Source organism: Triticum aestivum, chromosome 3D (assembly GCF_018294505.1).
Source record: "Triticum aestivum cultivar Chinese Spring chromosome 3D, IWGSC CS RefSeq v2.1, whole genome shotgun sequence".
NCBI lineage: Eukaryota > Viridiplantae > Streptophyta > Magnoliopsida > Poales > Poaceae > Triticum > Triticum aestivum.
Window position 1 is genome coordinate 450,579,766 of NC_057802.1, and position 71,224 is coordinate 450,650,989.

The window sequence follows — 71,224 nt, forward strand, 5'->3', positions numbered from 1 at the left end:
CTTCCTAAGAAGGGAGCAGCTGAGATGGTTACATTATTGCCCACAAGAACAAACTAACTTCAGCTTAGAAGGACTCACGGATCTCCATCTTTGTTGTTGTGATGGCCAATACAATGTTGTGTTAGGATTCCTTCCGTGAGTTCCATTTTTTTAAATGTGTGCTCTGCATGGATCATGTAGGTTGCTTGTTTAAACTGTCAATTCATAGTACAGTTTGCTTTATACTAATCACTTTTTTTGTATTTGTGCAAACAGTGGTGCTCAGCTTGATTTCAATGGGAACTGCACAAAATGTTCATGAATACATCGAATCATTCATTTCCACCACAAGAAAGGAGGTGCGGATATGTTCAAGGCATTGCAACATATAAAGGCGAAATCATACAAGCTACGCGCGAATTTGGTTGATTTTGATGGAACTGCACAAAAAGAACAGCTGGTTTATTTAGCATGAGGTGCCATGTCAATGTCCGAACTTATGGCAAACCCTGCCCATTCCACAATCGTAGGCATTTGATATTTTGGAATGGGAAAACCTTGTCAAAATTTGCTCATTGATGTACGTAAAACAACACGCATTTGACATTTTGGAATGGGACAACCTTGTCAAATTTTGCTCATTGATGTTAGCAAGAAGACATGCGTTTGATATTTTTGAATGGGACGCCCTTTGCTGTCAGCAGCATCGTTTGATTTTTCTTTATTCTTTAATTGTGAAGTAAATATTGGCTCTGACATGTGAATCGCTGAGATACATAATCATCGATTGTTTTGAATGTTCCCTATGAATTGCAAGGCCTGTGTGTTTGATTGCAATGTACAGGAACGCTAAAAAACTGCTCAAACTCTTTGTACTCCCTCTGTTCCTTTTTACTTCGCATATTAGATTTCTTTCAAGTCAGTTGATTTTAGACTGTGAATGTTCATACTTTTTTCTATAAGGTTGGTCAAAGTAGAGATACTTTGACTTCAGACAAAACTTATATGCAGACTAAAAAGGACAGGAGGGAGTAGCAAACGAGGTGATCACCCTGGGAATAATGCTAGTACGTATTGTTTTGCATGTTCATCCAATGCCAGTGATACAAGAATTCGAACTAATCGAACTAAATTCATTCATACACGGTCGGATTTCATATAAACATGCCGGATTTCATTACATTTCATACATTCTTCAACTAAAAAGGGGTGCGATGGAGGTATAGTTAATTAACCGAAGCTACCCACCCGTGTCCGGCTGAGCCGAACAGAAGCTTCTTCTCCAGCGCAGCTCTCCGACTCCACGTCACCACTAAGAAGCTAATCGGCAGTCAATGGTCAACCCGCCTAGCTTGGCTTCAACTGGGGGGTATCAGCGGTGGCCTTACTTGGACCCGAGCGGCGGCGACCTACCGTATTCTACTCTTCCTTGTTTTCTGTGTGGCGCGGCCTCATTGGCAGCGGGGCGGGGCCTCGACGGAGATGGCGATGTCCTCTGTCTCGTTGCCGGCGGGGCGGCGCCTCGGCGGAGCGGGGGAAATCGTCCCCCTCGTTGCCGGCAGGGCGGGGCCTCGGCTGAGCCGGCAATGTCCTCTGCCTCATTGTTGGCGGGGCGGGGGCTCGGCGAAGTAGGGCCTCGCCGAAGCCGGCGAGGTCCTCTGCCTAGGTGCCGGGGGGGCGGGGCCTTGGCAGAACCGGCGATGTCCTCTGCCTCGTTGTTGGCGCGGCGGGGCCTCGATGGAGCAGGGCCTCACGGAAGCTGGCGTAATCCTTCGCCTCGGTGCCGGCGGGGCGGGGCATCGGCGGCGCCGGCGGTGTCCTCTGCCTCGTTGTTGGCGTTGCGGGGCCTCGGCGGAGCAGGGCCTCGTTGGCGCCAGCGGAGCGGGGACTCGTCGAAGCCGGCATTGTCCTCTGCCTCATCCTCGGTATCGCCAAACAGCACCTCGCCCGCTTCATCGCCCTCTTTGTAGGTGGCCGCAGCCTCCGCCCCCCGCATGTGGTACCGCCAGCGCTCGAGGCGGCTCTCGCGGGCGGAGCTGTACGAGTCGAGCGGTGCCTCCTGCTCCGCCCGCTCCATCGCGATCTGCTCCTCTGCCTGTAGATGCTCCTGGAGGAGATGGAAGCGGCCTCGGCCTGCGCCCCCCGGAACTGCTCCTGACGCTTCTGCCCCACCGTGTCCATGTATTGGGCACGGGCCTCGCCGATGGTCATGGTGCAATGCACCGGCGAGGATGACGCGGAGGAGGGGATTGGCACCGGATCATCGACTAGCATGTTCTCCATTGGGACGTCGTTGTCCTCCGGCTGCCTGCCGGCCAGCCAGTCGGCAGCAATGGCTGCCATCGGGAGGCAACTGACTGGGTCGGAATGCGCCATTGTCCAAGCAGGTTCATGTCGTGTTCACCATAGAGCAGGTGCAACCGCACTTCGACGCCCTAATGGCGGAAGAGCTACCAGCGCAGGAGGACCTGTGCTGCAACCTCCGTCTCCTCAACGAGCACCGGCGAACAAGCGAACGACAATGCCGTCGCGGACATGTGGCCCTATGATCCTAGCTTCCCGAATGAGCAGCGGGCGCTATATCAGACCATCCGTAGGGCCCGCGAGGCCCTCTCCGTCGTCCTTCGAGTTGTTGCGCTCACCGTGGCACCGCCGTCTCGCGTTGTCAACATGGTCAACGGACATGAGGAATGAGGAGATGACTTTACTTGGAGAGGTTGATAGTGGGGACCCACCAGGGCCATAGCCACAAGTACGCAAGTGCCTCTTTATTATATACAACTATAATTTTTTTGCTTCCTCCTGGTTTCCTGACATCACGGTCCCACACCATTGTCAACCTATGTAGTCAATAAACGAGAGAATTGCACAAGGAGCGGCCGACAGCTGGGACCAAGCAGCTCGAGCAGTATTTGTGTTTTTGAGTTTTTCTTGAGCGATGTTCTTGTTGTTGTTCAGAGGAGAGCAGGGTATTAACTCGGCGGGCTGTGGCCCGTCTAGCCCAGGACAGATATCCAGCCCAGATATTAATTTCTTTTAAGCTAAAAATGGCTAGCCCAGCTTTTTTTTTGAGGAATACCCAGGCAAGGTCAACTTGTTATTCTCCGTCCCGCTGGGCTGCAAATCTTTCCTAGGAGGGATGCATTAGGCTTCACAAGAAAATGGACTTTAAGAAATAATAAATGGGATGTAATTATAAAAACTGGGCAGTAACTATAAAAAAATGCACCAAACACGTAATTAGTTTAAAAAAATATTTTTGGATTTTGAAAATTTTAATATCATTAATTGTAGCGCGCGCAATATTTCGTTGGATTTTTACGTAATACAAATTTATTTTAAAATTATTTTTAGTCGGACTAGAAATTTTGGGATACGAATATTTCGGATCCCATCAAAATGGGGAATTTTATTGAATTTTGTTTTGAGCGGTTGGTTGAAATTATTAATCATTGTCCTAGCTAGAAAATAGGTTGTACTTTTAACAAACTTTAATGGGCTGTAGTAAATTCCATTAGAATTCAAAAATGGGTTGTACATTCTTACAAATCTCAAATGGGTTATATGTTCTCTGCCACACACTTGTGGGCCTACAAAGTTGACGCGTCCCCTCAAAAAAACTAAGTTGACGCGTATGCAAGGCTTTGTCAACTTATAGTCAACACACGGTTCTAGCAGCAGTGGCCGTTGGATGTCCATCCAACGGATGCCGTGCTTCTTCTTCAATCTTGGATATTCTTGCTTCAGCCGCCCAAAAAATAATTCCTCCCCCTGACATCTGGGGCGCACCATTTCGGAGGCTGACCTGTGGCCCTACTAAGTTGACACGTACCATGGGCTTTGTTAGCTTAGTCAATATAAACGATTCTAGCTGCAGGGACCGTACGATGTCCATCCAACGGCCGTCGTGCTTCTTCAACCTCTGGTCTTCTTGCTCCAGCCGGCCAAACCAGCACCGGCCGTGCCGCCTGCTCCTACCTCCCGTGTCCGGCTGTGCTGCCACCGCTGGCCATGCCATCCCTCTATACTCACCCACACCTCATGTTATTCTCCGGCGACGGCAGCCTCACACCACAGCCGAAGCAGTCAACCCACGTACTCCCCTCCGTGTGGGCATCCACTGCCACATCTTCGCCGCCTCCACGTCGTTCCCTTCCTAGGCCTCGCCGTCGTCCACCGCCTTGGTGCTCTCGGCGCGGTGTGGTCAACGTGGTCAACGGAGGACAGCCATCGGAAGAGGACTTTAGGCGGTGAGGCTGACTGCTGGACCCACCAGCTACATCTTTGAACACAAGGAAGTGCCTCCTTATTACTCGCAAAAATAAAAACGATTCCTCCCCCTGGCAGTTGGGACCGAGCAGCTATATCTTCGCACGCAAGGAAGTGCGTCCTTATCCTCCCTGACCGCTGGGGCCCACCGGTCAAAGCGTACGTAGCGTTGTTTGTCTGGTCGCGAATGTGTACGTACATACTGGTCGATTGGTCTCTCTACAAGTATGAACCGTGGCCGAGTAAGTAGAGGCACGTGTCGTTGTAGAGCACCCTAGTAGTTCACGCAGTCCTGTCTAAGTCCTGTACACGTACGTACAGCCACAGGGCAAAAAATACGGCCACGTACGTACATACGAGCGAGGTCTCGAGCATGTACTCGCGCATATATATATATATATATATATATATATATATATATATATATATATATATACGGACGGCCAGGGCTTGTGTACATGGAGAGGCAACGGACGGCAGCAACGGCGTCCTGTTCATCGGGTAGCGAACCAGCTGGGTTGGAACGGAGAAACAGCGTCCTGTTCATCGGGAGGCAACTGACTGGGTCGGAATGCGTCGTGTTCATCGAGAGCCAACCGGCTTGGACGGAATAGCCGATCGAAACGAGGCCTGGCGTACCGCAGAATGGAGGAAACGGCCTTGTGTTCGACCGGCCACGGTCGAAACGGGATCATGTTCATCGGGAGGGGTCTGGCGTACCGCAAAACGCAGGAAACGGACTTCTCTTGGACCTCCTACGGTCGAAACAGGGTCCTGTTCATCGGGAGGGGTGTGGCATACCGCAAAACGAAGGAAACGGACTTGTGTTGGAGCACTACGGTCGAAACGGGGGTCCTGTTCATCGGGAGGGGTGTGGCGTACCGCAAAATGGGACTCCACGGGATACTGTTCATCTCCACAGTCGACTGCCTCCACGGGCTACTGTTCATCCACCGTCGACCTCCTCCAGCCTCCACCTACGACTGTTCATCCACAGGCTCCTGTTCATCCAGCCTCCACCGCTCCTCCACCGGCTACTGTTCAACCACCCCTCTCCACGGGGTCCTGTTCAACCACCCCTTCATGGGCTACTGTTCATCCAGCCCTCCACCGGCTACTGTTCAACCAGCCCTCCACGGGGTCGTCCTGTTCATCCATCCCTCCACGGGGGCCTATTCATCCAGCGGCAACGGCCTCTACTACCACGGGGTCCTGTTCATCCAACCCCCCACTGGGAATTGTTCATCCAACCCCCAACAACGCTCACTGTTCATCAAGGGAAGGAGGCAGCAGGTTCGATCGGCTTCAGTTAGCAGCAGTAGCGAAGGATCACTCGGGTTCAGTTAACAGCAAGGGATCGATCAGGGTTCAGTAACATAGCTAGTGCAATCGCTCGGGTTTAGTTAGAGCCCAACGCCTCGCTCGGGTTCAGTTAGAGCACAACGCCTCGCACACACGCTCATACATGTACGAGAGAAACGCGCAAACCTCCGTGCATCGCTCGGCCCCGACCACCCACCGTAAGCGGGAACTCCCCGATATTTTCCTCGTCCTTGCTTCTACCACGGTTTTTTCCGTCATGGACAGCCCAAAGAATGTCATGCAGCTGCGTCTCCGGCCCGCCCACGACGAAAAGCCCATTTTCTGTCATGATTTTTTGTCATAGAAGTAGGAGCCCACCACATCTATGATGATACCGGGTTTTGTCACAATTATCGTCATAGAAGTGTCATAAGCATGACAGAAAAAAAATTCATTCGGCCCAAAATGTCATCGATGTGTCTTTTTTTTAGTGGAGCATCGAGGGTTTTAGGAGGTTCCCCATCTCCATGAGTAGCAAGTACATCTAATTTTTTTTGGAGTTTCGTGTTCCATATCCATAACTAAAGATAGAGAACAACTTAAAACAGGAAATAAAAACTACTTAGTGATAAAGCAAACAAGCACACACGAGAATATTGACCCCATGCTATTGCTCCCCGGCAACGGCGCCAGAAAAAGGTCTTGATAACCCACAAGTATAGGGGGTCGTTTGTAGCCTTCTTTGATAAATAAGAATGTCGAACCCAACGAGGAGCTAAAGATAGAACAAATATTCCCTCAAGTTCTATCGACCACCGATACAACTCTACGCACACTTGACATTTGCTTTACCTAAAACAAGTATGAAACTATTTTGCAAGAATAAAACTAGGAGTACTTTGCGAGAATAAAACTACGAATAAATTGCAAGGTAATAAAAGTGGATATCTTTTGTCAACAAGAAAGTCATTTGTCCCTAGGCAATCGATAACTAGACCGGTAATCATTCTTGCAATTTTACATGAGGGAGAGGCATGAGCTAACATACTTTCTCTACTTGGATCATATGCACTTATGATTGGACCCCTAGCAAGCATCCGCAACTACTAAAGATCATTAAGGTCGTGAAACCCAACCATAGCATTAAGTATCAAGTCATCTTTACTCCCATACGCCATAACCCACTTATCTACGTTTACGCTGCTGTCACCCCCGCAACACCAAATATAAGCAAACCATGAACATATTGCAACACCCTACAACAGGGGCCCCTCCGTTTCCGTGACACGGAGGGCACCGTAGGATAGCACCATAAATAAAATATACAATCATACCAACCAAGATCACGGTTAACCCATAGGACAAAATGGATCTACTCAAACATCATAGGATAGCCAAATATCATTGGGAAATAATATATGGAGTTGAGCACCATATTTAAGTAGAGATTACAGTGGGGAGAAGGGAGGTTACACCGCTTAATAGAGGAGGAGAGAGTTGGCGTTGACGGTAGCAAGATTGTTGATGTAGAACGCTGTCACGATCCTTGCCCCGGCGGTGTTCTGGCGCCACCGGGAGAGAGGGGGAGAGAGCCCCCCTCCTTCTTCTTCCTTGGCCTCCCCCTAGATGGGAGGAGAGTTCCCCCTTTGGTCCATGGCCTCCATGGCGGCGGAGGGCGGGAGCCCCTCCAAAAAACAGGAATTGGCACTGGGCACTGGATCAATGGGTTAGTCCAATAAATCATATAAAATGTTGCCAAAAATATGTGGAACTTGTATAATATTGGCATGAAATAATCAAAATTATAGATACGATAGAGACGTATCAGTAGCTAGGGGGCACGCGGTGCTCTGAGTTATCCGCCATAAGGATCTCGGCGGTCGACTCGATGCTCTCGGACTCCTCTGAGGAATCGCCGAGTGATCTTTTCGGGAGTTCGAGGGCGGGCTCGTCGAACTCGATAGCCTCCACTTGTTCCACTGTTGCCTGAGTGGCGACAGCGTGTTTGATCCAACACTGCAGTCGTGAACGCCCGGAGCGCTTGCGACGGCGTACAACGGTGGGATGGGCAACCACTCGGTATGGAGCCGAGGGCTGTCGGAGAAGGACTTCGTAGGAAGAAGCTCGGAAGTGCATCGCACCACGGGTGGGCAACACCTCCACGTCCAATGGGGCCTCGCGTAGCCATGCTGAGTCGTCGGCGATGAAGGAGATTTCCTCGAAGCGGATTTCACTGCCGACTGACATGATGACGATGATCAGGAAGGAATCCACCTACACCATGAAATTTTGCTAGACGCCTAGCCCCACGGTGGGCGCCAACTGTTGGGCTATGATCCTGACAATGAGTACTAGGGGTACGAATAAGGGGAAGAGACTAGCTACGGCGTAGGTGTAACACACAATGTTTAACGAGTTCAGGCCCCTCACTCGGTGGAGGTAACAACCATACTTCTCGTGCCCTGAGGCTTGCTTTGATTTGATAGATAGAATTACAGGGTTGAACATGCCCGGCTATGGAGAAGGGTGTGGCTTATATAGGGTGCACCGCAGCCCCATGTCTCCCACGCCACCAGGACAATTAATGCCATTGAATGAGGCAGTTACTAGTGTAATGAGCCTATACTACAGCAGTTACAGGTAATGGTAGCTATAACTCTATTTAGTGGATGACTTAGGATTCCTCGACCGTTGCAGCTCCCACAACGCCTCTTGCCCTGTACGTCCGAGTGGTTGCTCGTCCGCCGAGTGACGTGTGGTTGTCCGAGTGTTGCAAAGCCGTCCGAGTGATCCTCCTGATGGATGCATCTGAATGCTGGCACGGTCCAGGGACCTACCTATGATGATGATGGGCCCCATGTGGATCTCAAATGATGGGTCCTTGACCCTACTTGAATAGGTGACCTCATCACCAAGCGCCGCCACCCCACCGATCCGCACCACCCGTGCCTCGGACGAGGTCACCACAACCGCAGAGCCGCCGGACCACCCCATCAAGAAACACGCCACCACGCCGGTCCCAACCAGCGACAGCGGCCCACGCCGCCTCAGCCCATGTCGCCTGCTGGCAGCCGGCCAGAGCAACTGCCCGAAATAGATCTGGCCGGGACACCCACCACCGCCGCGCTCCCGGCGAACAGCCACCCGCGCCGCCACTCAAGGACGCCACCACTGGGCCGCCCCGGCCGTAGTCACGCCACGCCGCCCTGCAGAACCTCGCGCCCCCACTCGATGCTGCTGACCCGCGCCAGCCCACCGCGAGGAAGGGAAAAGGCCCCGCCGCCACCGACAACGGCGGCGAGGGAAGGGAAGGGGGTAGGGGAGGCTAGAGGCGGCGCTAGGGTTCGCCTCCCCGGAAGCGGGCGAGACGAGACGAGGGTCCTCCCAATGTGGTCATTAATTCCGAAGCGTAGCAATCAAGTAACTAGTATACAAAAGTACAGTCACTCAGCTAACCGTGTTGCACGTGCGGCTTGCTACAATACATGCATGCACCATTCTGCCCAAGCGCCGATCTACCTCATACATACACAGTTGACACCTATGTACATGTGCTCCTGCAATGCGCTTAATACTTGTCCTACATTACATAATTTTACTGTTGAGTACCGTGATTATTAGGAAAGTTAGGTTAGCGTAGGATATTATTCTACCTTGCCTTGTACTCCAAGATGACCATGTACTCCTATATATATGCCCACGAGGCTCAAGCAATACAACGAACGATTTCAACAAATCTCTCTATCCCTTCTAACATGGTATCAGTTTCCGGGTTCTAAACCCTAGCCGTCGCCGCTTCCGCACCCGTGCGCCACCCCCGGGCGGTCGGCCTCCATGCCCGCTGTCGGGGGCCACGCCGCCAGTAACTAGGGTTCGTCCCCCAGTCGTGTTGACCGGCTACCCTAGAGAGTCTTTTTCCCGAGCCCTTGCTCCCGGTTTTTTCGCTCTCTCGCCGGTCGTTTTGATCGGCTTTTTTGGGGGTTTTCCGATCTACGCTTGATCGGTTTGCGTCGCCCGCCGCCGTCGTCGACCACCGTGCGCCTCTACTCTGACACTCGGGCGACCGGCCGGCCTCTTCACCGACCCGCGGCCTCGCGCGACAGACGGCCGTCGTTCGCGGGTCGGCCCGCTCGTCGACCTACGCCGGCCGTCACCGCCCTGTCCCCGAGTTCAGCGTGCCCCTCCATTGATCGAGCAATGGGCTGCCGCTGCGTTGCCCAATCGGGCCGCAGCGCCGCCGCCCCGTGGTTCTCCCCGTGGCCGCACCGATCCGCGCCGCCGCTGCGTCGCCCCTCGGGCCGTAGCGTCGCGGCATGTGGTCCCCGCCGCCGCCCTGAGGTTGTTCCCGTGGTTTCACCACATCGCGCACTGCTGCTGCGTCGCCCCTTCGGGCCGTAGTGACGCGGCCCGTGGTCAACCGCCGCACCGAGGCCGTTCGCTCCAGGTCGTCCCCAAGGCTGCACCGACCCTCGCGCTGCCGCTGCGTCGCCCCGTCGGACCATAGCGAGCGTGGCACGTGATCCCTGCAACCGCCCTGAGGTCTTCCCCGCTTCGCCCTGACCAGCCCGCCGCCGTTGCGTCGCCCCTTCGGGTCGCAACGCTGCGGCACGCGGTCTACCGCCGTCCACGCGCGTTGACTTCCACGTGATATGCGTCGCGCCGCCTCCCTTGGCGCGGGAACGTCACCGTCCGTGCCGGTCTTCCTCACGCTGTCGGGTTCATTTTCACCTACTTCGAGCACCGCCGCCACGCTCCTTCTCTAGCCGCCGCCGCCTCCTCCTTAGGCCGCCGCCGCTGCTCTTCTTCCGTGGCTCCACGGCGACTACCTCGACACCGGCGACCCCCGACTCGACACCGACCACGGCGTTCTTCGCACGGCTACCTCGACTACGGCTACACCACCTACGCTCTCGGCTACCTCAACAAACGGCACAAAGGGCTACCGCCTTGCTTGAGCAACCTCGTCGGTTTCTACTCCAGCCACGCCTTCCGTGATGCGTCGACCGTTACGACTGTGGGGAGGGTGTCGTTCGGCTTGTCTTCGGATTCTTCTTCAGTCTCACCGTCTGCGTCGCTACCGTTGTGACTGCGAGGGGATGTTGACTATCATTGTTATTTAGGAAACATAGGATAGCGTATGATTTATTCTACCTTGCCTTACTCCAAGATGACTTTGTACTCCTATATATATGCCCACGAGGCTCAAGCAATACAACAAGTATTCCATCATATTCCGCAACAATTTCTCTCTCTCCCTTCTAACATTGACCATGAGACCGTCAGTTACTGGCTTACTGCAAAGAGAAGGTCGTGTACGGAGAATGGAAGTTGTCCAAGTCTCTGATGGAGATATCTGGTGAGTAAGCAAGCCACATGCCAGCGTGAACTCTGTCGATGAAGCCACACACCAAACGGTCCCCGAGTTTTCTTCTGGAAATCTCGTGCATGTTGCCAAATTCATTAACTGCGCATACGCATTCATGTGATGTGCCAGCTGCCGGCTTCCATGAGATGAGAACATAGACACATAGTACTACGACACTAGATCGGCATCGCGCCTTGGCGCGAGGGTACCGGTCCCAACGATGTGGCGAAGCAAGTAATGGTCAAAGTTAGTAGAAAGCCAGGGTTTATCAGGATATAACAGAATAAAGGAAAGAAGAAGTATTCACATGTAATAGGAGCAAGACATCATAGATGGATACCAAAACTGTAGTACAACACATCTCCATAGCCAACAGAACGACAACACAACACATTTGAGGATGCAATGTTCATATACATGGTAAATTAAAGGATACAATTGTTCATACACGGTAGATATCAAGTACAAAAGGATGGATAGATGTGACAAAAGGGACGCATTCACAAAAGAAGAGGGAGATCACATGGTAGTTTACACGGTGCATCACAGGACCTAGTGGCATCGAATGAAAGTCTAGTCCCATGGTTCATGAATCCAAACAAACATAGGGACTTGTATAATCTAAGAGTTCCTGGAATCACAGTAATTGGTTGTCAACAAACAAAAATAACCACCAGTTTCCGAAACCCCACTATGTATTAGTAAACATATGGTTGTCACATAAAAGTGTCTTCATCCAAGGAAATCAAAAACAATATTTATGGTTGCTTGTTATGACCACGTCACTAATACAACACATACATCAAGTACTCCAACCCTAATGGGGAAATGACACACTATCTTCCCATGAAAGGTTATGTGTAGGTAAAAAAGAAAACAAAAGAATTCATGGTTTCTTCACTGACAAATTCATTTGAAGCAAGTGGAAAACTGGTAAAGCTTTGGAGCCTTGCACAAGGTTGAAACTTTAAAGCCTCACATTCCCAAACAATCTTAAGGAGGGCCAACATAATTGAAACCAAGAAGAACTAAACAATATATCAGCTAGAGAGCAATACCTGCACTGGCTAATGATGACACAGTGGCATGTTTGGGAATAATTATGAAAGGTTCCTATTCATCTTCACACGGTGCGTGTTTCAACAATAATTCTGCCCCTGATATAAACAATTTTAGCGAGTGAGAACTTCCTGTCAATGTATCTCCCTGAAATGAAATAAGTTAATAATCAGATTTCATCCTCCCTAGAATGGAGCAAATTAATAATTTGATTACATTCTTATAAGCAACATATTGCCTAAATACTCCATAGAGGTTACTGACAAGTAAACAACATAAGCCACATGCATCAACAGATAAATATCACATGTCTTTCAAGAAAAAATATCACATGCCAGCAAAATAAAGGTTTTGGTAAGTATTTTCCTTCATGTACTCACTCTACAGGACAAACAAATTGGTACCAGGAATCAAAAGGACCAGCTTTTTTTACTGAATAGTAAGGATTAGCTAAATTGATGAACCAATTATCACAGTAACTTCAACTCCATCATGGACACTATCTATTTTCAAAAAACAACAAGGATCGACTAAATAGATAAAGCAATTATCTTATACACAAACAGAAAGACTACATCTACATATCTAAATAGAAAGACTTCATAATTGGCTTCTATCTTACCAATGTAATCGACACCTATAATTGACTCACAAATATTAAAGCCTAACCCGAACCAAAATGGAGGTCACAATCTATTACCTTGACATAAGAAGTACCAATATAAAAAAATATAGGCAAAACCATTTGGAACCTCGATAACCAGAGTGGTGGTTACATAAGAAGTGGTTTCACCATTTGAGAGAGTGTGGCCATGAGTTTACTGCTTAGGTTTCACCAAAGCATTCAAAACTAACATGTTGATTAGACAACGTGAAGAGCTACAAATATTTACTGGTGCAAGTTTGAAGAAAATGATTCAATAAATAGGCGCTTGTAGTGAAACAACTGGGAAAATGTTTCAATAAATAGGCGCTTGTAGTGAAACAACTGGGAAAATGTTTCAATAAATAGGCGCTTGTAGTGACTCATGATATAACCACTAAATCTTCTCTAGCCTTCAATTGAATGTACTATTTTAGAATTAAAAAATTGCACACAAGAGCATGTAAGAGGCTCAAGTACCTCTATCAAGACCAAAAGCAACACATAAAAGGCGTATCAAAGAGTTCACAGGTTTCCCAGTTCATGGATACATTCCTGCAACATATAGCAACATAATGATCCAGCAATAGGTACCTCTGTCAAGAAAATGCTTCACATTATACCTAATCGTATTTAAGTGCCAGGAGGTTAGCAGGGAATTTCTAAATAACTGGATATGAAAGAGAAGTAAAACAAAGCAACACATATGGCCTTTTGAAGGGGGCAAGTAGATCAATGCTACCTCTGCATATAAAATTAGGCATGTTTATGGGAGACGCAGCGTGCCGGCTGGATCCCCTCTGCTATGGCAAAAGCGGCAACCTGCACGACAGGAGATGGAAGGAGCATCTGTGTGTGTGTGTGTGTGTGTGTGTGTGTGATAGAGAGAGAGAGGCTAAGACGAATCGGCACCACGAAGGGGAGCCGCACTGGCAGAAGGAGGCTCACCTCATCACGATGCCCTCATCAGCCCCTATATGGCAGCGGCCTCCGGTGCGGTCTGCCGGCAGATAAGCAAAATCCAGCAACCAGAGCACTGACGACCTGCTTGAATATATGCAATCCTCAATTGACATGAGCTATATATAAGTGAGCAATTCAAAAATCCATTATAGCAAGTTTTAGCCTCCTGGCTTGTTTAAGTAGTGAACCACTAATTAATTTTATTATCCTGGTTTGTGTAATTAGCTCCATTGTAGAAAGATTCATCCTGGGTTGTTTAATTAGGGAGCCACAAATTCATTCTAGCATCCAGGTTTGTTCAATTAGTGAGCCACTAATTATTCAATCAATCGAGCAGTAGATACACACAATCAGTGATATATATGCAACACTAATGCAACCATTACTTGCGTTGCTCTCATCATGACACACATCATCTGCTTGTCATGGCAACACACTTACACTGATGTACATGGCATCAGGTTTCAGCATCCATGATGCAAAAATAGCAAGTAAAGCTACATGTATGCTACCTTACTTGATTTAAACAAAATATATGACTTCACTAATCTTATTTTCTCAGAAAACCAATGTTCTTTTTAGTTCCATGTAAAAAATAGTATTGTCATAAGAAAATAATCAATTGATCATTTGCTAAGAAGTATCCATTTATCCCATACAACAAATTAAAGCAAAAAGAGAGAAACTAAAAATGAGCATAAAGGAACACTAAAAATAGACAGATCAGAGGAGGAGGGGAAGTTAGTACGTGAAGAGAGCTGGGGGAGGAAAAAGAGAGGATAAGGGCTCACCGGAGGACAAGTAGGGCGGCGGTGAGGGGTGCCTGGCGGCACGGGAACAGGAGAAGCCTTCTCTCGCTGGACGCCGCGTGCCCCCGTGCGGCATGAACCTCGCCCGTGCCCCTCCTCGACCCTGTATCGACCTCCTCCGCTCTTCTCTGGTGGCAGCGGGACTAGCCCCGTGTGGCTGTGCTCCTCGGGTGACTGTGACCGCGACCGCTGCCCCTATGCTAACCGATGCTGTCAATGACAAGGAGAAACCTACAGAAATATATATGTTGCTTTAGAAAAATCGACAACACATGCATGAAAGACCAAAATCTGAAAACTGTGCAAGAACATGGATGTACAAATTAAGGGCACAATCTCACATTCCTCAAGCAATCAATTTACATGGTCTATAAAATTGCAGCGTCTTACTAAAATACAATCAGATAGAGCAGCTCAGATCGAGCTGCCGCTATATTCTTTTAGGCTCCACTAATTGTGAAGATACATGTGTAGAGTCACACGATTGAAACAATGAAAATAATAGATCATTGCGTACTAAACGAAATTACATTTTCCAATTTGAAGGTATGTTAGTGCTCTCAGCTACCTAAACCGGCTCCCCGCTCAAACCAACGCATCCACTTGTACAATCCATAATATATCAAATCACACACTAACTCACAATTAACCCAACAGAGAAAGCCAAGGAATGATGGAGAGGGGATTTTGGTAGTGCAGGAGAGGGTAATTTTATACCTACTATGTTGACCCGAGTGCCGAAGAACACTGCCACGGTGGCGTCGACCTGAGAGGAAGTAGGCAGGGAGCACATGTCAGGAAGTAGGCAGGGAGACAAGCAGCAGGAAGAGGAGATATCTCACTATCTCCTGTTATCACTGATTTCCATAGTCCAATCAGATCATTTCTCTCTCAGCAAAATAGACAACGATATTCAGTTGTCTGAAGATATTCTCAAAAGGAAATGGCATTTTCATCTTTAAAAGGGTCAAAGATGAACCTATAATGTGAATGTGTATACGTATGTTCCAGAAGCGATCACCAATTTTAACTGATTTGTGAAGTTCACCTTTGTAAGAAACCAAACCATACTAAATGAAGCTACTGCCATTAGCACTGCCAAAAAAATGCTAATACTTCTATCAGCGATAGGAGGATACCTTGGAGAACAACAAAGCATTACATATAACTAAAGCGCATATATGTGAAATATTTGTACTAAAGCCAAACTGTAGTTACTTTTTCAAATGATTGTTTGACTGCAGATATATGTTGATTTTATATACAAGAAGTATGGTATGCAGAAGTAGATATAAACAGCAATGTCCCAGATGTAGACTATTTGAATTCTAATAATCAGGTATTATACCCCAGAATTAAATTTCCAAAAACTATACCAAATTTGGTTTGGATTTGTGCATAAATCTTGGTGCCCTTGCTCCATGGAGCACCAATTCAGTGTCCAATATATACTGTATCAGTAGTGTTCTCCCTTACTGTTTCAAAACAACAAATTTATGTTATACAGGAGGCGTAGTTGTGAAATGAGCAGCAGCGAGAGTATCCAAGAATCAAATGGGGCATCTGAATTACCTGGGTGCTCACTGAAATAAATTGTGCAGAGACCACAAAGAAATGTTTCAAGGCATTGCTCTTCATCGTAGCTGATCAAGCGCTGAAAAACATCCTCTACAGACAGAATCTCTCCAACAACCAGAGCATCCACAGGAGCCATCGTACAATCAGACTTGAGTATGATTATCCTGCCATCAAAACCAAGATGAGAGAGCGTAGAGCCCTGCACCCACTTAAAACTAACTTCCTGTCCAGACTGCTATGCCCAAATCGATTCAAGCATGTGACAAAGGGCAGTCACCTGTCTTGGCTAGTGGGTTTCAGAGAAGTTGTGTAGTTTCCAGACCAACAGACAACCGACCATGTCTCCGGTTGTGCTAGGTGAATCCAGACCTTGGGCAGGTTATCAAATTTTAGAAAGAATTAAACTGGAGAACCCCACAAAATTATGTAGCTGGTAAGGTTGGAGGATGTATATTACCTGGTCGACTGAGAAGTGCCAAAGACCAGTCCATCACTACATTCGCCAAGGGACACAACACCTTAAAGGGCAAGCGAAGGCAACTAAATTTAGCAGTAAGGGGTCTACTTATCCACGGAGATTAGGAGGGGAAACAACAATCAATTTGGTCAAGAAGAAGGCAAATTGAAACAGGGTCAAACAGCCTGTGAGTGTATCTTGGGGATGGATAAGCACAAGTAAGGAAGAAAGCAACTAACTTTGACTCCCGGATACAACACCCTTGCGCAGCCCAAGAGAATCAACATACATGAGCCAAGCACATACCAAGCAGAATAAGGGATTTTATCAATTAATAATAATAGTTTTGTATTTTTCTACTAAGTAGAGCTCCAGGCTAAACTTTCCGCTATTGATTGACCTAACAAACCATAACCACGCTAATTTGTAGGGTCTAGAACTCCAGGATAAAATACCATGCTTTTTCAGTAAAATACCATGTTTATTTCACCAATGAAACCATAGCCATGGAGTAAAACTAATCTATGGCTATTTTTTTACGGAGGGAGTACATGATAACATACACAACCATCATTTCTACGAAAAATAAGCATGGGTATACAAATGGAGAAGCTTACCATTTTTCCTTATCTTGCAAGAAATTATCTTCTTGGTACTTGAAGCATGAGACAATTTGTCTTTCTTGATCAATCTACATAGATTATAAGATTTGCATTCCGTTAGAAATCAAAATCCCAACCTTCGCTAACTTAACCAGACACATAAAGTACAGTGCAAAGAAAATAAAAAATAAACCCAAATGATACAAGCTAGGACGGCGCATTAAGGATGCGATATATGATTAATAAGAGGAAGGGTTGGTTATATATATATTAAAGTGGAGAGAGGGGGGAGATCCTTTATTGCAATTGTTCTTCTAATTCTTGGACTGTTTGAGTAAATATAGCTGATAAAATATTAGAATAAAATTAGCATTTATACTCAGATTCTATCATGTTATTCCTCAGACATCTTGTGGGCTGTTAAAAGGATCACATATATGAAGTAACAGAGGCCTTTGTTATTTGGTAATCTCTCATGTGGCCATTAATCAATCATATACATATTAGCCGCGACAAAAGAGCTATGCACATTATCTACCCTACTTCTCTACCTAGACCAGTTAGTGTTATGTGTGGCTGTAGATAATAAAGTACATCATCACACCTTTGATCCATAGGTTAAGGTAGCCTTCCACCTCAATCATCACATCAAATCTCTTTCTATGAGCTGAGAGGAGAAAACCATCAAACATGGGATAATAAAAATGGATTCACCATGAAAGAGTAAGGAGAGACTTGGTACCTCTCATTCATTGCAGATCAAGATGAGGCAAGGATGCGTTGGGGATGGAGATGGAACTGCTGCTGTTCAGCAACCATCCACAAGAAGAGGTGATTCCGCAGTAAGGATCGGGTACCCGTATCGCGTCCGCTGGTTCCTCATGATGGATCCCCTCACAGAAGACAGGACGATGGCGCGTCAGCCTCGTCGCCCGCAGCACCCATCTTCTTCTATCTAGATGGGCGGCATGAGGTCGAGGATGACCCACTGCTTCTAACCCTGGCTGCAATTCACCGCAGTTAATCTACACAATAAGATCTTGTTCATCAAATCTGAAAACGAATGACAAAAAGGTTCAGTATCAAGACCTGAGCATACACCCATAGAAAAAGAAGGCATGGAAATTGTTTGTCAACATCCAACCAGTATATATATAGAACCAGAAACACAAAATAGCTGCAAGACCAAATAAAAAGGCATCAACAACACACTTATGTAAAATAGTGCAAAGTAAAAAATCAATCATATATTGTACACTGTAGTAGGAGAGATGTTTATTATCGAGTCCATGACTGTATTTGCAAGCTACTGTGAGAACAAAGGAATCTGACCAAGATTTTTTTTTTCATCTTCTCCAATAACAACAGGAAAAAAAGATACAACCAGCTCTCCTAGATGTATATATCTAGCAATTAAAATCACTGTAAGAAGGAACCTGGTAAAAGCAGCCATACAAATCTATGGTGTTCAAGTGTTCGGTAAAATTGAACAGACGATGCTTGAAACTATTTAAAATGGAGATTTGGAAAGAGGCAAGTAATTGCAGAGTAGGCTTGTACTGGATACCAATCATGGTACTCTCAAAAAGTAAACAAAAAATCAAATCATGTAAATAGACATGACAATTGCCGTATCCATTGACCTTGAGCTCAACCAAGCCGTACAACACGAACCTAAGTAAGAGATCATATTGGGATAAAATGACATACAATTAGAAAAACCTACCAAATAGCACAGAAAATTATGTGCAGGTTTATGGGGTAAATGATATTCATTGATGCTTAAACCAACTAATATATATTCACTCACATGATTAGCACTTCAGTACAGCATCATAATAGTTAGCATGATGCTCACTACAGTAGCATAAAAAGATATTGGTCACAGGTTCATAATAAAAATGCCGGAACACATGCAAGTGAATAAAAATTCATCAAAGAATGAGTTTCTTGATCATCGATGGAGAGTTAGAGATGCAGATTCTGAACTTCTTTTGACCAAGCATGATTCAATCAAACTGCCCTTTTACCCACATCATGGGAGCTGTTCACATGAACACCTTGACATATTTGCGTGACAACAAAAAAGCAAAGGAAAAAAACAGGAAGTAAAATCATAGTAGGTCATCTATTTCATATCCACGCATGCATAATCAATATCTGTCAATAGTGTAGGTGGAGAAACCTCACCGGCTATCATCGCCAATAGGAAACTCCCATGGCTATGGCCATTTCTTCATCATGAAAGAAGCAAATAATCCAGCCATACTCACACCAAAAGGGCCAGTACTCCAGTAGCGATGCATTGGTTGTACCGATCACTGCTCGCAACACATACACACTGCAAAAAAAAGTTTTCATAAAAATCAAGCACTGCAAATAATTGGGATGGTCAGGTAGATCTGAGAATCATACAATTTGTCCTAACCTCCTGCAGTATTGGGATGGTCAGGTGGAGCAGCATTCTTATACGCCCTGCCAACCGTCAGGAAGAACGCGTAAAGCCACAAGAAAGTAACGGACATTATGACGGCGAACCCCTCAAAGGCAGTGCCCAGCAAAGGCACCGGATGAGGTATGTACTGCAGAAAAAAATGATCATAAGCTTCAGAAATTGTAAGTAAAGGTCAGACAGCAGCTACGTAGGACTGATGATGCATGTACCTGGGAAAGAGCTACCAGCAGTATGATCTCTGGAAGACCGATTTTGATACATTTCATGACCTACATAGCATATTCATACTGTTATGCTATTGTTATGCCCACTGCTGTCAACTACAGCCAGATTGAATTCAGAAGTGTAGATTTGTGTATGCACAACATAAAAAGTCTTACACTTGGGAATCGAAGCTTGTAGAGCCCGAATCCAACGAGCGCGATGAGCATCCCGGTGACTGCAACACAGCTAATGCAATCCGTCACACGGTCACACACGCGTTGAACTCGAGGGAGAGGGAAACATGACCTCGAGGCGGACGGCGGTGAGCTCACGCACCTAGGTCAGGGCCGAAGAGGGTGCCGCTGTAGACGACGTTGGGCGCCTTTTCGCCATGGTCGGAGACAATGCGGTCCGTGGCGAAGCTGTCGGTGGTGGTGCGGAGTCCGCATCAGCCCGACCGCCGCTGCTACTGATGGTGTCGGCATGGAGCAGGCAGTGGACGGAGGAAGCATCCCTCCGTTGAGGGAACCACGCCGGGGGGGGCCCTGGTCGCCGGGATGCGTGGCGGCTGCCGCGGCCCCCTCCTGTCGGCGGCAGAGGCGGCGCGCGACCCAGAGCAGCGGGAGAAGACCTTGGCCGGGTGACGCACAGTGATGCCGGCCGCCTCCTCGTCGTGCTCGTGGCCGGCGCTCCTCCTCCTCTGCCTGGCCCCGATGGGGAGGAGGAAGGACGGCGGCATCAGGGGTGAGGGATGGACGGAGGCTCCGCTAGATGGACGCCGCGTTCTCCATCCCCGCCCTCGTCCCGGCTGCTGCTGCTCTTCCTTCCTGCGTGCGGCGGCCCGGTTGGCCGTCGACGGCATGCTGGTAGTGGGGAGAGCAGCTAAGGCAGCGAACTCGGTGCTGGGAGATGTACGGGGAGGAGAGGAGGACGGGACCATGGCGGCGACGGCTGCGGTGGAGAAGGGGAGAATGGGCTAGGGTTCTCACCCAATCGGGGACCCTCCTCGCTCCTATGCCAAGCGCAACCACCCACACGACGCCACGCACAGCCACGCACGCGAATTCCCGCAAATGCCCTCGGCGGGGTATGGGAATTACGGCGGTGGCATGAGATCTTTTCGGTGGAGAGCAAACTATTCATTGTAGCAGTAGCTTCATGTCGATCCAACGGCCCAGCTCCTCCCAACGCCCGGAAACGCATCAAGCGACTCGATCCGACGTCCGACAGTGGCTGAGCTCTGAGAAGCCTCAGGTTCTCCCAACTAACATAGTAGTCTGATTACTCCTATATGAGATGTTCAGAGCAAATTTACCCAATCAGTTAGTTGTCCTTCAGAAACTACAGCTGGCATTTCGGTTCATAGTTAGCCTTGCATCCATTTGGACCCCTTCAAAGACGGTACGATCCAGTCATATTCCCTCGAGTAATGTCATTTTCCCGCTCGGCGGTCACCAACTAGAAGCGTGTGTGCGTGACCATACTAACCCTAATTTTAACCCGCTAAAGCCAATCAACTGGGAGTCGCAGTTACGCACTGCGTGTATGTTTTCTCGGTAGCATAGCAGGCATGATAGCTCCAGGAGGTGGTTACTGTCAAACCCTAGCTAGAATTCGGGTCAAATACCCGCAGGCAGGGGAGAAATTCTTCGATCGGTTGGTGTATGTTTTCTCGTATAATTAACAAGGACGCAGGCCTACGCTCCGTACTAGGCGTCGCATTCCTCAAACCTGGATCGGTCAAACACGTAGATTCAAGAACAATTTTCTTGCGGAGACCCATGAAATGCGTCCGAATCGCGCGCGACTTTGAGGTACGTACATATACTCCCTCCATTCGAAAATACTCGTCGAAGAAATGGATGTATCTAGACGTATTTTAATTCTAGATACATTCATTTCTTCGACAAGTATTTTCGAACGGAGGGAGTAGCAAAAATTTGTAGCCATGCGTGGAAGTCTAAGCCGTTTTGTTTCGCATATATGATGGTTTTGGAAGTCTCTAAAATACATACAGTTCTGATGGTCGTTTGCTCTGACCACTAGGAACATACATAAACCTCGCCATTTTCTGTACCATGCGTGGAAGTCTAAGCCGTTTGTTTTTCGCGTATATGATGAATTTGGAACCTTCTGAAATAGATGATCTGGATGGTCTTCCCTCTGTGCGGAGGTTGACCACAAGGAAATTGCTCGCACATTCGTGGCGACTCTCAGGTCAATACGATATAGCTTTTCTATAATCGGACAAGTCAGGTCAATTCGAAGAAAATGGTACCGTGCACACAGGTCCTCGATTATTCTCGCCCTTTCGGTACAAAGAAGCTAATCTCATGCACTTACTACTTGTCGAGGCTTCTTTAGCTAGTTAGTTAATGGATTAACAGTCGTGTCATGTCAACTTTCGAGACCGAACATTTCGACATGTCGAACCAGGACGTACTGACGGAAGATGGCCGGACATTGCCCATTGGTGAATGGTGACTAGCTACTGTGAGAGGCCAGTTTCACGTTCTACCAAGAGAAGGAGATCATCTCTCATATCAAGATTCTGAAATCGAAATCAGGCATTATTGCAGCACATGCGGGCCAGTTCTGGTGAGAAACCACCCCATTGTTTTTGGCAGGGAAGGGAACAACCTAATCTCGCTAGCTACTCGACTCGAGCATCGGGATCACTGGCCATCACTCATTCGACTTGAACACTAAAACTAAACTATTAGACTTAGGGGAAGACTGTACTACCAGTGTTCTCATCATGTCCGGCCTGATCAACCAACATATTATAAGCTCGCTTTGAACCAGCTCGGGGTGCAACTAAACTGAAGATAGGCACACATGAACATGAACAATATTATACTGGTGATCGTCGCTTCAATTTGCAGAAGGATCTTTCCAGAAAAGAAAATCGCAAGAGGATCAATCAATCAACCAACCAACCAACCAACCAAACGTACGCGGCCGGTCCAGGGATTACACGGCCGCTTTGAATCCTTTTGTTTAGGGCCCAACGGCGGGCTGGCACTGCCGGTACATGCACTGAACCTGAACCCGAATCCAGAGCCGCTGAGCGAGCAGGCAGGCACCACGCACGTGCCGTGCCAAGTGTCAACCACCATCGAATCTAGGGACACTTGCAGTTTTCTTGCGTCTCTCTGCGCGTGTGTGCGTGTATAGGGTTCCGTTTTCCCAGGAGTTGATTAGGACCACGATCGACTAGACTGGTCACGTTACCCAATCACTCGTGAGAGTGAGCTCGAGTCGCCCATGTGACGGCGTACGTACGTACCACATGCGTAGGGCAACGCGTTCCCGTAACCACTACACGTCGCCTTCGATCTCACTCGGACTCTGAGCGTATGCGTATCTCTACTAGCTTCGATCTCTCACACAGATTACAATTATCTCACCTGACACGTATAGATTATCCTTATCGCTTATCAGTTGTCTCTTGGCTCTTGACTCTCTCTTGGATCGGCTGCAAAGGGAAAAAGAGGAAGGGCTGGGCTCCGGGAGTGGACTTCAAAAGTTGTCGCGTCGCTGAGCTCAGCTTCACTTCGGCCGCTTCCATGCCAGCTTCCCCGCTGCTTCCCTTGTCCTAGGTTTCCTATAAATTGCCCACGATATGGCAAAGACCCGCCGAATTCATTCGCACTCACAAGCTCGACAACGAGAAGCCAAAAAAAGTTGGCGCACCACGTACTGTCCAGTTCTAGTGCAAAGTTCGAGCTAGCAGAGAAGACAGAGACTCGCCATGGCGCTGGCCACCCCGACGGCCGTGGTGCTGGAGCTGATGACCATGGGGCAGCAGTCCGCGGCGCACCTCCGGGACCTGCTCCGGGCGGCGTCCCCGCCTGTGCAAGCGGAGCACCAGGCTCTCGCCGCCGAGATCCTCCGCTGCTGCGACCGGGTGATCGCCGCGGTGAGCGCGGGCGCCGCCGATAAAAAGAGGAAGGCAGCGGACCCTGGCGCCACATCCTGCCATCCGCCCATGGCCGCCATGCCGTCCAAAAGAAGGTGCGAAAGTTTGATCGCTACTCGCACCGGGACGGAAGGAAGAATTCTGAATTCCTCCGCCCTTGCACGAGCGCTTGACTGACAGGTTTGCCGTCGAATTCGCAGGGTGCGTGGCGCGGAGGCGCACAGAGAGGTCCATGCCGACACGACGGCGGACGGGTTCGTGTGGAGGAAGTACGGGCAGAAGGACATCAACGGAAGCAACCACCCTAGGTACGGACAAGAAATGCCCCTGATGGTCCGGACAAACGGCAAGCCTGTCGATCAGACAGAGCAGAGCCTGACGCTATTTTGTTGCATGCAGGCTCTACTACCGCTGCGCGCTCAGCGGCGAGGGCTGCCGCGCGACCCGGCGGGTGCAGCGGTCGCAGGAGGAGCCCGCGGCGTTCGTGATCGCCTACTACGGCGAGCACACCTGCGGAGCCGCCTTGTGTCAGCAAAGGGCGGAGCCACTGCCTCCTACTGTCGTCGACTCCGGCTCAAACGCTTGGGGAGTCTTCGGTGCCGTCGACCGGAACAGGGGCTCGCCTCTGCTGCCGTCGCTCGGAGCCGAGCAAGGCGCCGTGCGCCGTCACGTCGAGGCGCCCGGTGACACGTCGCGGCGATGGTCGTCGCCGTCGTCCTCCTCATCCTACTCCTCCGAGGTGGAACTTGGTGCTTCTCCTGTCGAGGGGTTCCTCGATGGCAACTTCGACTGGGAGTGGGAGACCGTCGTCAACTCGCTCAGCTTCCGCGATCTGCTTCACTAGAGCACAGTAGATTGCACGACCTGTGCACTGTTTAGTGGACAGATCTGGAGCACATCGGCTGTCGCAGTGTGACTAATGAGTAGTGATGATGTACGGGGGTGGGTGAGAGGTTCCAGCTGCAAGAGCTTGTGATGTAGAGTTGGCTAATCAAATTGGTTGCAATACTAAGCATTTGTTCAGCAAAAGTAGTAGTTAATCAAATGGTTAAACAAATTGACAAACTCGGCAATAAGTAAATACTAACTCCGTCCTGTTTTATTGGTCCCCTAAGTATTTTGTGCCAAAATTTGACCATGGATTTAGTTGATAAAATGTTAATGCATGTCACAAAAAAAATGGTATCATTAAAAACTATATTCGAATACGAATCCAATGATATGATTTTTTACGACATGCATTAACATTTTGTCAGTTAAACTTAAATCTATGGTCAAATTTAACACAAAATACGAATAGAACTAATAAACCAGAACGGAGGTATAGTACAGTACAATACAATCTAGCAAACATTAAGCAACACAAGATAGCACGTGGCTGTCACTGCCAAAAATTGTTACCCTCAGGCCAAACAGCAACATACTGAGCGAGACAAACCGATTTTCGGATTTCACTGGATATTCAATGTGTTACAACTACGTTGCATAAATAAACAACATAAATGATGAACGGATTGATACATACTAGAGACCTTCAAGGGCCATTCCTTATTCTGCTTCTGGGACAGCATCTATATTACACGAGGAAAGGAACAAAGGTGAGGGGCGAGTGTGCGAGGCAAGTCTTGTGAGTCCAGGTATCACTGTATAGAGCCACTTCAGAGTTCAGACACCACAAAGTGTGCCTGAGTTGAAGGCTGATGAAAGAAGGAAACCTTAAGGCAAAGGGTCACCATCATTCTTCAGAACCCAAGTTTCCACGGTCATATGATTCATCCAAGTGTGTTGTATAACCTAGAGAAGTGTTGTGCCGTGAGATATAGAGCAATTTAGTTCAATCATTTAAGGCACATATGGTTTAGCTAGTTCAGTATCCAAGTGCATATACTTTACAAGGTACGCTGGTTTATACAAAAGCATCTTTAGGTGAAAGAAGTGAGGTGTTACCATTAGTTATCTGAACTGCTCTCGGTGCGACCATTGTGGCCACCAGTCACAATGCGATGAATGTAAAAGGTCGCCACCATTCCACTGCAGCACAAATAAAATATATATAAATATTGTCTATGTTTTTCGTGGTCGAATTCAAAATAGCCCTAGTGGCCTTTGCAAAGAGCATAAAGTGCTCTCTAAATGAAGTACACAAATAGCCAACTTAATTGCTGAAAGAAAATCTCAAAAAAAAAATCAGTCCTCCTGCAAGTTCACAAAATGCTGATTTTTTTTTGACATAGGTGTCAAACTTCAAACTTCTATGTTTTAATATATTTAGATTGGGCAATCATATGTGCTGATTTGTCTAGAAAGTACTTCCATAGTTTCATAGCGTTATTAGATTTAATAAATACTCCCTCCGTTCCTAAATATAAGTCTTTTTAGAGATTCTAATATGGACTACATACGGAGCAAAACGGAGGGAGTAGAACAGAACAGAAATTATGGGTCATTGGGTTTTGGAGAGCACGTAAATGTCCAAAACGCCAAAATTGGGGAACTAGAGGAGCTCGTCCAATCCGCAGGGTGTCACATTTCTACCTAACAACGTACAGTTAAGGAATGGAACTTCACCTCTTAACAATCTTCTATGTTTTAATATATTTAGATTGGGCAATCATATGTGCTGATTTGTCTAGAAAGTACTTCCATAGTTTCATAGCATAATTAGATTTAATAAATACTCCCTCCGTTCCTAAATATAAGTCTTTTTAGAGATTTGAATATGGACTACATACGGATGAATATAGAAGTAGTTTAGAGTGTAGATTCACTCATTTTGCTCCATATGTAGTCCATATTAGAATCTCTAAAAAGACTTATATTTAGGAACGGAGGGAGTAGAACAGAACAGAAATTATGGGTCATTGGGTTTTGGAGACCACGTAAATGTCCAAAACGTCAAAATTGGGGAACTAGAGGAGCTCGCCCACCCTCGTCCGATCCGCAGGGTGTCACTTTCTACCTAACAACGTACAGTTAAGGAAAGGAACTTCACCTCTTAACACGTTTTTTAGGGGGGAACTAGAGGAAGTAGTAGAGCTACCAGACATCTTAAGACTTTTAGTCGACGGGGGGCTAGTACATGTCCAACTAGTATTATTTGACAGCAATTTGTGTCTAATGCTTGACATCAACTATGTGATAGATACTTCCACTAGTTCCATCCTTCTGTTTAAAGGAAACATTCATCACATTTGGGTTGATAATGGTGCAAGTCTTGCACTATAAGATACATCCAAAGCGTAGTAGGGAAACTCAAGGGCGAAAAAAGATGAAAATGATGTATTTAGCGGTTTAGCCTTTAGTAATCATCAGCTTCTTGACCACACCTTAAAAATATAACGCTGTAAAACTACTGAAAGGTGATACCGACAGAAGAAGGAAAAAAAGAGGATTTCTAACAGATCAATGAGAAGTGTCACCCTGTCAGGGGATTGCAGCAAAGGCAGTCAATATGGTTTTGCAAAGAGCTATGTGGTACAGTGGCAGTACAGTAAAAGTGAGAGGTGGTCTACTGCAGAGCACAGGTTGCCAGAAAGGTTTAATGCAAAATTGCAAATAGGTGAGAAAATCGTAATATCCACCAAGGAAAAACTGTATACTGTGTAGAGCCCTTGTAGCCACAGGAACAAGCCATTTTATGCAGTCTTGCAGGTATAAACGCACAACATAAACATGCAAGCAAGCAACGTAGTTCATGACAATAACTGTTTATATATCACTATATGTTTCTCTGATTCTAGACTGAAAGTATTCCTAGCAAGTACAAGGATTAAACGTGTACTGACCTGAGAAGGACTGCGAAAACATTTGGAAACCACCCATACTGCACACACACAAAATTCAATTAAATCCTGGCATTGCTTGGGGGGTGGAAGCTATCACAGTAGTAATACAATTTGAGCCAAATTAGAAACCTACCCGGAAGAAAACTGACAAGTCCTTGAAGAAGATAACGCTTGCAATAGCTGCATGCCACAAGTCAAGTATGTTGGGATTTTGCAAGTTATTAAAAGAATAACAAACCAATAACTTATCAGAGCTCAACTGATAACTTCATCTTGAGACTATTACTCAATGTGCAACTATAAATTGAGCCTCACTAGTGTTACACGGTCAATACAAGTCAATATAAATAATCAGATCTATGAATCATACAAGAAGTGCATTGCATTATCAATCTGAATAGTTGAAACCTTGGAGGCTCAACTTGAGTCTAAATTCCATCAGTAATATATGTCCAATATTTGTATGCATTATGGAACTCAACTTGAGTCTAAACTCGATGTGTGCTATGTGTGTAAACTCCCAAACAATCTCAAAATAGAAGTGGATATAGCCGGAGCACCCATAGTCATGTAAAAAAGAGAGATCAAGATCAAACAGAATCACATCCTCAAGATTAAAAAAAATAATCTGCATGCAAGACACTAGTCACTGTACAGTGTACACCACCTACTCTATGTGTTTACAACATTGTTTGACAACTTCAGAAGAAAAAAAAGTTACATGTGGATTTCTTAGAGTTTACGCTTAGTTATGTTTCATTTGGTATTTGCCTTTCAAATATATTTACATATCATTACAGAACTGAACATCAGCTCCAGTAGACAGCAAAAACAATTTTATTATAGTAAAAATGGAAAATGTCAAAATAAGTAGTGCGATCTTCTTTTTGGCATGGACCAATTATAAAAGTTAACTGTTGACGCACAAGCATCAATGATCAAGTTTGCAGAAATAACAAAAGCAATTCTTAAAATCCATTCCAAAGAAAATACAGAAATCCAGATAGTATATTTAGGGCCTGTTTGATTCACAGTATTCGCAAAATGCAGGAATAGAAAAAACGCAGGAATAGAGTACCATGCCCTCTTGTATCCTACAGGATTAGCAGACTACAGGAATTTGGATGGAAGAGTGTTTGATAGCACAGAAAAAACAAAGAAATTCTACCAAGAGGTTTGAGTGAAGGGAAAATTTCCTCCAAAATGTAGTACAAATGAATGAATCAAATGACCACCGTAGGAAAAAAAAACTAAGGATCCAAATCCTTAAAAAATCCTATGGATTTCCTTTGGATCAAAGGAGTTATAGTTGCAACAATATCATGCTGGAATACTGGATTCCTGTTTGATTTACTTTGAACTAATCTGATTGGATTTTATTGGAAGCTATCGAATTTAGATAGAGGACATGAGAAGCCTGATGAAAATATTCTTCTATTCGCATGGAGTCCAAAGCTATTTTGCAATACCCATACAATTCATAGCTGGAAACAGTCACCTATTTTCTCTCAGCAGAATTGTGATGGTGTCTGATGGTATGCATAACAAAAACTGATACATAGCACCTCACTCAACAAATTTAAATAAGCACAAAAACATAAAACTCCTAGATAGACAAAACAAACAGATCAGTTGAAGAGCAATCTTCTGAACTCAATACATCACAAACAAATGTACTCCTATTTTACTTCTCTTTTCTTTCATTCTGTTTTTCTTAACTTTGCCAACATTAAAAACATGTCATATAAGTATACAGATAATATATACTGGCAGAAGTAGCTATGCCAATGCCACTTCAATCATGAAATAGGGGGAAATAACATCAAGCAAGGAAAATAATGTGAGAAGAAATGAACTAACCAGCTTGCCCTTTCAGCAGAAGACGAGGCTGACGACCGCCTGCTCTTTGCGATCTCAAACTTGAGATACCCAGAGCCAACAGTGCAAACCCAAGGACAAAACCAAAGCGAATTGCAGATGTACTTCCAGTTAGCATGAAGTTAAGGAAACCTCCTACAGTAAGAAAGGTACCTACAAGAAGTAATACAGTTCCATTAATACTATTCAATTGCAGCCCTAACATAGCAAGGCAGCACCAAACTGCCTATATAACTGATGATCTAACAAAGCCATTTCCTGAATGAGCCACATGTTCGTCAACTTGCAGCATGAGTATTACTTAGATAACTGGAAATGCTACCAACATAATGCCTTTACATACCAAATGAAATGCCGACATGATAATCCTTATAATCTGATGGCCCATTGAGGTTGCCAACTGCATTGATTGTCTCGGTGATATCCTTGATAGAATCTGGGGAGTTCTTAGCTGCCAGCTGTAGATATTCCTGCCCCTCCTCACCAACCTCTGCAGCGATGATGGTCAGGTCCTTTTGTGCTTTATCTGCCTGGATCCTTAGCTTCTCCGAGGCCTCTAACAGCACCTCCCTCGCCCTCTTGGAGTAGACATCGTATGCCTGCGTTGTCAGGGCCTGCATTCGGATGGCCTCGGCCTTGAACTGCTTGAGCATTTCCCTCCACACTTCCTGGGCCTCCTCGGGCTCTATTTCAATCTTTTCCGTTTCCTTTTCCTTGTCATCACCCAATTCTGAACTCATCTGAATTCAGCAGACAAAATAACTCGTGAACTTAGCATAATTTGGCATCACAGTTCAGCCAAGGAATATGGTATTTAGCACACAGAAATATTGTCAAAAGACCTACACCGCTGCAAATATCTCCCATTCGGCACACGAAAAGAATATACTCGCACATTATCCTCAATGCACTCAACGAAGCGACAATTGTAAAAGCACGCAACGATTATTTCAGCCCGTGCGTCGCGCGAGTAAAATAAAATAAATAGAAATGCGGGTGAGGTGACCAACTACAACCTAGCAGATCAGATAGGCAGGGGCGGAAGGAACACGCCTCGGAAGTCAAAACAGGGCGTCACCACTGGAAACAGAAAACCAGGGCAAGGATCTCGGAGAGGGCGGGCACTCACCGGCTCCTCCCCCGCGAGGGCGGCGACGAAGCGACGAGAACGGGGGGCGGCGAGGCGAGCGCCGCCCGAGAGCGCCCGGAGCGGGGCGTCCAGTCGGGCACGGCGGTCGGGGGAGGAGCGCGCGAGGCGCAGGAATGGAGAGGAAGCGAGGGGGCGGAAGGCCGCGCGGGCGGCCGGGCTGGGCCCCGCGAGCGGGGAGGAGGCGGCGGCGTGGAGGAGAGAGGCCGCCATGGGAGACGGGCGAGGGGCTCCGCGGCTGCGGTCCTCGGGAGGTGGGGAGGGTGGCGAGGGGTAGACGAGACGGCGGAGGCGGACGGCACGAAGGAAATGGGAGCGGAGGATGGACTGGAGGAGTTTGGTGGGGTTTCTTCGGGGCTTTTGTTTAGGAGAATCGGTGGGGGACGGGAGCTCGCGTGCTGTTGTGCTTGGTTCCGTTGCGTTTGCGTGGTGCTTGACCGCTGCGGGGATTTTGCTAGAGATTCGTTTCTTTTTCCTTTTCGGCTTTCGTAAGCAGGCAGCGGGGTGCTGAAGTGAGACTGAGATCCGAGGAGACATGTCGTCCATCCTTTTTTTGCGGGGGGACATGTCGTCCATCCAATGTTCAACTAGGGTGATTGTAAATCTCACACATGGTATTGGTACATGGATCTGTGCCCAAATTTGTGTCGAATGCGAGAGCGGGTAGAGTTATCGAAGAGCTGTGTGTTTGCATCGAACGCGTTTAATCTGGAGTGTAAAGTTATCGATAGGTAACCAAACTGTAATTGACGAAACATGTACGCAGTGATACGGATCACGAGGTCGGAAGGTCTAACCGCATGTGGTAGAGATGGCCAAAACCATCCGTGGTAGGTGATCGAAAATGTCGTCAGAGTCTCGGTGGGTTCCGTCGTCAGTTATATCATGTCATTTTAATACATAGGGGGGAGCACCCGAGCAAGGGCTCCCGGAGGATGTATGAGCTATTGAGCAGATGGCGTCGACCTACCCTTGGCCTCGCCTTATAAAAGGGACAAGAGCTATGGTTTTGCAAGGGCCCTAGCCGACCTCGCCACGGGAGCTTCGTGGCTTGCACGCCAAGATCATGTTTCGTCCTGAAGCCGGGCCCTGGATTGATCGCTGGGCTAGGGCTACCGCCAGACCTCCTAAGCCCCGAGGCCAACCCAATGTTAGGCTTCCCGAGCCACCCCTGATATACTGTACCGTCAACTAGCTGAACGCCGGTCTCAGATTTCTAACAAGTGGAATTTCAGATGGATTTCAAGAAAGGCCCATGTACAAGATGCTCTAGAGAAGCAAAAAAAGGACGACACAACATGAGCTTCGATCTATTGTGTGTGGCACTTAAGTTGTCGGCGAATGTGAGCGATAGAAGTCATGCACTTCTGTATAGTCTTTGAGAAGCAACCGAAAAACAGTGGCAATTTGACCAATATTAGGTGTGTATGGGAGGAGAGTACCATCATACTGCAAGATCACATGCAGCATATGAGGCGTGCAGCCACATAGAGCAGACCAATGCACAATCAAATGTGTGTTGTGGTACCGTTACCCTGGGCAGGGGTTACTTTGCCCTGAGGGCATGTTTGGTTGCCTGCATGAGGCTCGGCCTGGCTCGCGAGGGACGACAACGGGCCGATTGGTTGCCTGCTTTTACTGTTCGGCCCACATGGCACGAACCTTAAAGCACTCCTGGGCCTGGCTCCCTGGGAACGCTCGAATCGGCAGTTTCTCCAGGGCCAGGCCCGAGCGGTGCACGTGGGCGGCAGCGGCTGCACGCGCGCGGCCACGCTCGAGAAGCTGCGTTGCTTCCCGAAGCATCGGCAGTTATTAGCCTCACCGCCCCTCATCGCTCCCTCTCCCCACTCTCCCAACTGTTACCGGCGGCGGCGGATCGGAGGAGAGCAAGAAGACCACTGGACTCCATCACCGGCGAGCGGATCATCACTTGGCCCGCGCAATGGCGGTAAGCACTTCTCTCTGTTCGTCATGCACTACTTTTTCCCGTTCGATCCGGCGATAGATTCGATCCACGGCGGAGAGGGGAATGGGGAATAGAGGTAGATAAGCATGTAGAGGTAGTTCATACTAGTTCATACGAGTTCATACGAGTTCATACTACTTCGTACTAGTTCATGCAAGATCGGAATAGAGGTAGATGCGGATGCAGAAGGGGGATTGTGGGTACACAACGGACACCGGCTAACCGCGGCGGCCGTCACGGGCGTGCGGAGCGGCGGGTCGAGTGGCTGGCCTTCATCTTCTTGTTCATCGCCGTGCGGGGCGGCGGGCCGTCGTCATCATCCTCGGCGGAGTCGAGGTCGCTCTGCCAGGTACGACGGCCTGGCTCCGGCGCCCTCGCTGGCATCTACACCGGTTCTTCCTCCTCCGTAGGCTCCCCACCGATGACCGCCGGCGACACGATTGCCGTCTCCCAGTACACTGCGGCACGGCGGTCATTAGGAGCCCAGTAGTTCTTGTACTTGCACCACTTCTTCCTCTATTTAGCGTCATCGGGGACGGCCTGATTCATGGCCCAGCGAATGATGTTGACTGCCATCGCGCCCTTCGCTGGGTCAGGAATCAGCATCTTCAGCTCTGGTGCAGTGGCCCTCATGAGCACTGCATCAGGTTCCTTCTGCATGTCAGGCATGGAGCCGAAGTTCGAGCACACCTCCATGGTGTTCTCGAACTTGGTGCGGTCACCAGCCGACCACCCGAGGAAGAAGGCCCTCCAGCCAATACCCCAAGGGAAGGGGTTGGCGTTGGAGCTGGAGCTAGAGCTCATGGCGATGGAGAGGAGGAAGGTTGACAGTGAGAGAAGAGAGGGGGTGGGTAAGTAGTGGTGGGCAAGGTGAGTAAATATAGGGGCGATGAAGAGGAGGAGAAGAGTGACAGTCATGCCGTTTTAACTACATGCTCTTCAATAAGCCATGAACTCTGTGTTGTGCCTGACTCCATGAATTGTGTGCAGATCGAGGAGAGCAATGAGATGGGCATGGAGGTGCTCCCGGCCGTTGACAACAAGGGCAAGCAGCCCCTTCATCCAATGCCCGACGAGGTTGTGCTGCCGCCCACCACCGAGGAAGAACCGAAGACGCCTGAGGCTGGCGACGACGAGCGCATGGAGGAGCCCCCCCCCCAAACAACAAGCGCCGCAACTACGGCCACTACCATGAGGAGGATGGCCCAACTCACTTCTGCAAGGTCATCCTTGCACCGAAGCTTGAGTGCATCCCCATGCCCCTGGACTTCACCAAGCACTTCGTCGCGGTGCCGACGGAGTTCAAGCTCAGGAACAACACCGGCTGCTCCTGGAAGGTGACAGTGAAGCTGATGAACGGCAGGGTGACCCTGGATCAGGGGTGGGCCACCTACGCAGTCGTTCATCAGATCAAGATCGGCTACATGGTGACGTTCAAGCTCCTCACTCCCGACACCCTCAAGGTCATCATCTTCGATGGCGATGCATTGAGGTCGTCAACAAGTGCGGGAAGCACGACGAAGCCTTCGCCGCCAAGGACTAGGGCCGGGGCACCTTCTTCCTAAGTACTATCGAGTCTGCTTTGAACTGTTTATGTTTATGGTTTATGCGTTGAACTGTTATGAAGTGTGGTACTGCTTATCTGAAATATGCTGTTAAGTAGTTGATGCTCTGCTTATAATGTGTGCTACATGGTTGTGCCGAAGTGTGCTGGTAACCTCACGAACTAGCCAAAGAGGTTACCACACACCAGACGTTGCATACAACCAAACACCATGCCTTGGGTTTGTCCACTAACATGCATGCAACCAAACACCAGGCAGTGTTGTTCAGCTCATGCGGGCAAGAGAGCATGCAGACAACCAAACAATTTGCAGATGGTGCATTTGAGGCTGCATTTGCATAGCCAGGCTGAGTTGAGAAAGCTATGCAATGCAGCTACTATTACTACTGCAACCAAACACGCCGTGAGTTGTTGAAGGCACACAAGACGTTGATGAAGGCAGGCTGGTTGCTTGATGACACCAAAAGAAGACATACCAAAGCAATGCATAGTGCTGGTTGCTTGGACATGGCAAAAGATTGCAACTAAGCTACTTTGGAGAGACATTCAGCTTCTAGGCTAAACTTCCTATGACGGTTGCGGCCAAAACCTAGGAATCAAAGAATTGATGTATTCCCTTGTGCGAGAAGGGCAAGTTTTGATCAGATTCCAAACAATACTTTGCCACGGAGAGAGGCAAGATGCAGGTCAGGCAAAAGGAGCTCCACAAGGAAGAACTCTTGTGGCAAAAAAGAGGGGAGGAAGAACTCGATTCCCATGGCCTCATGCTAACTCTCCAGCGAAGCAAGGTATTGCTTGCTCTACAAAGATGTAACTGCTTCAGATCACTGGGTGGTCTCTAAACAGCTACAGGTAAATACTGTGGATATGCCATTGCACAGTTATAGAGCAATAATAGTTAACTGGAACCAAGGGCAAGAAAACTGAGCCACACCATTCTCAGCACACAGAACCGTGCACTTGGTTGATCACCTTTTGCGCAATAATATCATCAGGGCCATTTTTTTCCTTTTTGCGCATAGACAAAACAAAATTTGTTTTCAGATATTAAAAGTCAAGAACTGACAACTCTGTTAACATATGGTAACATTTAATATGTGCATTACGACAAAATGGTACATCTGCATGTGTCTTAGCACATCAATGTTTGAAATCAGCATGCTTAACGAGTTGCTCACTTAACATCGGCATTCGGAACTGAGGATCTACACAGACCGGCTGATGTAGTGAATGGTACCCCTCGGAACGTTGCAATTCCATTCTCGTCGGTACGGAGATGCTGGATACACATAATAAAGCAAAGTTATTTGTTAATTCATTCAATACATGCAGAATAAGTATGCAATAGCATTCATGAAGGCCTTTCTATATTTGATGGCAATATAAAGGGTAGGTTCTCCAACTAATGACAAAACTGGGTGCATTTACTCAAATCATGCTGAATGGCCAACCTTTGATCACCAAAAGGTAAAAAATAAGCGAGATAACATCAAAATTGGCCATCGATAAATGCTTACAGGTGTTATCTTGTCCAATTGTTTCTTCTTTGGGTTTAGAACATCTTCCGGCTTCCCATCAAACCTAGAAAATTTGAAAAATTGGTAAACATAAATATTTGCAACAGATGCAGATCAAATAGGAACTAAATAACTGCAAGGAGACAATTGGGCAAAATTTGACGTAAGTGTTAAAACTAAAACATTTTGTTTCGCAGGTGGCCACAAGCGCAGATATTCCTTAAAACTAAAAGACAACCCAACAGGTAGCATGACCCTTTGGTTCATCCAAATTGCACTTCCAAATATTGTTATTCGGACCAACATAGTAAAAGCTCTATAGAAGTGCACAAACACACCTTTATAAAATGGGACCCCTTATAAAATGTATAAATTCGTCATTTACAACATATGATTCTTACCCAGCAAAAGAAATGCGTTCTCCAAGCTTGGCACCTTCCGGAGGAATCAAAGGCTCCACGACTGTATGATCTTTATTTGAAGCACACAAGACCTGGTAATACGTTTAATTTAGAACATGTCGAAAACAAAATTTTATATAAACAGAACGACGTTTACAGTTTGGACTGAGGGTTGACAACATCAGAAGACAAAGACAAACACAATGGTAAGGGTTTCACATCATAAATTTATCATTGTTCCACTTCAGATACTGTAACTACATGGTAAGGGTTTTACATCATAAGTTCATTTTTCAAAATAGTTTATCATTCTCTTCCATGAGTTACAGTGATGATTTTAGAGTCTATCAGTATGAGGTCTAGTAATATGCACATGCCTAGTGAGTTAGCAGTGCACAGCAAGGCTTGCCTGGAGCTTGCATTTCACCACAGTAGTATTTTGGGGAAAGATGGCAAACAAACTACTTGCCAAAAATCAACAAGCTTTGTTTAGGGATAGAACAGAATTACAATAGGATGCAACAGAGCATACCAATCCAGCAGACATTACATCGCGCAGCTTCCCAGGCTTCACATTCGTGATCAAGACAACATGGCGATTCTTCAAAAGTAAGGGCAAATATTTATAACAGAACACAGAATCATGTATAAGAGAGAAAAATGAAGAAGAAGCATTCAAGTTCATTGCTGCTGTTGACTACTTACAACAAGTTCATCTGGGCTGAAGAACTTCGCAAGACCACTAACAACTTGACGCACATTGCCATCTCCCAAATCTATCTCCTCCACCAGAAGACTGCAAAGATAACCAGTTGGATTGTCAGAAAGAAGACTGACAGAAAAACAGAGGACCTTTTTACAGGTGTTGGGTGGAAATTTATTGTACCTGTCAGCTGATGGATGTTTCCATGCTTTGCGAATAACTCCGACCTGTATATTCAGGATACTAACACTGCACTCAGAATCCTTTTCTGCACTTTTCTGTGGAGCTTTCTCTGCAGCTGCCTCTGTTTTGCCGGCAGTCTTCTCTTGGACTTTCTTTTTATCCCCAGAAGGTTTGTTGTTTTTGGTAGAAGTAGGATTTGCCTTATCCCCAGGAACCTTATTCTGAAAAGAATCAACACAGCAAAGAAACTCACCAGCTAATAGAAAATGACATATTGTACAAGAAATAGGTTCTGACAATGGTGTACAAAGATGAAAATCAACACCACAACAAACAACAACAACATGAAAATCAACACCGCTATGCAAAAGTTGTACTCCCTCCGATCCTAAATAAGTGTCGCAGTTTTGAAAACTGTGACACTTATTAATGGATCAGAGGGAGTACATAGCTAAACATTTTAATACTTACAGTCTTTCATGTTCTCTGGTGTACTGCACAAGTGGCTACATGAATCAGAACGAAGGGTATGTTTAGTTTCGTGCCCAAATTTGCTCAGCCAAAAATTTGGCAGCCTATGATATTCTGGGTCTTGCTTGTTTAGTTGCCAAAATATTGGCTGCCCATGAAAACTAACCTGGCCTCCTTCCCTTCATAACTTGCCAAAACTTTGGTCAACAAAGGGTCAAGTAGTCTGATAGTATGACCGGTCTTTTGGCCAGCCAATGACTGGAAAAAATTTATAGGGCATGATATAGCAATAGCATCAACCAAACATATCCTATAGTTTACCATGCATTACTAAGGCCAGAAATGCGGTAAAATGGTAAAGTTCCAGCCAAATCTTCACAGCACGATGTACCACGAGTGCCTTCTACAAATAATAATAGTCCAGAAATATCAATAACTAATGTGGATCAGTACCTCCCCTGCAGCCTTTTTGGAGTCAGCAGCTACATCTGACTTATCCGCAACCTTCTGTCCTGAAACAGCTTTCTTGGAATTTGGATCACCATCTCCTTTATCAGCTTTCTTTGGGTGCTGTCAAGTAGAATTAAGAAATGGTATGGTTATTTTTATGATTTAAACATAATCGTTTTGATAAACATTTTGAGGATAGTCTGAAAGAAACAGTGTATCAGTGATTTATCAATTCTCTGAAGTGTTTTTGCACTTTAGTAGTACTAACAACAGTATAGTATCAGTTAGATTCTACAAATGTAAACAAGCACTTATTTAGCAGATCAAGCACGAAATTGATCTTGTAACATACTCCCTCCATCTCAAAATAAGTAACTCAACTTTGTACTATGTACAAAGTACAAAGTTGAGTCACTTATTTTGGGATGGAGGGAGTAGTAATTAGCAACAGCATGCTACAGGGATAATTTCCCATACAGTTTTATATGAAAGTAAATAAATTTAGAAGGAAAATATAAAATACTTTCAGATCACCAAAAAATTACTTACAGAAGGTGCAGGTGCAGGTGGGTTGAAGATAGATTTCGTCAAGTTTATCTTTTGCAGTGTCATACCAAAATCAACAACATTCTGCATCAAGCAGTAAATTCACATGAGATGATATAAATGCCTGACAATGTGGGCATAATATTAATAACAAACTGGTATTTATTTTTAGAAGAGACTCCCACAGTCCCACCAGCATAAAGCTATGGTTACAAATGACACTAAAATAACTGCCCAGCTACAAATTACAATGTAAACCATGAGTTGGTGTCGAAAGGTGTAAAAGCTAGTTTTACGGAAGTGTGCTGGGTAAGCTTCAAATATCAGATAAAATTGATAATTGAAAACATTGCTATTTCCAAAATCTGGTCCAGTAATTTCAAATATGAGATTAAAATGACATTTTTGAATAGGCATGGTGACTGATAAGAAATGAGACGGCAAACATTGGAGATGTATTTAGTTCTGTGTTGGCAAGAAACTCAAATCTATATGGATTTGATTCTTTGATTCTAGAAGAGATGGTGTATACAGCCCACAGGAACAAGTTAATACAAAAGATAGACGCAATTATCAAAACAAAAAATCAAAAGATCCATCTCAAACCTGAATGTAGTCCATCCACCGCAATATATTTGGATATTTCTGCAACTCACTGTCACTAAGATGACACTGAAAAAAGCAATGTACAATTAGAACTTGGGGAAGTAAATGTCTGAAAAGGCATATCTATTAAGTAGTAAGACAGTGATCAAAAAAGTACATCCCAAATGAAGATCTGATGGTGTTCACGTAAATGGGTAAAGTTACAACATACATACCATGAAAACATGCACGGTTGCAAACACAATAATGTCCGCCGCTGATGGTTTGAAACCAGCTAATAGTACCGACATCTGGGACAAATGTTGATTCAAATTACCAAGTAATGCATGCTGTTCTCCATCACTTAGAACAAAATTGCTGGAGAACTCAACCCACTTCTTGACCTACCAATGAAGAAAAGGAGATTGTGTAACAGTACATAAGCAGTAGTGAACAGAATTAATGTACATTGCACATACATGCAAAAACAGTTACCTCATCCTGCGGTGAGGTCACGATATGTGAGAATAGGCTCGCAATATCATTCTCCTTGATAAGTGTACTGGATATGCTATTCTGTAATATTCAGCAGATAAATCAGCAACTGTTTCTAGCAATAAAACTCCATGCAAATAAAGCTTGATAAGAGTGAGAAGGGCAAAATTTGTTCAAAAGTAGCAAATTACGAAAGATAACACGGTAGTACGGTACATAGTACGCATCAAAGTTTGCAGATTGTGCACTACACATGTTGGTCCAGGGACCAGGGGTACCCAAAATACAAGTCATCCCTAAGTTACTCAATTAGTGCCATATCAGACCATGGCCAGCCACCAGAAGAAAAAAAAATGAGGCAAATGTTTTGAACAAGAGAATACACTACTCCATAAAAATTAAGATATATAACAGAGACTATGCCGAGGAGCAAGGGCATATGCTGCATGTGGTGAAGGCATCTTTACATCTAAGTATCTAACATATTGAAGGACTAGTGTTTCAAGCTTCATCTTTGTAACAAAATAATTGAATACAGTATGTTCTAACCATGTGCCAGATGGTAGCCACAGAATATACATCTAACTAGGCTACTCAATTCCTTATCACATTCTTGGCAATCAAACAAGCACCTTTCAGCGATTAGTATAACAACCATGAGAACAAGAATGTTCAGTTCCAACCCGATTGATAACAATTACTCCAGAACCAGAGAGAAGTACGCAGGCATATTAACCAGGATATTTAGCACGAAAGATGTATGTTAGATGTCTATAGCTCTTGCATATTAACATATGTTTGACCAAATATAGTTCTACCTCTTTATCTTACACAAAACATACTAGTAACTTGACATTCCGAACTTATTTAGACGCCTCACTTATTTAACAAATTATGTATTTCGTACCGTATTATTTTTATCAGCAAAACAATCTCGATAGCAAAACGGACCCCTAACTGGAGAATCTTCATAATATAACAGGTACTATTCAGGCCCCTAACTGATCCAGCAATTTAACTGTCGGTAACTTAGGTATCTTCACTTTCCCTAACCAAATCATGTACAAAATGGCCATACCTAAATTCCACATCGCGGCATAACAACAACATGAGATTTAAGCCACGATACTATGCAAACTTAACTATCGGTGAACTAAACATGCCCAGAGCCCCACAAATCTGCACTAAAAAATCTCAGCACGCACCTGTCAGAATGAAAATCACGCCCACATGACTAGTAAACAGCAAACACGGAACACTATCGCTCCGAGCCTCCGAAGCAACAGAAATCAGAACCCAAAGGTTTTAAGAGTGGAAGGGTGGAGGGGCTTACCGGATCGAGGTTCAGGTGCTTGCAGAGCGCGTACGACATGGCCTGCTTGCTCTGCGTGAAGTCCGCCGCCGCCGCCATTAGCAGGTCGAGCTTTTTCCACGAGCAAAGAAGGGATAGGGGAAGTGGAGAAGAGGAATGGTTTAGGGTCTAGTCATTTTGGGCCGCTGGCCCCTTTTTCTATGAGTGGTGCTGTCTCCTTTGTTAATTTGGACTGTACTGAGGCTTTCTTTTTATGGGCTTGGGATATCCTCATGGGCTGATGGCCGATGGCCCACGCGCGCACCGTGCATGGGTCGGAGCAGGTCGATAGCAACAGCTGGACGCTAGTTTTTTTTAGGAACATGTAGAAGTGCATGCTCTAGCCAATGCAACCAAAAGACCGATCTGAGAGAGAGGGTCGGACATTATACTCCAACACTCCCCCTCACGTCTATGCTTCTTTGGAGCTATATGACATGGGCAGCGGAAGCGGGGGCAGGCCACAATTATTTATTGCGTTTACTGGGTTTTGAACCCTGAACCTGTTGGTTGTAAGTTTATGCACCTAACCAATTCATCCATCAGACCGATCTAATGGAAGAGACTAGGCAGCACATTATACGTCAACACCCCCCCTCACGTGTGGCTTCCTCAGGCCTAAACGTGGACCGAAAGTGGGCTGCAATTTAATTGCGCCAGCCGGATCTTGAACTCAAGACCTCTTGGCTCCGATACCATGTAGAAGTGCATGCTCTAGCCAATGCAACCAAAAGACCGATCTGAGAGAGAGGGTCGGACATTATACTCCAACAGAACAGCTGGACACTAGTTAATTGCACCATGGTACACAAACTTGTCTCCGATACTCACTTTAGTCCACATTCTCGTAGACCCGAAAAGCGGCTACATCAACTTGTTAATCGTACCCTAAAAAACTTGTTAATCGCGGTCAGTTTAGTACAAGAACAGCTTAGTGGATGGCAAGAGCCACCGCGTGGCAAGCTGGGTCAGCCGGTATTTTTCTAAAAAAACCCTTATGTTCTCGCATGTCACGTGGTGGTCTTCCATTGCTATATTTGCATATAGCCCCCACCCCTCGACGAGACGAAGATCACAATTCCCCTCTCCCGTGTCTCACTCTCTCTCAAACCCTAGGCCGACGATTTCTGGGTGACGGCGTTGTGTCGTCCGTCGGGCCAGCAACGACGGCTGCTCACGGCGGCTTGGGAGGCGTCGGCATCGAGCTGTCGCGGGCTAGCAACGGTGATGGTTGGCGGCAAAGAACCAGTGGTCGGGTCGGGTCAGCCCGCAATGGAGCGCACGACGATGGCGAGTGGAAGGTGGCCGCGATTGCGTATTGCGGCGACGTTGTGAAGGTAAAATTCCATTCTTGCTCAGTCACTAGCTAGTCAGTTGCATGTCTTGTCGTCTGGGTGGGATTTGAGCTTGTCATCTGCGCTGTAATTATTTTAGGAGGATGATGCGACGATGCAGAAGATGATTAATGTGATGCCTAGCTACAAATTTGATCCTGAATTCAATGGTTTGGAGATGAATTCAAAAAAGACTTGTGGTCACTGGAAAACACCTGCTCGGCATGTGTGCAGTGATATTCAGAACATTGGCAGAAGGTTTCTTGGTTGCCAATATGAGGTAATTGTAGTATTTGTAAATCTGAAATTTGTTGTTATTAACATAACACATGTACTCTGTGCTGATTGTAAGTTGGTAATATATATGCAGCAGGAGCCTTTCCTACTGTTTAACCCTTCAAAAAAAAAGCAATGTTAACATGATGAAATTTGAAATGACTACAGGACCACAAAGCATGTAGTTATGTGAAATGGTTGGACAAAGACTGGACTGAAAGGGCTATAGTAGTTATCACCGATCTTGCAAGTGAGAAGATGCAGCTACTGAAAAAGGAGAAAGATATGGAGAGCAAGATCCAGAAGTTAGAATTTGAGAAGAAGATGCCCAAGGAAGTGAACGAAATATGCCGAGGCAATAATAAAGTTGTTATTTTATATTTCCTTATTCATGATAAAGGTTTATTATTCATACTAGAATTGTATTGATCGAAACTTAAATACATGTGTGAATACATAAACAAATACCGTGTCCCTAATAAGCCTCTACTAGACTAGCTCGTTGATCAAAGATGGTTAAGGTTTACTAACAATGGACATGTGTTGTCATTTGATAACGGGATCACATCATTAGGAGAATGATGTGATGGACAAGACCCTTAGCATAATGATCGTTCAGTTTATTGCTATTGCTTTCTTCATGTCAAATACTTATTCCTTCGACTATGAGATTATGCAACTCCCGGATACCGGAGGAATACCTTGTGTGCTATCAAATGTCACAACGTAATTGGGTGATCATAAAGATGCTCTACAGGTATCTACGAAGGTTTTTGTTGAGTTGGCATAGATCGAGATTAGGATTTGTCACTCCGAGTATCGGAGAGGTATCTCTGGGCCCTCTCGGTAATACACATCATAAGCTTGCAAGCAAATGACTAAGCAGTTAGTCACGAGGTGATGTATTACGGAACGAGTAAAGAGACTTGCCGGTAACAAGATTGAACTAGGTATGAAGATACCGACGATCGAATCTCGCGCAAGTAACATGCCGATGGACAAAGGGAATTACGTATGTTGTCATAACGGTTCGACCGATAAAGATCTTCATAGGATATGTAGGAGCCAATATGGGCATCCAGGTTCCGCTATTGGTTATTGATCGAAGAGGTGTCTCGGTCATGTCTACATAGTTCTTGAACCCGTAGGGTCCGCACGCTTAACGTTCGTTGACGATATAGTATTATATGAGTTATATGATTTGGTGACCAAATGTTGTTCGGAGTCCCGGATGAGATCACGGACATGACAAGGAGTCTCGAAATGGTCAAGAGGTAAATATTGATATATATGACAATGGTATTCGGACACCGGAAGTGTTTCGGAGGGTACAGGGTACTTATCGGGTCACCGGAAAGGAGTTTCGGGCACCCCGGTCAAAGATATGGGCCTTATGGGCCAAGAGAGGGAACGCACCAGCCACAAGGGGCTGGTGCGCCCCCCATAGCAGGTCGGCCTAGGAGGAGAAAGAAAGAGGGGAAGGGAAAGGAAAGTGTGGAGTAGGGCTCCCCCTTCCTTCCCTCCCCCCCTCTTTCCTTCCCCCTCGGTTATATATGGCAGGGGGGCGCGGCTTGGGAGGGACTACAAGTAGGATTCCTCCTACTTGGGCACCTCCTATGGCTTCTCCTCCCTCCCTCCCACCTATATATGTGGGAGGGGGCGCCTAACAAACACGAGATCAACTGTTAGCCGTGTGCAGCACCCCCTCCACTGTTTACACCCTCGTCATATTTTCGTAGTGCTTAGGCGAAGCCCTGCGAAGATCACTTCACCATCACTGTCACCATGCCATCGTGCTGACGGAACTCATCTACTACCTCAATGTCTTGCTGGATCAAGAAGGCGAGGGACGTTACCGAGCTAAACGTGTGCAGAACGAGGAGGTGTCGTGCGTTCGGTACTTGATCGGTTAAAGCACGAAGAAGTTCGACTACATCAACCGTGTTGTGAAACGCTTCCTCTTACGGTCTATTAGGGTACGTAGACACACTCCCCCCTCGTTGCTATGCATCTCCATGGATAGATCATTGCGTGTGCGTAGAATTTTTTTTTGTTTTCCATGCAACGATTCCCAACAGTGGTATCAAAGCCAAGTCTATGCATAGATGATATGCACAAGTAGAACACAAAGGGTTGTGGGCGGTGATAGTCATACTGCTTACCACCAATGTCTTATTTTGATTCAGCGGTATTGTGGGATGAAGCGACCCGGACCAACCTTACATATCCACGCACATGAGGCCGGTTCACCGACTGACATGCAACTAGTTTTGCATAAAGGTGGCTGGCGGGTGTATGTTTCTCCTACTTTAGTTTAATCGAATTTGATTGCGGCCGGTCCTTGAAGAAGGTTAAAATAGCAAACTTGATAAATCACCGTTGTGGTTTTTGCCGTATGTAAGAACGGTTCTTGCTAGAAATCCGTAGCAGCCACGTAAAACTTGCAAACAACAAAGTAGAGGACGTCTAACTTGTTTTTGTAGGGTATGTTGTGATGTGATATGGTCAAGACATGATGTGATATACGTTATTGTATGAGATGATCATGTTTTGTAATTTATCAGCAACCGGCATGAGCCATATGGTTGTCTCTTTATTGTACGAAATGCAAACGCGATGTAATTGCTTTATTTTATCGCTATGCATTAGCAATAGTTGTAGAAGCAATAGTTGGCGAGACGACCACGACGCAATGTTGGAGATCAAGGTGTCGATCCGGTGACGATGGAGATCATGACGATGCTTTGGAGATGGAGATCAAAAGCACGAAATGATGATGGCCATATCATGTCACATATTTTGATTGCATGTGATGTTTATCTTTTATGCATCTTATTTTGCTTAGAACGGCGGTAGCTTTATAAGATGATCCCTTCACTTAATTTCAAGATAAAAGTGTTCTCCCTGAGTATGTGTCGTTGCTACAGTTCATCGTTTTGAGACACCACGTGATGATCGGGTGTGATAGACTCTATGTTCACATACAACAGGTGTAAAGACAGTTTTACACATGCAGAATACTTGGGTTAAACTTGACGAGCCTAGCATGTACAGACATGGTCTCGGAACACTTGAGACCGAAAGGTCAAACATGAGTCATATAGTAGATATGATCAACATAGAGATGTTCACCATTGATGACTACCCCATCTCACGTCATGATCGGACATGATTTAGATCATGTATCACTTAAATAACTTGAGGGGTGTTAACTTAAGTGGGAGTTCATTAGTAATTTGATTAATTGAACTTAAATTTATCATGAACTTAGTCTTATTAGTTTTTGCATATCTATGTTGTAGATCAATAGCTCCCAATATAGCTCCCCTATTTTTGATATGTTCCTAGAGAAAAATAAATTGAAAGATGATAGTAGCAATGATGCGGACTGGGTCCGTGATCTAAGGATTATCCTCATTGCTGCATAGAAGAATTATGTCCTTGATGCACCGCTTGGTGACAGACCTATTGCAGGAGCAGATGCAGACATTTATGAACGTTTGGCAAGCTCGATATGATGACTACTTAATAGTTTAGTGTGCCATGCTTTACGGCTTAGAACCGGGACTTCAAAAATGTTTTGAATGCCACGGAGCATATGAGATGTTCCAAGAGCTGAAATTGGTATTTCAAACTCATGCCCATGTCGAGAGGTATGAGACCTCTGACAAGTACTTTGCCTACAAGATGGAGGAGAATAGCTCAGCCAGTGAGCATGTGCTCAGAATGTCTGGGTACTACAATCGCTTGAATTAAGTGGGAGTTAATCTTCCAGATAAGATAGTGATTGACAGAGTTCTCTAGTCACTATCACCAAGCTATTAGAACTTTGTGATGAACTATAATATGCAAGGGATGACGAAAACGATTCCCGAGCTCTTCGCGATGTTGAAATCAAGAAAAACATCAAGTGTTGATGGTTAACAAAACCACTAGTTTTAAGAAAAAGGGCAAGGGAAAGAAAGGGAACTTCAAGAAGAATGGTAAGAAAGTTGCCACACCTGTGAAGAAGCCCAAAGCTGGACCTAAGCCTGAAACTGAGTGCCTCTGTTGCAAAGGGAATGTTCACTAGAAGCAGAACTACCCCCAAATACTTAGCGGATAAGAAGGATGGCAAAGTGAACAAAGGTATATTTGATATACATGTTATTGATGTGTACCTTACTAGTATTCGTAGTAGCCCCTGGGTATTTGATACTGGTTCAGTTGCTAAGATTAGTAACTCGAAACAGGAGTTGCAGAATAAACAGAGACTAGTTAAGGGTGAGGTGACGATGTGTGTTGGAAATGATTCCAAGGTTGATACGATCACCATCGCACATTCCCTCTACCTTCGGGATTAGTGTTGAACCTAAATAAATGTTATTTGGTGTTTGTGTTGAGCATGAATATGATTTGATCATGTTTATTGCAATACGGTTATTCATTTAAGTCAGAGAATAATTGTTGTTCTGTTTACATGAATAAAACCTTCTATGGTCATACACCCAATGTAAATGGTTTATTGAATCTCGATCGTAGTGATACACATATTCATAATATTGATGCCAAAAGATGCAAAGTTGGTAATGATAGTGCAACATACTTATGGCACTGCCGTTTAGATCATATTGGTGTAAAGCGCATGAAGAAACTCCATGCAGATGGACTTTTGGAATCACTTGATTATGAATCATTTGATATTTGTGAACCATGCCTCATGGGCAAGATGACTAAAACTCCGTTCTCCGGAACAATGGAGCGAGCAAATGACTTATTGGAAATAATACATACCGATGTATGCGGTCCGATGAGTGTTGAGGCACGCGCCGGGTATCGTTATTTTCTAACCTTCACAGATGATTTGAGTAGGTATGGGTATATCTACTTAATGAAACACAAATCTGAAATATTTGAAAAGTTCAAAGAATTTCAGAGTGAAGTGGAGAATCATCGTAACAAGAAAATAAAGTTTCTACGATCTGATTGTGGAGGCGAATATTTGAGTTACGAGTTTGGCCTTCATTTAAAACAATATGGAATTGTTTCACAACCCACGCCACCTGGAACACCACAGCGTAATGGTGTGTCTGAATGTTGTAACCGTACTTTATTAGATATGGTGCGTTCTATGATGTCTCTTACCGATTTACCACTATCGTTTTGGGGTTATGCATTAGAGACAGCAGCATTCACGTTAAATAGGACACTGTCTAAATCCGTTGAGACGACACCTTATGAACTGTGGTTTGGCGAGAAACCTAAGCTGCCATTTCTTAAAGTTTGGGGATGCGATGCTTATGTCAAAAGGCTTCAACCTGATAAGCTCGATCCTAAATCGGAGAAGTGTGTCTTCATAGGATACCTAAAGAAACTATTGGGTACACCTTCTACCACAGATCCAAAGGCAAGATCTTTGTTGCTAAGAATGGGTCCTTTCTAGAGAGGGAGTTTCTCTCGAAAGAAGTGAGTGGGGGGGGGGAGTAAAACTTGATGAGGTAATTGTACCTTCTCTCGAATTGGAGAGTAGCACATTAGAGAAATCCGTTCCCGTGATGTCTAAACCAACTAGAGAGGAAGCTAATGATGATTGTAACGGCATATTTCTCCCTAAGTGGTTTTGGTGATTGATGACAATGCATTTGCGGACTAATCGTGTGCATTGAGCATTTCAGATATCTCATGTCTAGGCACAAGACGATTCGGTGCCCCTCGGAGTCTATCGAAGACGGCTGTTCTCTACGTTTCTTTTCGGTGGATTGAGTCATAGGAAAGCCATACTATTAAGAGGGGGTCTGCTTCGGAATGGTTAGGGTGGAATCAACACGTACACATCTGTTCCTTTGGACCACCTTTCCTTCGCTTCGATGGAGCACCCTCCGTTTATCCATGTCTCTGCGATATGAGGGCTGCCAAATGCTAAAGCCTCTGTGGCGTGCGGTAGTACTGCTGAAGGGAGCGGTAGTACCGCTCCTGGTGAGCGGTAGTACTGCTGCCTCCAGCACTGAAGCTGATGTATGCGGAAGTAGGCGCAGATGCAATTTTTTACATCCGCCCTTATGCGGTAGTACCGCGACGGCTGTCCGGTACTACCGTGCCGGACTTTTGCACTGTACCAACCTCAGCGGAAGTTGTTACGGAAGTAATTTATTACTTTCGTGGATTTCCAGTGCCAGTTGATGCCTGCCTTACAGTAGTACCGTAGGGGCGCGCGGTAGTACCGCTCCGGCGGTTCCACTGCTCGTTGCCCTGTGCAACAGGCCCTCATCTAGTCACTACCGCGCAAGCGGTAGTACCGCACCCTGCAGCAGTACTACCGCAACCGTGTGCGGTAGTACCGTGGCCGTGTGTGGTAGTACCGTGCTGTGCGAGCTGAGAGAGGGGATAACGGTTGGATCTTTTTCCCCCACTATATAAAAGGGGTCTTCTTCCTCAAGAAGACCACCTCTTCCCTTCCCAAGCTCCATTGTTGCTCAAACTTCCATTTTCGCCCGATCTCTCTCCCTAGCCAATCAAACTTGTTGATTTTCTAGGGATTGGTTGAGAAGGCCCCGATCTACACTTCCACCAAGAGAAATTTGATTCCCCCCACTAATCCCTTGCGGATCTTGTTACTCTTGGGTGTTTGAGCACCCTAGACGGTTGAGGTCACCTCAGAGCCATATTCCACCGTGGTGAAGCTGCGTGGTGTCGTTGGGAGCCTCCAATTAAGTTGTGGAGATAGCCCCAACCTTGTTTGTAAAGGTTCGGTCGCCGCCTTCAAGGGCACCAATAGTGGAATCACGGCATCTCGCGTTGTGTGAGGGCGTGAGGAGAGTACGGTGGCCCTAGTGGCTTCTTGGGGAGCATTGTGCCTCCACACCGCTCTAACAGAGACGTACTTTCTCTCAAAGGGAAGGAACTCCAGTAACACATCCTCGTCTCCACCGGCTCCACTCTTGGTTATCTCTTACCTTTACTTGTGCAAGCTTTTATTGTGTTGTATCCCTTGCTTGCTTGTGTGCTTGTTGTTGTTGCGTCATATAGGTTGCTTACCCAATTGCACATCTAGACAACCTATTTTGATGCTAAGTTTAATTTGGTCAAGAAAAGCTAAAAATTGTTAGTTGCCTATTCACCCCCCCCCTCTAGTCAACCATATCGATCCTTTCAATTGTTATCAGAGCCTTGTCTCTTTATTAAGGACTTTACCGTCTGAAGAGTATGGTTGGCACTACAGACGAGGGGGAGGAGCACTCCGGTGTGAATCCGTTCTCGTCTGTGATACGTCTCCAATGTATCTATAATTTATGAAGTATTCATGTTGTTATATTATCATTCTTGGATGTTTTACAATCATTTTATGGCAACTTTATATCATTTTTGGGACTAACCTATTGACATAGTGCCCAGTGCCAGTTGTTGTTTTTTTGCTTTTTTTTACATCGCAGAAAATCAATATCAAACGGAGTCCAAATGCAGCAAAACTTTTTGTGGATTTTTTATGGACCAGAAGACATCCAATGGGCCAGAGCAGCACCTGGGGGGTGCCCCGAGGGGCGCGCCTGGGCCCCCGGGCATGCCCCGGTGGGTTGTGGCCACCTCGGTGGCCTCCCGCACCGCCTCTTCGCCCTATAAATTCTCAAATATTCCAAAAACCCTCGCGGAGACCCTAGATCAGAAGTTCCGCCGCCGCAAGGCTCTGTAGCCACGAAAAACCAATCTAGACCCCGTTCCGTCACTCTGCCGGAGGGGAGGAATCATCACCGGTGGCCATCTTCATCATCCCGGTGGCCACCATGATGAGGAGGGAGTAGTCCACCCTCGGGGCTGAGGGTTTGTACTAGTAGCAATGTGTTTAATCTCTCTCCCTCATGTTCTTGAGATGGCACGATCTTGATGTATCGCGGGCTTTGTTAATATAGTTGGATCATATGGTGTTTCCCCCTCTCTATCTTGTTGTAATGAATTGAGTTTTCCCTTTGAGATTTCATTTTATCGGATTGAATACTTTTATGGATTTGAGAGCACTTGATATATGTCTTACATATGAATACCCATGGTGACAATGGGGTATTATTTTGATTCACTTGATATATGTTTTGGCACTCAACTCGCGGATTCCCGAGGTGACATTGGTGTAATCTACGCATAGGGGTTGATGCACGTTCTTGTCTTTGTTTCTCCGGTAGAAATCTTGGGGCACTCTTTGAGGTTCTTTGTATTGGATTGAGTATTATGAATCTGAAATTATTTGGTGTTATTTTAGTACGAACTCTTGGATAGATCGATCGGAAAGAACAACTTCGACGTGGTTTCGTACCCTACAAACGACTTCTTCTTATGTTCTCCGCTAGATAGGAACTTTGGAGTGATTCTTCATCGCACGTTGAGGGATGGTTATATGATCCAATTATATTAGCATTGTTGGGAGATTACACTAGCGAAAGTATGGACCCTAGCATCATTTTCAAGCATTGCAATACCGTTTTTGCTGTGTTTTATCAATTGCTACCTTGCTGTTTTTATTGTGCTTATTAGAAAAATCAATAACTACTATCTATATTACACTTGTATCACCATCTCTTCGCCGAACTAGTCCACCTATACAAATTACCATTGTATTTGGTGTGTTGGGTGAAGGAAATATGCCCTAGAGGCAATAATAAAGTTATTATTTTATTTCCTTATATCATGATAAATGTTTATTATTCATGCTAGAATTGTATTAACTGGAAACTTGATACATGTGTGAATACATAGACAAAACAAAGTGTCCCTAGTATGCCTCTACTAGACTAGCTCGTTAATCAAAGATGGTTAAGTTTCCTGACCATAGACATGTGTTGTCATTTGATGAACGGGATCACATCATTAGAGAATGATTTGATGGACAAGACCCATTGGGGATATAATTACTGAGTATAAACCGCCCAGGAGGGGTCGGGTTATACCCATAATGAGTTAATCATATTGAAGCCCATGAAGATAAGGATTATGGCGCTTTACGGAGGAGATCTAACATGAAGACCTAGGGCCCAAAGGCGGATTAGGGCCCGTAGATGTAAACCGCCTTATGGTGTATGACTTGTGTTGTAAGACAGGAAAGGGTAGAAACCGAGCCGGACACGTTTATGAGCCGGCCGGGATTCTGTGAACCGTCGGGCGTCAACCTGTGTATATAAAGGGACGACCCGGCGGCGGTTGAGGGACAACAAACAACAACTCGAGAGCCAGGTCAAGCGGATTCGCTCCCTGGTCATCGAAACCCTAGCAATTCCACATCAACTGGATTAGGCCTTTACCTTCACCGCAAGGGGCCAAACCAGTATAAACTCCTTGCGTCCTTTGTCCCGCTTTAACCCCTTTAAGCTAACCCGTCGCGATGGCTCCACGATTAAGTCCTTGCACTAGGACATCTGCCATGACAAAACCACGACAGCTGGCGCCCACCGTGGGGCTATCGCACGATGGTTTCATGTTCTTAGAGGGCAGCTTCGAAGGGCACAAGGGATACGCTGTGGGCCAGATGACCAAGAGCTGTTGCGGCAAGCTCTACATCGACGATGCAGGCTAGGTCCCCGAGGCTGGCTCAATTGAGTACGCGTACCGGGTCCCCTTCGGCGGTATTCACGTCTTCATTGGCAAGATCGGCGAACCGGGCCCTGAGCCGGACATCTGCACCGACATCGTCGAAACGGCTCAGCGTGCGAGACCCGCCCGGATTCAGCCTGCCATGAAGCGTGCATTCCTGGGAGTCATCCATGGAGCGGAATCTGAGGATAGATCGGCATCTGGTGGTGAAACCGTCGCTTACTCTGATGACGAGTCATCTACCGGAGAGACCGAGTCATTGTACCAACTGCAGGACGGTCGGCTTGGGGGCTGTTCCGATGGCGACAGTATTCCGGACCCCTTCGATCCGCCGAGCCGGGTTGCGATCTTCATGGCCGATACACAATCAGTGCAACACTCTTCGACCGTAGCAGCGATGATCTCCAGGTCAGCAGCGGCAACAGCGGCTGGGGCAGGAGGCCCTGTGCAACCGCCGGCTCAAGTTTTGTCTGATTTATTTAACACCTTGGCAACGCTGCTGGCGGTGGAGGTTAACCCGGCGAATCAGGATCAGCATAACGCGGAAGTTGCGAAGGTGAAGGACCAGATAGTTCAGGCCAAGGCAGACCTGGCAGCTGAAAACACCAGGATGGCTGCGGAGCGGGCCGAGTCGGATGCACAGGCTTACGGGCTTATGTTGGATCAAAACGCGTCAAATGATGTGATGAGGAGAAGGTACCGGTCTCACCTGCCTTCGGTTTATGAGGCAAGGAATCTCTTTAACACGCCAGGAGCAGGAACTAGTAATCAGCCAGTAGTAAACCGGGTGGAAGCACCTGGAGTGGGGGCGCCGGTTCAGCCGCCTTGCCAGAATGTCCCGTCACAAGACCTATCAACGCCTCCTGGTCATTACTCCAACCCTTTGGATAACATAGTCACCGCCGCTTCATGATTGGCGGCCCTCCCAGTCAAAGGCAAGTCCCCCGTAGAGGTTGAGACGCGATGGGTTAGGGAGCTCCTTCAGACAGCTTTGACTCACCAGCAGGCTTATTCGTACAGCCGCGAGAGGATTCATTCCATCCTCCGCCCAAGCCGGAGTTACAGCAGGCATATTGATGAACCAGCTGTGTCAAGCAGTGCGCGGAACCGTAACCCGCCTCGAGGGCATAACACGGCGGGCGGTGGTGCTAATGCTCAGGATGTGGCGGATCACGGTAGAGCACATCGAGAAGCCGAGTTAGCAGCACAGTACGCGGCCCGTCAGCTTACTCCGGATCGTCCAACTACTTCGGTGGAACCAGGTGTTGCTTTTAGTTCTTTGGGGGTGCCGTGTCTCACCCCGGCTCTACGTAATGTGCGGTTTCCCAAGGATTTCAAGGGTCCTCGTAAAGTGCCCAATTACACTGCTGACTTACCCCCCGAGTCATGAGTCGAAAGTTATGAGATGGCAATGGAGATGCTGGATGTGGATGATGCGGCATGTGCTAAATACTTCACCATGATGTTGGAAGAGGAACAACTCGCACTTGGCTGAAAAGTTTGCCAGCTAACTCCATTGGGTCATGGCTCGAGTTAAAGGCCCGGTTTGTCCCGAATTTCAAGGACACGTGCAAGCAGCCCATGTCAATTGTGGACTTAGCCGCCTGTGTCCAAGAAGAAGGTGAATCGACAACCCATTGGGTGCGCCGGGTCTCGGCAATCTTGCATTCATCGGACCGCATCAATGCCGATACAGCAGTCTTAACGTTGGAGGGCAATTGCCGGTTCACGCCTCTGAAGCTGAAGCTAGGACGACTCAAGCGTCACTGCAATGATATGGGAACGCTTATGGCAGCTCTGGTTAAGTATGCCGACTCTGATAGTACCAAGGACCCGAGTCTGACAATGAAAAGCCGGGAAAGGGAAAGACGAGCGGCAGCACCAAAGGGCAGCAGCATAACCTGGCGGGCCATGGAAATAACGGTAAGCGTAAAGCGGATAACAGTTTAGATTTTGTGGCTAACACCAACACGCAGAATAATGGTCAGTGTCGTAAGGGCAAACCACCCCCGCGGAGTGGAGGATCAGGTGTCAATCTTGAACGCCTATTAAACCAGCCTTGCCCAAGGCACGGGACGCGAGAAAGGCCAGCTATGCACCTCTGGAAGGATTGCTTTATTATGCGGGAGTTCAAAAACTCGAATCTTTTCCAATATGATCATGGACCATCCGGCGGTTCAGGACCCGGATCTCATGGGCCGGGTTATGGTGGAGGCAGTTCTGGCTCAGGATTTCAGGGTAATCATAGCGGACATGGCAATCAAGGCAGTCAGGACAACCAGGGTGGTTATAACCATCAGGGGAGTCAGCAGCAACAACAGTCGGGTTACCAGAGCAACCCGAAGCAGTTGAATAGTGGGCAGTATCATGTCTTTACTACTGGCCTGTGCAAGCGCGATCAGAAGCTTCATAGAAGGGCGGTGAACTCCGTTGAACCGGTGGTGCCCTGTTACTTGCGCTGGTTTGAACAGCCCATTGTGTGGAGTCGAGAGGATCATCCGCCCCGAGTTGATAATCCGGGTCATCTGGCATTGGTGGTGGCGCCTCAGGTTGGAGGGTATAAGTTCACCAAGGTGCTCATGGATGGAGGGAGCAGTATCAACATCCTTTATTATGAAACCTTCCGTCGCATGGGGTTGACAGATAAAAATCTTAAACCGTCAAACACCGTTTTCCATGGGGTGGTGCCTGGTAAATCGACGCATCCAGTTGGCAAGATAGCTCTGGAAGTTGCTTTTGGAGATGATCATGATTCAAGATCAGAGACATTGACTTTTGAAGTGGTGAAAATCAAGAGCCCTTATCATGCCCTGTTTGGACGGCCGGCTTATGCTAAGTTCATGGCAAGGCCCTGTTATGTTTATCTGCAGCTCAAGATGCCGGGTCATAAGGGGACCATCACGGTACATGGGAGCCGTAAGATAGCTTTGGAATGTGAAGAAGGTGATGTGGCCTATGCTGAGTTGGTTTGTGCAATAGAGGAGTTGAAGTTCTACAAGGACAATGTTGATCCGGCGGATATGACTTCTTTGAAAAAGCCAACTACAGAGCATGATCCGGCCTTGAAGTTTAAGTCGGCTGATGAGACTAAGTTAGTTGATTTCGTTCCTGGCGATTCATCCAAGCAGTTTATCATCAGTGCTAATCTCGATCCGAAATAGGAAAGTGCGCTCATCAAGTTCATCTATGAGAACCGGGACATCTTTGCATGGAAGCCCTCTGACATGCCAGGTGTACCGAGGGAACTCGCTGAGCACACTCTTAACGTTGATCCTAAGTTTAAACCGGTCAGGCAGTTTCTCTGCCACTTCAATGAAGAAAGGCGTAAGGCTATTGGTGAGGAGGTAGCCCGGCTCTTGGCGGCTGGGTTTATTATTGAAGTATTTCATCCTGAGTGGTTGGATAACCCGGTGCTGGTGCTTAAGAAGAATGACACCTGGCGCATGTGTGTGGACTACACGGATTTAAACAAGGCTTGTCCGGCTGATCCTTTTGCTCTTCCTCGTATTGATAAGATTATTGATGCGACGGAGGGTTGTGAGCATCTAAGCTTTCTGGATGCTTATTCTGGTTATCATCAGATCAAGATGGCAGTTAAGGACCAGGAGAAAACAACTTTTATAACTCCCTTTGGAGCCTTCTGCTATGTGTCTATGCCTTTTGGGCTCAAGAGTGCCCAGGCGACTTATCAGCGCTGCGTGCAGAATTGTCTTCATAATCAGATTGGGCGCAATGTTCATGCTTATGTGGATGATATCGTGGTGAAGTCCAGGAAGGAAGAGACGTTATAAGATGATTTGAAGGAAACTTTTGATAATCTCCGGTTTTATAAGATGATGCTTAATTCAGCCAAGTGTGTTTTTGGTGTACCGACAGGCAAGCTCTTGGGTTTCCTGGTGTCTAACAGGGGCATTGAAGCTAATCCGGAAAAGATCAAAGCTATTACGTCTCTGGCCAAACCGGCGTGTATCAACGATGTTCAACGTCTGGCAGGCCGTATTGCAGCACTGAGCCGGTTTATCAGCCAGTTGGGAGAGAAAGCTATCCCTCTATATCAGATGATGAAGAAGACGGATAATTTTGTCTGGAGTGATGCTGCTAATGCAGCGTTTGAGGACTTGAAGAAGCAGTTAGCTGAGCCACCTGTCCTTGCTACCCCCGGTCGATAAAGAGCCGTTGTTGTTATATGTGGCTGCCAATGCCCGGGCTGTCAGCGTGGCCATTGTGGTAGAACGTAAGGAGGCTGGCAAGGAATATCCGGTTCAATGACCGGTTTATTGTATCAGTGAGGTACTTATTGAATCTAAGCAGAGGTATCCACATTGGCAGAAGCTGGTGTATGGAGTTTTCATGGCAAGCCGGAAGCTTAAGTAGTATTTTCAGGGTCATCCCATCATTGTGGTTAGTTCTGCCCCTTTGGGAGATATAATCCAAAACAGGGAAGCGACTGGCCGGGTTGCCAAGTGGGCCATTGAGCTTGGACCTCACGGGTTAAAGTATATGCCCCGCACGGCAATCAAGTCCCAAGCGCTGGTGGATTTCATCAATGACTGGACAGAGTTGCAGGCACCAGAAGAAAAGCCGGATAATACTTATTGGACTATTCATTTTGATGGGTCCAGGCAATTGGAGGGCTCGGGGGCTGGAGTCGTGTTAACTTCCCCACGAGGTGATAAGTTTTGTTATGTTCTCCGTTTAATGTTCCCTTGCACTAACAATGCAGCTGAATATGAGGCCTTACTCCATGGTCTTCGAATGGCTAAGGAGATGAATTTAAGCTGGGTTAAGTGCTTTGGTGACTCGGATTTGGTAGCTCAACAAGTGTCTGGTACTTGGGATTCCAAGGATCGCTCATGGCAGCGTACCGACGAGAGGTGGATATTGTGGCTGGGCACTTCAAGGGTTATCAGGTTGACCATGTGGACTGGAGAAAGAACGAAGCGGCGGATGCTTTGAGCAGTTTGGGTTCCCAACGTAAACTGGTGCCACCCAATGTTTTTCTGGATGTTTTGCATAACCCATCGGTCAAGCTACCTATAGAGGAGGATTTGGCTGTTCCTGACCCGGAGGCTCAGTTGGTGGCGGCTCTTCACGTTATCCCAGATTGGACGGTCCCATATTTGGCATATATGAACCGGGGCGAGTTACCGAAGGACGAAACTTTGGCCAGGTAGATAATCCGGCGATGCAAGTCCATGACCATTGTCAACAGAGAATTGCATCATGTAGTGTAACAGGGGCGTTTCAGCGTTGCGTATCTCCTGAAGAAGGCTGTGAGATTTTGCATGAGATCCACGAAGGAGATTGTGGTCACCACGCCGGTTCAAAGTCCCTGGTAGCTAAAGCTTTTCGTCACGACTTCTATTGGCTGACGGCTCATGCTGATACTGAAGACTTGGTCAAAAAGTGTGATGGTTGTCAGAAGTTTTCACGCCGCGCTCATGTTCCGGCTCAGGAATTGAGGATGATTCCAATAACTTGTCCGTTTGCAACTTGGGGGCTGGATATGGTTGGACCCTTTAAGAGGTCTAAGGATAAGAAGACCCACCTTTTGGTGGCGGTTGATAAGTTCACTAAGTGGGTGGAGGCAGAGCCAGTCAGTAAGTGTGATGCGGCCACGGCGGTTCAATTCATTAAGAAGGTGATTTTCCGGTTTGGTTTTCCACACAACATCATCACGGATAATGGCACTAATCTGTCCAAGGGGGCTATGAAAGAATTTTGTCAACGTTAGCACATCCGGCTTGACATGTCATCAGTAGCTCACCCCCAATCTAACGGTCAAGCGGAGAGAGCCAATCAAGAGATCCTGAGAGGCATCAAGCCCCGGCTTATGGTTCCTTTATATAGGACGCCGGGTTGTTGGGTGGAGGAGTTACCCTCTGTGTTATGGAGTATCAACACCACACCTAACAGGTCTACGGGTTACACACCCTTTTTTATGGTTTACGGAGCAGAGGCAGTTCTCCCTAGTGACATCCGTCATGACTCACCTCGGGTGGCGGCTTATGTTGAAGCTAACAATGAGAAAGCACGTCAGGACGCACTTGACCTGTTAGATGAGGAGCGTGATATTGCAGCGGCTCGATCGGCGATTTACCAGCAAGATCTGCGACGTTATCACAGCCGCCGGGTTAAAACCAGAACTTTTCAAGAAGGCGATCTGGTGCTCCGGCTCATCCAGGATCAGACTGACATGCACAAGTTGTCCCCGCCTTGGGAAGGACCCTTTGTCGTCAGCAAGAATCTAAACAACGGGTCATACTACCTTATCGATGTTCGAGAGCACAAAGACTCACGTAAATCGGAGGAGGAGACCCACCGGCCGTGGAATATCGCTCATCTTCGGCCCTACTACACCTGAGCCATAGGCTCCTCTCATGTACATATTCTTGACAATGTATATATTATGATCAATATAATAAACCGGCATCCCTACTAAAGCAGGGCCTCTGTCGTTTTTCCTTAAATGCTTTTGAGTACTTGGGGGCTTCTGTTTATAAAATGGAGTTTTGCTTGTCCATTGATCCGGCTCAAAGGTTATAAAAAAACTTGGGGGCTTGTTACCCAAAGTCAAAAGGGGCCAAAGAGAGTGTTGCAAAAGCACAACTCAAACATAGGCACCCATTGAGCACATCTCAAAATATTGCTCGGGGGCTCTTTGCTTCTACAAGAACAAAGAGTCTATAACCTTGTAATAGGCTATAAAAGCCAGGCTTGGAAGCCAGGTGTATTCACCTAAAACCCCGGGTTATCCTGCCTTTTTTAAGTAAGCCACTCCGCCGAGGTAATCCTGGTAAGACCCGTCGAACGTTTGACAAGTCAATCTTATAAAGACCCTGAACTTGTCATAGTTAAAATGACGATTGGTTAATGTGAGGTCCATCTTATAAGGTTTTGCAAAATGGTTTAACTCAATGGCCTGGCAGCCCATGAAAAGCCTCACCTTTTTGCATGTTTTTTGAATCTTTCTTTTGGCGGTTTATTTTGATGAGGTGTTTACTGACCCGGTCTGGCTTTTGAGTTGCCAAGTACAAAACTACAAGATGACCGGTGTCAATTGACACGGCTTGGCCTTGAATTATAAATTGTCAGGGCACGATCAGTTATAATCCGGTGTATTTATTAACCCGATCTGGCTTCGACTACAAGTCGCCAGTATGATATACAGATAATCCGGTGTTTATTACAACCCGGTACGGCTTTACTATAAACCGACAAAACATGGGAGGAGTTATCAGTACTCAAGATTTGGGTTATCACCCTTACTACAAAAAGTTGGTAAACCAACAATGTGATTCAATATCACAGGTATGATATATTTCATGTTTAATTATTCTTAAGTGCAGCCTTGGTTATAAACCCGTGTTATATGTTGGGCATTATGACCCGTCCGGCGGTAAACCGCCAGGACACTTTAAACTTGTTGTATGCAGAAATAGGTTGACTAAAACTGCTAAGGATCATAAGCAGACATAGCATAATCATGGCGGATTAACAGTGACATGCAAAGTGAATATGCACGATGGCATAGCAGACCAAGTGTTTAAACTAGCCTATTACAAGGCGCTTCATGCCCAAAAGGATAATTGTTTTTGATAAGCGTTGCAGTATGCAGAAAGCTAAACCGGCCTCTGGTTCATGACTTTTCACCAGGCTGACTTGAAGGTTGTGGATCATCCTGCGCCGGTTCATCCTCCTCCTCTCCACCCAGTGGCTGGAAGTCAATGGTTGCCCAGTCAATCCCAGTTAAGGCTTGGAAGACAGCTTCATCACTTATAAGGGTGGACGGTTCAACATTAGGGGCGTAGGTATGCTTACGGATTGGCGGGATAAGATTTTACACGTCATAAGTTGGTGCGTTAACCCGTTTGTTGTTGGCGTCATAAATCGACTGGTAATATGACAAATCAGTGTCTTCAGCCAATTTGCTAGCCAAGGGGCGCATTTCTTTCGTCAAAGCTCGAAGGTCATCATTATCAAAATCTGATCCGTCCTCCTTTAAGCTTGGATAGCCATTACCCACATCCGCTGGATCAAGATCAGGTACCCACGCTTTGGCCCGGGTTAGTGCGGTCAGAGCACCTGCCCTTGCAGCTGATCTTTTTAACTCTTCAAACTGGGCAGGCAACATTGACAACCTCTCTAAGGTTTCCTTGATCAAGGTTGGGGGTGGTTTGTTATGAGAGGTGGTGCAGATGATCCGTTGTGCACCGGTATATAATTGCTCTATAAGAGTATAGGCAGCCTTTAATTTCTTCTGCATGTCGGAGCCAAGATGAGTAATGCGAGATCCTGCATCATTACAAGTATTGGTACCGGCAGTTTATGGGATAATACATGTGTAAAGCTTAGGAAGAGGTTCTTTACCAAAAACAGTAGAAGTCATGGCGTTTATTTGGCGCTTCAAACCAGTCAGCTCTTCTACCATCGGATTAAGTGCTGCTTCTGCATCCTCAGCCCTCTTTTGCAGTGTGGTTTTTTCTATGTCCCAATCTGCCCGCTCCTTCTTGAAGTTTTCCTTCAGTTTCTCCATGGCTGCTAAGGCACTGGTCAGCTCTTCTTTGGCTTTGGAAGTTTCTGCTTGTTGGGACTTGATATTTTCTTGAAGGTCAGCGGTTTGAGATTCCTTTTATCTCAGCTCAGCCTGTAAGAGACATACATGTTATGAGTTGGCTGCATATATTTGAAGTACCAAGCACATAACTTGGCACTTGGGGGCTAATGCCTATTGCTTCTTATCAAAATTTTCTTATAAGTCCCAAGATCAATTCAAGTATTATTCTTGGCACTTGGGGGCTAATGTATATTTGCTCAATAATAAAGTCCCGGTTCATCTTGAAAGGATAAACCGACCCTTGGGGGCTATACAGGCAAAAGTTAAAGTATTACATAGTCCCAGTTTACATTGATATCATAAACCAGCCCTTGGGGGCTACTGGAGTTGATATTAGAAATTGGACACAAGAGAGAAACAGTTATGCAGAGTTAAACATCATTTACCTCATATCGCTCTTTCATCAGGTTCACTAAACCGGCTTCATAGTCGCGGTTTGTGTACAGGCGGTTTAAAAACCCAGAATGAATGTCTTGGGCGTTGAGGTGGGCATAGCTTGACAAATCTGTATTCCACTTGCCTTTGTCCATAGCAGAAAATTCTTCCTTGGCACTATGCTTTGATAAAGTGACGGGATTGCCAGGGGTGGTGTGGCCGAAGCCGGTAATCATAATATCATCCGCCTTGTCATCAGCAGCCTTGACTGGACTTGACGGTTTATCAGCAGCTCGGACCGGGCTTGTCAGTTTATCAGCATGGCCCGTTGGATCAACTTCCACTTGTTCAACTAAAAAGTCATGATCTTGCGGTGGCGGATCATCAAGCATGGCATCAGCATTTGCTTCTTCCATATCTGGAGTTCTCTCCGATTTAGTGACCACAATGTCATCAGCCGGTTTATTCAATTTGGCCTTTGCTGGGTCTAGGCTTGGCACTGAGAAGAACAAGCATAAAAGTCAGTACATCGGGCAAACATAAGGTGTTAAGGGTAAATTTAAAGCATAACTCACCCAGGAACCGTCTTGAGGGTTGGAAGTTGCATTTCTGTTGATTCGCCAGAAGAGGAATGGGAAGTTCCCTGATAATTTGAATCAGACGGAGTAAGAGGTTGCCGGAAGTAACCCGCCTTAGGATAATGTGGGTCAGAAATATAAGAGACCTCTGGGCGACGTTTACGAACCGGCGTGTTCGGCAAACCGGAAGAAGTTACCACATGGCCTCTATGCCGAGTTGTGCGGCGAGCTTCGTGTTGTAGTTTCTTCAAAAGAAAGTTTGGATCCATGTGAGCTAGAGGGTGAGAAAATCTTACTTTCCGGTTTGCTTGACGGGTTTTCGGAGTTGGCAGAGGTTCTGAGCCAGAGGAAAGAATAATTACCTCTACATCACCAGCTTGGCTAGCCTCTGCGTCCTCCTGATAATAATCATTGTCAATGAGATGTATGAAAAAGGAACCAAGTGAATCAAGTTCTACCTCTGACTCATGATTGTCATCATCAGCATCAATGTTTAACTCGTTGGAGTCAGCGGTTTCCTTTTTAGCAAAATTCTTGGTGGCTTTAGTCTTGACACGAGGGGTTTTCGCCGGTTTATCTTGTGGCTTTTTCTTCCAGAACGGATCATCACCCTGACAAAGATTGAAAAAGGTTATAAGGGAATATATAAAAGGACCGGATTAAAACAAGAGTTATATAATTCTTACAACTGGCGGTTTATTGGAAACGCAGAAGGGACTAAGCCCTGTTTTGCTACAGACAGCCACTGGTTCATCCAGTATCTTTTTAACAGCTTCTGTAATTTCAGCCTCACTTAGCTGAATGTCGATATGCCATTGAGGGTCTTTCAAGTCCCCTATATATTCGCACATTAAACCGGGGCGACGGCTTAAAGGCAGAATGCTCCAGGATATCCAGCAGCGAACAAAGTCAACACCTGTTAAACCATTCGCAACAAAAGCTCTGAGCTTTGAAAGTTGTGGTGCGTAGTTGGCCCGTTCCTTTGCAGTCAGCCTTTTAGGGAATGGATGTGTATTGGTAAGCCGGTGAGCACGATAACCCGACAGAGGATTTTCTTCAGCGGGAGACGTATCTCGGCAATAGAACCAAGTCTGATTCCAATCTTTTGGGTGAGTGTGATGTTTGGCATGAGGGAAACTGACATCTTTCCTTTTCTGAATTGAAACCCCGCCAAGTTCAGTATTAGGCCCATCTGTAAATTCAGTACGGCGGTTCAAATAGAAGAAGTCTCTGAACAGTTCAACAGTGGGTTCTTCCTGCAGATAAGCCTCGCAGAACACTTGAAAATTACAAATATTGGACACAGAGTTGGGTCCAATATCTTGAGGGTGGAGTTGGAAGCTAGCAAGCACATCGCGGAAATTTTTTGATCCGGGAGGACTGAACCCTCGACCCAGGTGATCAACGAATACAATCACTTCTCCATCCTTGGGTTCAGGAGGATTTCCGGACCGGGGGCCCTCCGGTGTATGACATCCTTTTTTGCTAAAGCGCCGGTTGCAACGCACCCATTCAGTTTTTCTTCAGTAACTCGGGAGGAACCCAGTTGCAGGCATAAAAAGACTTAGCCATTTATCCACAACCTGAGGGAAGGTTTGAGCCGGTTTAAGGTTTATGAATGACAAGGCATAAACCGTCAAAAGCGAAAAAGCAGGTGTTGAAATGCATATAAGTGTTAAACCGGAGGTTGGTGTCATCATAGTTATCAAGACGAGAAATTGGCGGTTTAAGAGGGGACTAATGGTACCTGGCGGATTATCATTATATAAAATTAAACCGCCTATACTAGTATGGAAAGTACAGATCTGAAGCGATGGAAAACAGGTTTCATAGATTGATATGATAATTTCAGATCTGAAGCGTGTCAGCAAATCAAAACATATTCAGACCTAAAATACAGGTGCTTAAGCAGTTCATCAGATCCAGATGAGATTTTTCTATACAAAGAGGATGCACTAATGATGAAAAAGGGAACTATAACTACGACTGCACAGGAAAATATCAGATTTGAACTCGCCATTTACGCTGCGGAGAAGAACAGGGAAGAACAACACTGAGCTTCGATGAACTCGCAGAAACCCTAATGACATATCTATGGGAAGCGCAAAGGAAGACTCGCTAGGGCTGTTGAACGCGGAGGTGTGCAGACGAGAATCTGGTCGAACCAAGTTGATGCAGCGGTCGTTGTTGGGGCAGAGGCGAAGGTCGACGGCGGTGGCAGAGCTCGAGCGCTAGGTCGATGCAAGGAAGGGGACGATGTGAAGAGGCACGGAGGGTAAAATGAAAGGGACCCTCGGCCCTATTTATAAGGCAAAGGGATAAGAGACAGGTGCGAGAATCGAGGAGCCCAAAAAATGGATATGTGACAGAGTTGTCGCCTCGGTTTTCGGAGGCTCATTAATAAAGGTGAGGTATATACGGTTTTTAATAAACAGGTCACGTCATGGTGGTTTATTATAATCTTGGAAGATGACGTCATGGCGGATTACAAGGTTTACATGAAGGTGCTGAAGGGGGAATTTTCTTAAGTATTGAAGATTGACATGAACACGTTCAAATCAATCTGGGGCCTAATGTTGGGGATATAATTACTGACTATAAACCGCCCAGGAGGGGTCGGGTTATACCCATAATGAGTTAATCATATTGAAGCCCATGAAGATAAGGAATATGGTGCTTTACGGAGGAGATCTAACATGAAGACCCAGGGCCCAAAGGCGGATTAGGGCCCATAGATGTAAACCGCTTTATGGTGTATGACTTGTGTTGTAAGACAGGAAAGGGTAGAAACCGAGCCGGACACGTTTATGAGCCGGCCGGGATTCTGTGAACCGCCGGGCGTCAACCTGTGTATATAAAGGGACGACCCGACGGCGGTTGAGGGACAACAAACAACAACTCGAGAGCCAGGTCAAGCGGATTCTCTCCCTGGTCATCGAAACCCTAGCAATTCCACATCAACTGGATTAGGCCTTTACCTTCACCGCAAGGGGCCGAACTAGTATAAACTCCTTGCGTCCTTTGTCCCGCTTTAACCCCTTTAAGCTAACCCGTCGCGATGGCTCCACAACTAAGTCCTTGCACTAGGACATCTGCCGTGACAAAACCACGACAAGACCCATCCGTTAGCTTAGCATTATGATCGTTGAGTTTTATTGCTATTGCTTTCTTCATGACTTATACATGTTCCACTGACTATGAGATTATGCAACTCCCGAATACGGAGGAACACCTTGTGTGCTATCAAACGTCACAACGTAACTGGGTGATTATAAAGATGCTCTACAGGTGTCTCCGAAGGTGTTTGTTGGGTTGGCATAGATCGAGATTAGGATTTGTCACTCCAAGTATCGGAGAGGTATATCTGGGCCCTCTCGGTAATGCACATCACTATAAGCCTTGCAAGCAATGTGACTAATGAGTTAGTTGTGGGATGATGCATTATAGAACGAGTAAAGAGACTTGCCGGTAACGAGATTGAACTAGGTATGATGATACCGACGATCGCATCTCGGGCAAGTAACATACCGATGACAAAGGGAACAACGTATGTTGTTATGCGGTTTGACCGATAAAGATCTTCGTAGAATATGTAGGAGCCAATATGAGCATCTAGGTTCCGCTATTGGTTGTTGACCGGAGATGAGTCTCGGTCATGTCTACATAGTTCTCGAACCCGTAGGGTTCGCATGCTTAACGTTCGATGACGATCAGTATTATGAGTTTATGTGTTTTGATGTACCGAAGGTAGTTCGGAGTCCCGGATGTGATCACAGACATGACGAGGAGTCTCGAAATGGCCGAGACATAAAGAATGATATATTGGACGATGTTATTCGGACACTGGATGAGTTTCGGGGGTCACCGGATAAATATCAGAGTGCCGGAAGGGTTATCGGAACCACCGGAGAAGTAATGGGCCTTATTGGGCCTAGGGGAGAGAGAGAGGGGCTGCCAAGGGCTGGCCACGCGCCCCCCATGGGCCTAGTCCGAATTGGACTAGGGGTAGGGGCGGCGCCCCCTCCTTCCTTCTCTTTCCCCCTCCTTCCTTCTTCTCCTAGTAGGACTAGGAAAGGGGGGAGTCCTACTCCTACTAGGAGGAGGATTCCTCCCCCCTTGGCGCGCCTATGAGGGCTGGCTGGCCTTCCCCTCCCTCCTTTATATATGTGGGGAGGGGGGCACCCTAGAATACATCAAAGTTGATCTTAGCCGTGTGCGGTGCCCCCCTCCACATATTTCCACCTCGGTCATATCGTTGTAGTGCTTAGGCGAAGCCCTGCGTCGGTAACTTCATCAACACCGTGACCACACCGTCGTGCTGACGAAATTCTTCCTCGGCCTCAGCTGGATCAAGAGTTCGAGGGACGTCACTGAGCTAAACGTGTGCAGATCACGGAGGTGCCGTGCGTTCGGTACTTGATCGGTTGGATCGCGAAGGCGTTCGACTACATCAACCGCGTTACTAAACGCTTCCGCTTTTGGTCTACGAGGGTACGTGGACACACTCGCCCGCTCGTTGCTATGCATCACATAGATAGATCTTGCGTGATTGTAGGTAAAAAAAATTAAATATTGCGTTCCCCAACACTAGCATCTGAGCCAGGTCTATGCATCCCTAGATGTTATATGCACGAGTAGAGCACAAAGAGTTGTGGGCGATAATAGTCATACTGCTTACCAGCATGTCATACTTTGATTCGGCAGTATTGTTGGATGAAGCGGCCCAGACCGACATTACATGACCACGTTCATGAGATTGGTTATACCGCCGTGCTTCGCACACAGGTGGCTAGTGGGTGTCAGTTTCTCCAAATTTAGTTGAATCGAGTGTGACTACGCCCGATCCTTGTTGAAGGTTAAAACAGCAAACTTGACGAAAAATTGTTGTGGTTTTGATGCGTAGGTAAGAACGGTTCTTGCTAAGCCCGTAGCAGCCACGTAAAATTTGCAACAACAAGTAGAGGACGTCTAACTTGTTTTTGCAGGGTATGTTGTGATGTGATATGGTCAAGACGTGATGATATATAAATTTTTGTATGAGATGATCATGTTTTGTAACAGTTATCGGCAACTGGCAGGAGCCTTATGGTTGTCGCTTTATTGTATGAAATGCAATCGCCTTGTAATTGCTTTACTTTCTCACTAAGCGGTAGCGATAGTCGTGATAGCAATAGTTGGCGAGACGACAACGATGCTTCGATGGAGATCAAGCTGTCAAGCCGGTGACGATGGTGATCATGGCGGTGCTTTGGAGATGGAGATCAAAGGCACAAGATGATGATGGCCATATCATATCACTTATATTGATTGCATGTGATGTTTATCCTTTATGCATCTTATTTTGCTTAGTTCGGCGGTAGCATTATAAGATGATCTCTCACTAAAATTTCAAGGTATAAGTGTTCTCCCTGAGTATGCACCGTTGCGACAGTTCTTCGTGCTGGGACACCACGTGATGATCGGGTGTGATAAGCTCTACGTTCACATACAACGGGTGCAAGCCAGTTTTGCACACGCAGAATACTCGGGTTAAACTTGACGAGCCTAGCATATGCAGATATGGCCTCGGAACACTGAGACCGAAAGGTCGAGCGTGAATCATATAGTAGATATGATCAACATAGTGATGTTCACCATTGAAAACTTCTCCATCTCATGTGATGATCGGACATGGTTTAGTTAATTTGGATCACGTGATCACTTAGATGATTAGAGGGATGTCTATCTAAGTGGGAGTTCTTAAGTAATATGATTAATTAAACTTTAATTTATCATGAACTTAGTTCTGATAGTATTTGCATAACTATGTTGTAGATCAATAGCTCGCGATGTAGCTCCCCGTTTATTTTTGATATGTTCCTATAGAAAAAGTATGTTGAAAAATGATAGTAGCAATGATGCAGACTAGGTCCGTGATCTGAGGATTGTCCTCATTGCTGCACAGAAGAATTATGTCCTTGATGCACCGCTAGGTGACGGACCTATTGCAGGAGCAGATGCAGACGTTATGAACGTTTGGCAAGCTCGGTATGATAACTACTTGATAGTTTAGTGCGCCATGCTTTACGGCTTAGAACCGGGACTTCAAAAACATTTTGAACGCCACAGAGCATATAAGATGTTCCAAGAGCTGAAATTGGTATTTCAGACTCATGCCCGAGTCGAGAGGTATGAGACCTCTGACAAGTACTTTGCCTACAAGATGGAGGAGAATAGCTCAACCAGTGAGCATGTGCTCAGATTGTCTGAGTACTACAAACGCTTGAATCAAGTGGGAGTTAATCTTCCAGATAAAATAGTGATTGACAGAGTTCTCTAGTCACTATCACCAAGTTATTGGAACTTCGTGATGAACTATAATATGCAAGGGATGACGAAAACGATTCTCGACCTCTTCGTGATGCTGAAATCGACGAAGGTAGAAATCAAGAAAAGCATCAAATGTTGATGATTGACAAGACCACTAGTTTCAAGTAAAAGGGCAAAGGAAAGAAAGGGAACTTCAAGAAGAATGGCAAGCAAGTTGCCACTCCCATGAAGAAGCCCAAAGCTAGACCCAAGCCTGAAACTGAGTGCTTCTACTGCGAAGGAAATGGTCACTGGAAGCGGAACTGCCCCAAATACTTGGCGGATAAGAAGGATGGAAAAGTGAACAAAAGTATATATGATATACATGTTATTGATGTGTACTTTGCTAGTGTTCATAGTAGCCCTTGGGTATTTGATACTGGTTCAGTTGCTATGATTAGTAACACGAAACAGGAGTTACAAAATGAACAAAGACTAGTTGAGGGCAAGGTGACGATGTGTGTTGGAAGTGATTCCAAGGTTGATAAGATCACCACCGCACACTCCCTTTACCTTCGGGATTAGTGTTGAACCTAAAATAAATGTTATTTGGTGTTTGCGTTGAGCATAATATGACTGGATGATGTTTATTGCAATACGGTTATTCATTTAAGTCAAAGAATAATTGTTATTCTGTTTACATGAATAAAACCTTCTGTGGTCATACACCAAGGTGAATGGTTTATTGAATCTCGATCGTAGTGATACACATATTCATAATATTGGTGCCAAAAGATGCAAAGTTGATAATGATAGTGCAACATATTTGTGGCATTGCCGTTTAGGTCATATTGGTGTAAAGCGCATGAAGAAACTCCATGCTGATGGGCTTTTGGAATCACTTGATTATGAATCACTTGATGCTTGCGGACCATGCCTCATGGGCAAGATGACTAAGACTCCGTTCTTCGGAACAATGGAGCGAGCAACTGACTTATTGGAAATAATACATACTGATGTATGCAATCCGATGAGTGTTGAGGCTCGCGGCGGGTATCATTATTTTCTGACCTTCATAGATGATTTGAGCAGATATAGGTATATCTACTTGATGAAACACAAGTCTAAAACATTTGAAAAGTTCAAAGAATTTCAGAGTTATCGGCGTTCTGGGAACGGGGGTCCCCAGACTTGCCTGCCTGCGGCCCACGGCGTGGATGTGCTAGCAGGCGTGTACGGCCCATCTTCATCAACAAGGCATCCAAGACCCTCGCGAGGGGCCAAGCCTCGCGAGGCGGACGACACAAGACCTCCTCGGGAGCGGCCTCGCCAGGTTGGCTCGCGAGGAGTGGAGAGATCAAGGCAGGGCAAATCTCATGAGGTTCTCGTGATGTGAGCCATGACGATCAAGATCAGGCGAGCGCCAAGCGGGCGCCAGCGCGCGCAGTGTCCTTGTTTCCTTTTTGGTGCTAAGGGAGCGAGCGCAGGCGCAGGGTACCGAGGCATCAAGCAAAGGTTTCCATATTGGTGCAACGAGACCAAGACAAGCAGGACGGCAAGACGGAGGTCACCATGGAGCCCAAGGCGGCGTCACCACCAGAGCCTTTTGCAGCCGAAGTCCGCTTTTGTCAGGATAAGCTATACTAGTTGTCCCCTTTCAAGTTGGCCATTGTTGGATCCCTTCCCGCTCAATATTTGGGGAGAGGACCAGGGCCTCTGTAAATAGGACTAGCCACCACAGTAGGAGGCATCTGATCTGGAGCCAATCCTTAGCCACACACCGAGCACAAGAACACCTCAACCTCGGGAGGCTGTTCTTCCCCTTGTACTTTTCATCATCAACCCAAGAGGATTTCCACCACCACCACACTGGAGTAGGGTATTACACCACAACGGTGGCCCGAACCAGTATAAATCTTGTGTCTTTTGTGTTGTTAGTTCGTCGAGTTCATCCGCGAGATCTTAGCAAACCTAGGTCGTGGATCGGTAGGGGAAAGAACTTCGCGCGCACCCCAGAGTTCGAACCTTAAGGGTTTTGCCAGAACCCGTGATCCAACATTTGGCGCACCAGGTAGGGGTGCGCCGTAGCCTTCCCTTCGCCAATCTACGCTCCGCCACCGCGCTCCGCCCTCATGGCAGGTGCCTCGCTACCGGCTCCGACGGCCGACGCTGACGACGGGGCTAGGGAGATCCGAGCCCTGGCTCCCGCCTTACGACGGGTGCAGTGGCCACCCAAGTTCAAGCCGGAGCTGCCGCCGCGCTACGACGGCACGGCGGACCCGACAGCTTTCCTGCTGGCATACAAGGAGGCCGTCCTCGAGGCCCGGGGCGACGACAAGGTCATGGCCAACTGGTTTCCCATGGCCCTCATCGGCACGCCGCGCGCCTGGCTGCTCAACCTCCCCGGATCCACGGTGGCATCTTGGGAGGGGCTGCGCGACCTCTTCACTGCGCGCTACGTGGCACCAGCGCACCACGCGGTCGCGGCCCTGCTTGGCGGCTCTCAAGCACCGCCTTCATATCGCCATGTCAAACCATTCCTTCGCCAGATCGGCGTCGCCTCCAAGCGCTCGGGGGCTCCGCCGGGCTGGGCTGCCCCCAAAGCCGTCCTCACCTTCGACTCAGAAGACCACCCTGTCACCACCGTCGGCTCGGGTATGGTCCCGATGCTCTGCACGCCCACCATCTGCAACGTGGCCGTCACCAAGACCCTCATCGACGGCGGCGCCGGCCTCAACGTGCTCTCCGTGGAGGCCTTCAGCCTTCTTCATGTGCCGCTCGAGCGGCTCAGCCTCAGCAAGCCTTTCTCAGGAGTTGGCGGCGGCACCGCCCGCTCCTTGGGGCAGATCCGCCTCCCCGTCACCTTTGGCACGCGCGACAACTACCGCACTGAGCTGGTCGACTTTGACATCGCCCGCATCGGCCTTTCGTACAACGCCATCCTCGGGTACCCAGCACTGGCCCAGTTCATGGCGGCGACCCATCCGGTCTACAACCTCATGAAGATGCCTGGAAGCAAGGGCGTCCTCACCATCAAGGGGGACGCCAAGGAGGCCCTGGCAGCGCTCAAGCTTGCCTTCAAGACTGCCGCGGCGGCGCAGCCCGCCGACGCGGGCACCTCCGAGCCCAAGGGAGCGGCACCAACCAAGAAGAAGCAACTGTTCACCCAGGACAAGGCGGAAACCAAGCCGGTGCCGGTCGATGAAGACGGATCCTCGGGGGCCACCTTCACCATAGGTGCCGAACTCGACCCAGGCCAAGAGGAAGCATTGGTGAAGTTCTTGCATGCAAACAAGGAGATATTCGCGTGGGAGCCCAAGCAGCTGGTGGGGGTCCCGAGAGAAGTGATTCAACATCACTTGAGGGTGTGCCCCAATGTACGCCCGGTGAAACAGTGGGCGAGACGGCAGTCCACGGAGAAGCAGGCCTTCATCGTCCAAGAGACCTGCAAGTTGGAAGCGGCGGGCACCATTCGTGAGGTTCGGTACCCCGAATGGCTGGCGAACCCCGTCGTAGTGCCGAAGAAAGGCGGGAAGGAGTGAATGTGCGTCAACT

General features: G+C 46.7%; 3 protein-coding genes and 1 long non-coding RNA gene across 30 annotated transcripts; 1 reads left to right on the forward strand and 3 right to left on the reverse strand.

Annotated features, from left to right (window-relative positions):
• Positions 1-11,308: 11,308 nt before the first annotated feature.
• LOC123079577 (uncharacterized) lies at positions 11,309-20,700 on the reverse strand. Of its 27 annotated transcripts, none has more exons than XR_006438048.1 (19): positions 20,022-20,700; positions 19,862-19,920; positions 19,691-19,750; positions 19,455-19,608; positions 19,217-19,367; positions 18,116-18,203; positions 17,769-18,030; positions 17,631-17,693; positions 17,042-17,115; positions 16,425-16,485; positions 16,245-16,336; positions 15,962-16,131; positions 15,766-15,864; positions 15,107-15,155; positions 14,372-14,620; positions 13,566-13,664; positions 13,360-13,439; positions 13,098-13,172; positions 11,309-12,121 (listed from the first exon to the last, which is right to left on the reverse strand). It is a non-coding gene; the product is annotated as an uncharacterized lncRNA (long non-coding RNA). The 27 variants fall into 27 exon arrangements; XR_006438043.1 differs by having other exon boundaries at positions 13,098-13,240; positions 13,566-13,661; positions 20,022-20,698; XR_006438046.1 differs by having other exon boundaries at positions 11,309-11,546; positions 11,974-12,072; positions 13,360-13,661; positions 20,022-20,698.
• A 2,418-nt stretch (positions 20,701-23,118) lies between these two features.
• LOC123079579 (probable WRKY transcription factor 38) lies at positions 23,119-24,636 on the forward strand. The gene is made up of 3 exons (XM_044502370.1): positions 23,119-23,702; positions 23,808-23,915; positions 24,007-24,636. The coding sequence occupies exons 1-3, from the start codon at positions 23,440-23,442 to the stop codon at positions 24,449-24,451; spliced, it is 816 nt and encodes a 271-aa protein (XP_044358305.1). The 5' UTR covers positions 23,119-23,439; the 3' UTR covers positions 24,452-24,636.
• Positions 24,637-25,031: 395 nt separating this feature from the next.
• LOC123079580 (protein FATTY ACID EXPORT 3, chloroplastic) lies at positions 25,032-30,813 on the reverse strand. Its single transcript, XM_044502371.1, has 7 exons — positions 30,400-30,813; positions 29,614-30,010; positions 29,253-29,423; positions 27,526-27,572; positions 27,393-27,430; positions 25,555-25,638; positions 25,032-25,401 (listed from the first exon to the last, which is right to left on the reverse strand). Exons 1-6 carry the CDS (start codon positions 30,628-30,630, stop codon positions 25,557-25,559), a joined length of 966 nt encoding a protein of 321 aa, XP_044358306.1. The 5' UTR covers positions 30,631-30,813; the 3' UTR covers positions 25,032-25,401; positions 25,555-25,556.
• A 4,107-nt stretch (positions 30,814-34,920) lies between these two features.
• On the reverse strand, positions 34,921-40,823 carry LOC123079581 (methionine--tRNA ligase, cytoplasmic). The gene is made up of 12 exons (XM_044502373.1): positions 40,632-40,823; positions 39,299-39,379; positions 39,040-39,207; positions 38,825-38,890; positions 38,222-38,302; positions 37,676-37,792; positions 36,752-36,972; positions 36,571-36,661; positions 36,398-36,466; positions 35,866-35,957; positions 35,465-35,528; positions 34,921-35,226 (listed from the first exon to the last, which is right to left on the reverse strand). Exons 1-12 carry the CDS (start codon positions 40,707-40,709, stop codon positions 35,122-35,124), a joined length of 1,233 nt encoding a protein of 410 aa, XP_044358308.1. The 5' UTR covers positions 40,710-40,823; the 3' UTR covers positions 34,921-35,121.
• Between the last annotated feature and the right edge of the window lie 30,401 nt (positions 40,824-71,224).

Bases quoted from the DNA above. Each gene is read 5' to 3' on its own strand.
- LOC123079581 (XM_044502373.1), bottom strand. From the start codon at position 40,709: ATGGCGGCGGCGGCGGACTTCACGCAGAGCAAGCAGGCCATGTCGTAC. The intron at 39,380-40,631 runs GTAAGCCCCTCC...TGAATATTACAG, and splicing joins AGCACCTGAACCTCGATCCG to AATAGCATATCCAGTACACT. The intron at 36,973-37,675 runs GTACTGATCCAC...GATTCTTTTCAG, and splicing joins CCAAAAAGGCTGCAGGGGAG to AATAAGGTTCCTGGGGATAA.
- LOC123079579 (XM_044502370.1), top strand. From the start codon at position 23,440: ATGGCGCTGGCCACCCCGACGGCCGTGGTGCTGGAGCTGATGACCATG. The intron at 23,703-23,807 runs GTGCGAAAGTTT...TCGAATTCGCAG, and splicing joins GCCATGCCGTCCAAAAGAAG to GGTGCGTGGCGCGGAGGCGC. The intron at 23,916-24,006 runs GTACGGACAAGA...TGTTGCATGCAG, and splicing joins AACGGAAGCAACCACCCTAG to GCTCTACTACCGCTGCGCGC.
- LOC123079580 (XM_044502371.1), bottom strand. From the start codon at position 30,630: ATGGCGGCCTCTCTCCTCCACGCCGCCGCCTCCTCCCCGCTCGCGGGG. The intron at 30,011-30,399 runs GTGAGTGCCCGC...TGCTGAATTCAG, and splicing joins CCCTCGCGGGGGAGGAGCCG to ATGAGTTCAGAATTGGGTGA. The intron at 25,639-27,392 runs GTCAGTACACGT...TTTGTGCTGCAG, and splicing joins GTTTTCGCAGTCCTTCTCAG to TGGAATGGTGGCGACCTTTT.